The sequence below is a fragment of the Spinacia oleracea genome, chromosome 4, assembly GCF_020520425.1.
Source record: "Spinacia oleracea cultivar Varoflay chromosome 4, BTI_SOV_V1, whole genome shotgun sequence".
Lineage (NCBI taxonomy): Eukaryota > Viridiplantae > Streptophyta > Magnoliopsida > Caryophyllales > Amaranthaceae > Spinacia > Spinacia oleracea.
Genome location: NC_079490.1, coordinates 94,004,572 through 94,076,660, shown reverse-complemented (window position 1 = coordinate 94,076,660; position 72,089 = coordinate 94,004,572). Strand labels below are relative to the sequence as shown.

The window sequence follows — 72,089 nt, the reverse complement described above, 5'->3', positions numbered from 1 at the left end:
TGAAGTAGTTTCAGCCGGTTTTAACAATATGTACAATCTTGTTTGAACGTCTCGTCCATGCAATGATGGTGGTGAAGTTAGTGGTGCTTCCATGGATGATGATGCAGTCTCTGTTTCATGTACTAGTTTTATTTCCTGTTTTCTGCACCCCTGTTTTAATTATCTAGAGGCAGCCAAGTTGAGCTATATATTTTGCCTCTATATTTTGTGCTTTTTGTTGTTTTTATGTTACCCTAATAATATATAATTTTGTTTGTGTTTTATCTCTTAATTTGCAATCTGTTGAATATATATGATGTACTTGTTTTTTTTCTCTTAAATGTTTGATAAGGGTCCTAACTTCTACACCTATTTGGTAATTTCACTCAGCTACTAGACTATTATACTTCATCTTATATGGTCGGTAATGTCCATAAATATATTTGGTAATGGCCTATTGAACTACCATACTGGTTTTTTTAATCATCATTGTGCGTTGGTAGTGGCCACAAATATTCATAGACAGTACTATAATCAGGGTTTGTCACTCAAGTTTGGTAATTGCCACGTCCGGAAATTAATTCTAAATTCAACTACTGCTCATCGTCTTCTTCCTTCAAACCCAAAACGCAATTTTCAGCATCTTTTTCCTCGGACCCCCAATAGCTTACATGCACCCCAACTGTCAATGTGTAACTTTGAATTCAACCAAACAACATTACAAAGTACACTGTCAACAAAATTTCTAGATCTAAAACATAAATTTGCAACACTGATCTGAAAAATTGAGAAACCATTTTTTTTTAACAATTCTTAACCAAACTTCGACAATTATTTTTCCTTATCATCAAATTAATCTGCGTTCGGAAGCGTTGCAGCTCTCATTGACAACCAATTCCATTCAAATTTTTTTCCTGGAGTATGCACTAGAGGAAAAAAGCTCAAGTGCGGGCTCATTTTAAGGGGTTAAATGCGGGCTTTTACATGTGCAACACATGGCGTGCCCGCACTTGATGTTTCTCAAGTGCTGCCAAAATATTGGCAGCACTTGATGTTTCAAGTGCTGCCAATTTGGAAAATGAGCCCGCACTTGACAAACTTGGTGCTGCCAATTTTGAAAATGAGCCCGCACTTGACATACTTGGTGCTGCCAAATTTGAAAATGACCCCCACTTTAAATAGAAATTGGCAGCAAAAGCATAAAAATGAGCCGCACTTGATATGTAAATGAGCCGCACTTGGCCTATAAATGAGCAGCACTTGGCCTATAAATGAGCCGCACTTGATCTAGATTTGTTATATAACCGATTTCCCTGCTACATAGTCCAATTGGACCACGCCATTGGTTAACCTCCATACATCACATAAAAAATATCCAATTATATAGATATTAAATTAAATAGTATATAATTGTAAATATAAAAGTCGATTACATTACAATCATATGAAAAACCAGCATCCATAATATAAGATTCAGTACAAGAAAATATCAAAGACAATCACTGGTAATGAAGTTTGCCAACTTTTCCCGAACTTCATTTATCTCCTCAATGGTGAATGGCGGCTCCCTCGGATTATTGAATACCTTAAAAAGATCGACCAACAAAATATATATATATATATACTTTAGTTATATTATAAATACTGAATCGTACAATAAATTAAGACTTAATTTCTTAATAACAATGAAATAATTAACCGTATAATAATAAAAATGGTTTATTTCGGTTCCCACTTTCACCTAATGAACCAAAATGAATACTTTAAACCATTTACATGTTTAATACACTTAGCAATATTTTTTTAAGACTCGTTATCACTCATTTTGGTTAACTTATGCACATTTAAGGTTCATTTGATCATTAATGTCACATTTTCACTAAAATGGCTTATTTCGATAGCAACTTTGAACTAATGAACCAAAATGAGTATTTTAAACCCTTTACATGTTTAATACACTTATTTTAATGTTTCATGGACTCATTCTCACCTACTTTGGTCAAGTTATGTACATATAAGACTCGTTTGATCATTATTAGTCACATTTTCACTAAAATGGCTTATTTCGGTCCCAACTTTCAACTAATGAACTTAAATAAGTAATTTAAAGCTTTTGCGTACGTGCTTAATATACATATTTTAATGTTTCAAAGACTCGTTATCACCCATTTTGGTCAATTTATGCACATTTAAGGCTCGTTAGTTCATTATAGTTCATATTTTGACTAAAATGGCTTATTTCACTCCTAACTCTAACTAATGAACTGAATTAAACATTTTAAACCATTTACATGTTTAATATACTTAGAAATATGTTTCAAAAATTCATTATCACCCATTTTGGTCAACTTATGCACATTTAAGGCTCGTTAGTTCATTATAGTTCATATTTTGACTAAATTGGATTATTTAGCTCCTAACTCTCCACTAATGAACTTAAATAAATATTTTAATCCATTTACATGTTTAATACACTGTAGCAATATGTTTTTAAGACTCGTTATCACTCACCTTGGTCAACTTATGCACATTTAAGGTTCGTTTGATCATTATAGGTCACATTTTCACTAAAATGACTTATTGCGATCCCAACTTTCAACTAATGAACCTAAATGAGTATTTTAAACCCTTTACACGTTTAATAAACTTATTTTAATGTTTCACGGACTCATTCTCACCTACTTTGGTCAAGTTATGTACATATAAGACTCGTTTGATCATTATCAGTAACATTTTGACTAAAATGGCTTATTTCGGTCCCAACATTCAACTAATGAATTTAAATAAGTATTTTAAAGATTTTTCATGTTTAATACACTTAGTTTTATGTTTCAATAACTCATTATCATCCATTTTTGTCAAGTTATGCACATATAAGGCTTATTTCGGTTCCAACTTTCAACAAATGAACCTAAATGAGTGTTTTAAACCCTTTACATGTTTAATATACATATTTTAATGTTTCAGACTCATTATCACCTACTTTGGTCCATTTATGTACATTTATTGCTCGCTTGATCATTATAGGTCACATTTTGACTAAAATGGCTAATTTCGTTCCTAACTTTCAACTAATGAACTTAAATAAGTATTTTAAAGTTTTTCCATGTTTAATAGACTTAGTTTTATGTTTCAAAGACTCGTTATCATCTACTTTGGTCAAGTTTTGTGCATTTAATGCTCGTTTGATCAGTATATGTCATATTTTGACTAAAATGGCTTATTTCGATGCTAGCTTTCAGCTAATAAACCTAAATAAGTGTTTTAAACTCTTACATGTTTATAATAAAATAAATTTAACCCCGTAAACCAAATCAAATCAAGCAAAATTAACAGCAAAAATAAGAAATTGGCAGAATAGAGAAACTAGAGTTTTGAATCATTGATACGAATGATACCCAACCTGCATACTCATGGCTTTTTTACATGCATCTAATTGGGTAAGAGTAGTTAGCAAAAAAAATTCCTAATGTTATTCTAATGCCTACATTTGATTTTACCCAGAACAACTACGAAAACATCTGCAAAGTTGCTGCAACCAATTTTCCGAGAGATTAGAATAAGAGATAGATAATTCCAATCTCAGGTCAAAGAAAAGAAAATGTATACCTTTGAGTCTTGCCAAAATAACCTCTTGTCAAGTTCAGGGATCACAAGAGTCGCATTAATGATTCGGGCCACAGTTACAATATCACATATCTGCATTCCAAATAGAAAGTAGTGGATTTCAATCATTCATTTTGCCAACCCAAAAAGTAAAAATGGCATACTTACCTATCCTCATTATTAGTGACAATAAGGTGTAACATTCCACAGAAGAAATAGTAAAATCTTAGAGCAAAGATGTTTACCAAAACGAATCCCAATGAATAAGCAATATTACAAACATAACATCTTGAAGGTCCCCATTGTGATGGTGTGAAAGATATAATAAATGTTCTATGGAGTGTAGTATAATATGGTAATTGTTAGCAAGACGACTACATGTTCAGATTTATTTGCAAAAAACCATCATAAGTGGATACATAACTTGATATATTGTGAGACATAGTTCCAATAGGATCATAGAGTATCCTGAATAAAATATACTTCAGATTGTAGGATTTGTTCCACCATTGTTATAATAAAAGTGACGACTGACGACTAAGTGTTAAGAAAAATAGTTGGTCAACAGAAGAAAACATATAGCAGATGAACTTTGAATTTCAAGACTAAACATATGCTAGTTAATCAAATTGTCCATCAACACAGAACATCTGAAGAATTAAATAATATATGAATAAGCTATTGAAATTGGATGGTACCTGACTGTACCTAGTAAACCTTAAATTTTGCCTATAAACTATTCTACTAGATGCTAAAAACTGTTATAACTTGTTTGTTATAGACCCAGTCAAAATAAATTATATGATTAGAACTATTCCGGGGGAGGGAGAGAGTGAAGAGAGAGAGAGAACAAACCCCAACCCGCATTTGATTAAGACCGCCATTAGTATGGACAAGCAGGTAACGATTTGACTCTGAAGGAGCTGAAAAGTGTGAAACACAATAGCATATGAGTGTTCAAGCATTCCATGTTACAGTAATTATTACTAAAAATCAAGGAAACCCAACAAAAAACAGTTTTTCTTACGTGTATACAACTTTGTAGGCTCGACACAGGGCAAAAAAAATCGCGATTAGGAGGCTTCTTCCATAACTTGTCGTAGTCCAATAACCCACTGCACCAATCAACTGCCAATTATAAATGAGTGAAAAAATGAAAATTCAACCAAGAATTCTTTGCATTAAAACGGATGTTTAAGAACTTTCAGCTCTCAACATTAAGCCAAACACTGATTGCAGTCATGTCATTACAATTATAAAATTCAAGCCAAACCATATGCAATCCAATCATTCAGTTGTCACATTACCAGGAATGGTAAAGAGTTCTATAATCTACAACTAATAAATGTAGAATATTGACAATCGTCATTTAGGGACTATCAATAAGACAATAACAAAACATTTTTTCAATAAACTAACTACAAAATATGAAGCTACTTTTACCATCCTGAACTTGGCAAACCAAGACTTGCAAGGTTCTAGTGAGTTGATCGCACAAGGCTTTCTTCAAAGATAACTTCGATTCGAGACCTTGCTAGAGATTTTCATTTACTTTCTGTTTCACTTTCAGCTACGAATGCCCATTGTATCTTCCTTTCCAGCGCATGAATATGCCCCAGATGTTTTTTTCATCTTCGAATTCTACCGAAATTTTCAAAACACGAGGTTGAAGTAAATACTTCAGCAAATTTCTAATCGCTACTTCAGTGTGTTTGAACTAATCATAAAATTGAGGGAGAAATTGTACATTGCTGAATGGTCCAGTTGTAAATAACTACCAAGTTGAACGCTAAATGCATATGAATTACATCTAACACATAATATATGCCTGGTATCCTTTCAAGGATATTTTTAAAACGACCCGTGGGGGAGGGGGTCTTTATGACCGACATATAGAATTCGCACAACACAAAAAGCAGACAGAAAAATAAGTCTACATCAACAATTAACATGTTTACTGTAAGTGTTTAACCAAGAAAACAGAGGACTAGTGTAATACCTCGTATTTTTTATAATATTTATAAATATATTTTATTATATTTATAAAGCATTTTACGATTTATTATCATTTAAATAATATTTAAATGCATTTTATTTAATGTATTTTAATTTAATTAGAATATTTATTATTTTAATTAATTACCAAACGAATTTAATTCTTGAGTCGGGAAATTAAATGAGTTGCAAATGATTTTTAAAGCTTCGGGTTTTAAATAAAAAGTCCAGTTCGTTTTATTAATCAAGCCCAATCCAAACAGTTTAATTTAAATCCTAAGCTAGCCCAATTCATTTAATTCCTAAGCCCAACTCAAATATCCTAAGCCTGGCCCATCAAGGGATTAGGGAGCCTATAAATAGACTCCCCCATCATTAAATGAACCCCTAAAATTTCATAAAGCCCCTTTTTGATTTCTTGCACCCCACTCCTCTCCTCTCTTTGCTCGACACACCGCACGCCCTCACAGCAGTGCTCGTGCCCTCGCGTGCTCGGCCTCACGCCCGCGCGCTGCCCTGTGCCTTCGAGTGTGTCGCGCCCCGCGCTGCACTCCCTCTCGCCCTCGCTCGCTCCCTCTTCGCGCGCGCCCAGCGCCCACACCCCCTTCCTCTCCTTGCTGCGTTGTTGTTGTTGTTGTTGTTGTGGTGTTGTGTGGCTGTCGCTGTTGCCCTTACTCGCCCAGCCTCACACCCACACTTCCTCACTCTCTTCGTCCGCGCGCCTAGCGCCCTGCTGCCTTGTCCCGCGCGCACCTAGCGTGCCCTGCTGCCTTGTCCCGCGCGCCAGCCTTGCTCGTCGCCCCTCTCTCCCGCGCGCGCACACACGGACGTGTGTGTGTTTTTGTGTGTTGTTCATTCGTTGTTCAATTCTTTTCGCCCAATCACATTATATTCGTGGTTGTTCCGTGCTATAGGCCGGATTGGTATAATTCTCTTCTTCCTTACCTATTCTATTTAAATTCCGTATTTTAAATTATTATATTAATATTGTTTTGAGTAATTAAAATGCTGGGAACCGGTTATGAATACCGTGGTTTGAGGATTTGTGTGTTGTGATTCATTAGGGTTGTTTTAATTATTAAAGGATGAATTTTCAGATTTGTTTATTTAATAAAGCATTGATTTTTATGATATTAAACTAGTGTTATTAGGATTTTCAAGTTGACCTAATGAGTCAATTGATTAGCATAATTAGGTGATGATTTTAATTATGATGATCAATTATATTTTCAGATTTGAATAAAGGTTTAAAGTGTGGATTTTTATTGATTTTAAAGGCGGAAAAAGTATGTTTTCGTACTAGGGATTGATTTTGCAAATTGAGACGACTTTATTATTGAAAAACGATTGAATTCTAAAGTCTAAAGGAGGTTTTAAATTTTATAAAGTTGCTGGAAATTTAATGAACATGGAAATAATTTAAGTTTCATTATTTTGGTGATAGGAGGTGATTTCTAGTTGAGTGTTCGTTATTGCAAAGTGGCCCCTACGCTTAGGGATTCAAGGTACGTACAAGTCTAGGGCGACCACACCTTTTTGTCAATGACATTACATGATTGTTGATGATGTGAATTACATTATGTGGAATCATGTTTATTTTGGTGAACGAGCATGTGATTTGTGATGTTGGATTTATTGAATTAATTGTTGAACAAGCATGTTGAAATTATTATGAGTATGGATTTCATTGTCAATCATGTTGTTCAATATTTATGCATGTATGGTTCAATTCACATGCAAGGGATGGATTAATTATTTGTATGCTATTGTACGGGATGTCTAGCATACTTTGAGCCATTTATTTGTACCTCGTCGTACTATTTATTTTACCACATGTGAAGGGTTAGCTCACGTAAGCCACCGCACATGTAGGGTTCAGTTGGGAATATTTATGTATGAAATGAATTAGGATTTGTCGTGCAAGGGCACAACCCTCATGTTAATATGCATGATGTGGAGTCTCACTTTGGTGAGGAGGAACATGGTAGTAATATCACAAGTGTCTTGTTTGGTTGATCACAAGTCTTAAAGCATTAAAATAAGATTGTTTTGGTTGTCGTTTATTAATTGTATGTGTGTACATTGTCGAGTCTTGAGTTCGCCTTGAATAAAATATTAATAAACGTAAAGTGCAACCCGAACAAGCTTCAAAACTCTTGGAACGTATATACCTTGAGTATGAACAATGGGGGGAGTCTTGCCGGAAAGCCCGTACTCCTACTAATGATACAAGACGTTGTTTCATTTATATTATGCGCAGGAATTCCGTCGGTATGGCCCGACACTCGGTATGGCCCGATTTTATTATTATTATATTTGGTGTATGGTTGGCTCCCATCACCTTTTCCCTTGTGGATTATTCTTTTGGCCCGTTCGAAGCTTATTCTAATTAAATTGTGAGTCAAGAGTCGAGTCAAGTGTCGAGTCTTGTATTCATGATTGGTTGTAATTATTATATGGCTTTTGCATGTTGATTAGTACTTAGTGAGTGATGCATGTTTTAGTTTCATTTACTCTATGCTTGTAAGTACTCAGCTTTTGTTGACTACGTGCTTTGTGTGTTTCTGGTCATGGCCTTTGCCTTAATGACCCTATGATGATCCATCATTTGCACTTGCATTGTTGGGGAGTAGATTAATATAGCAGGTTGGTAGATCAAGTACGATCAAAATCATGTGGCTTGGGATGATTGAGAGAGTTGCATGCTTTCGTTCTTTGAAACTATTTTATTTCATATTTTAATTATGTTTGAAACGTTTGAATTATTTATACTTTGGGTTTTGGGCCATTATGGTTCCAAATTGTAGGAGGCCTCAATGTTTCATTAATTATGGTTTTTAAAAGTTAGTTGACATTTAATTCCGCTGCGTAATTCTGGTAATAGCCTTAACCGTTATCACGGTGGCGGTAATACTTTAGTAATTCCTTTATTTTAAGTTGGAAAATGGTTTTATAAAAGCAAGGAATTATTAGGGTGTTACAAAGTGGTATTTGCAGAGCTCTAGTTTGAGAGCTGCTTTGCATTAATTAATAGTGCAAGGTGGTAAATCCTTAAACTACGATTGCGGAACTTTAGGAATTTCGAAAATTATTTTCCTAAAGTCAAAACGTATTATTTTGAGTACTCAATATTTTAAAGGTCAAATACCAATTATTTTGGGTCGTTTGAAATTAGTGGAAAAGTCGGATTACTATTTAATATTAATTAAAATTTTTGATTTTTTTTTTTTCTATTTTTCCGATTTTTTTTCGAACTTTTTCGAATTAATTTCAAATTAATTTTATTAATTTTGGAAATTATTTTATTTAATTATCCGAATTATTTTAATTATTTATTTATTTATTTATTTTATTCGAATATTATTTCGAATTTATGTTTAAAATTTTCGGATTTCTTTTTCTTTTTATTTATCCGAAATTTATTTATTTATTTATTTAAGTAATCAATAATTCTTATTAATTTTCGATTTTAATTTAAATAATTTCAACAAAGTTAGGAGTTATTTCTTAATTAATTTCGAAAATTAATATTATTTTCAAGTGAGAAGTGGGTAGACTAAGAAGGGCATATTAGTCTAAGAATGCATATTATGTGACAATGTGATTTATTAAGTGCCATGAATATGTTCTAATCATGCTTTATCTTGCTTTATGTGATTAATTGCATCATATTTCATGTTGAGCATATATTTGTGCATTGAAATTGTATGGCTCCACGAACTATTTATTGTATCCTTTTGGGGTTGGAATTTCTATGGAAACGCGTTAGTAAGACTTTTGAGTTGTGAATTTTCAGGAATTAAGGATGCTACCTTCTAAGTTCACCAGTCTAGGATACTTAGAGAAGATGGATAATGTGACTCCTCGCACGTATGTTCAGAAGATCGTGTTTGCTTGTGACTATTTGGCTTCGACCAAGAATATGCCCCACCTTAGGCACAAAGATATGATGGCTAGTATGATTATACATTGTTTACCCCATAAGAACCCTTACATAGACCTCAAGAATAGGTTCAGTGACGTGCATTATGGTGATGGTACCCCTAATTGGTACAAGTATGGGACTAGTGATGGTAGGTGGAAGTATGATTCTGAGGTTCTTGCTACTATCCTAGAGGCTGCGGAAATTAGCTATGAGGATGGAAAGTATTCTGCGGGTCTAGGTATGGGCTATGGAGGAATAGAAAGTGACGGTGAGGATGGCATGATCCATGATGAGCAAGCTAGTGATGTTGAGGAGGATAGTGATGATGATGTGGTAGAGATTGAGAATCCTAACCCTATAGTTCCTGAACCAACCATTGAGATATCCAGTGGATCTGAAGATGAGCTTGAAGAGAATAATGTGGTTGATAGTGAGCCACAGCAAAATGATGAGGCTATGGATGAAGACTCGGATCCGGAAGAAGACTTGGATGATCCTAATGATCAAGACTTTACTCCAGAGCAATACAAGGAAAGAAATGATCGTCGTGATGACGTTAGTCTCTAGAGAAATGTAATCCTTAGTTTTATCTTTCGTTGATTAATAAAGTGGCAAAGCTACTATTATGGTTTTAGTTCATTATAGTTGGAGAATAAATGTTATGGCATTAGTGGATGTAAGACTTATTCATTGGAGTTTTAATAAAAGAATAGAATTTCCTTTTTCGTTATCCTTTAAGTTTAATTCTCAATTCTAAGTCTTGTGGGTATCGCAAAGGGATTATTTGTTATTTCTTCAACGAAATTTTATGTGCAAGGTGGTTTAGTAGCAACCATCTAAATTTACTTGCATCGAATAGTGGGGTGAGAAGGCCCGAAAGTGGCGCCAACTCTTCCCCCTAGGTGGCGCTTAAGTGTGTTCTCGTTGTGAGTAGGTTCGTTGTAGAACCAGTACCTTAGTGATGTCATGTCCAACCAATATTAAAGTTAGCCTTTTTATTTATTCAGGAGAAGGGATACGGCTAGCCAAGAGATTTCTAAAGTGGTTAGACAACTAGCTGAGGTAGTTCGTGACCTAGCTCAAACCAGAGCAAACCCAATGCATGACCCGGCTGGGGAAATGTTTAAGAAAATAGCTCAAAGCAAGCCTCCACTCTATAGCGGAGAGATTGAACCAAGTGTGTTGGAGAACTGGTTGAGAGAGTTTGATAAACTCATTGTAGCTGTGAATTGCCCCGAAAACCTTAGGGTGAATAATGCTGTGTACTACCTGAGAGGTGAAGCTGGTTTGTGGTGGCAACGATGTGAAAATACCCTTAGAGCCACACCTAACTTTAGATGGGAAGCATTCAAAACTGCACTAAGGAACAAGTTTTACCCACCCTACCTGAAGAAGAAAAAGGCGCAGGAGTTCATTGAACTCAAAATGGGAGGTCTGTATGTGACGGAATACTATTCTAAGTTTATAGAGCTGTCTAGGTTTGCACCTGAAGTGGTGGCAACGGAAGAGCTCAGGGCTCAAAGATTCGAGAATGGTTTGACCATGGACTTACAGCTGTTGTTGTCTGGAGAGACCTTTACCTCATTAGACACCCTGTACGGAAAAGCTGCTCACCTGTATGGGTTACAGCAAAGGAAGAATGGTAGTGCTGAAAAGAGAAAGGATGGTGGAAGCTCGAATCAAGGAAATAACCATCAGAATCAGGGGAATTTTAAGAAGCACAAAGGAAACGGGAATTTCCAGTTTAGGGCTAACAATGGTGGTAATCGCAACAACCAAGGTGGTGGAAATCAGTCTGGAAGGAATGGAGTACGGACCTACGAATGTAGGCGCTGTGACATGAATCACCCTGGAAAAGATTGTGATGGGAATTTGGTGACTTGTAGATTCTGTCAGAAGTTAGGCCATAGGGAGTATGAATGCTATTCTAAGAATGGAAAGCCTAACCAAGGTAACCACCAAGGCAATAACCGGAATAATCAGAACCGGAATGGGGGAAATGGAGGTGGAAATCAAAGGAACTACCAAAGTGGTAACAATGGCAATAGCAATGGCAATCACCAGAACCATGGAAAGCCTGGAGGAAACCAACAGCAGAATGGGAATCGAAACAACAATGGGAACACCAATGGAGGTGGCTATAACAAAGGAGTTGCCCAAGAAAAGTTGAATGTGATATCTAGGCAAGAAGCGGAGACTTCCTCTGACGTCATAGCAGGTACTTTTTCTATTAATTCCGTTTCAGTTAAAGTTCTATTTGATTCTGGTGCGACTTATTCTTTTATATCAGTAGATGCTTTGGGGAAATTAGGGTTGAAAGAGCCTGAATCGATTGAAGTACCTATAGTCATACCTACTGGTAGTATAGTGAAGTGTACCAAAATCCATAGAGATGTGCCTATGACCATAGCCAAGACCGTATTCTTATCTAACCTAATCGAATTCGAGTTAGGAGAGCTAGATGTAATTCTAGGGATGGATTGGTTGGCCAAGTTCAAAGCCAAAATAGATTGTGAGAAGCAGAAGGTTCACTTGAGGTCTAGCCTAGGCAAAGTAGTGTCATATCGTCGTTTTGGTAAACCTAAGAACATAGGAATCATCACGGCAATGGAACTCGTGAAGCTAGTCAGTAAAGGGAACCCAGCCTTCTTATGTAATGTAAGGAACTTAGAGCATGTAATCAAGGATCAGCCTGAGGATATTGCGGTAGTCAATGAATTCCTTGATGTATTTCCAGAAGAGATCCCGGGGATGCCTCCCAATCGACCTATTGACTTTACCATAGATTTAGTGCCTGGAACCGCCCCTATTTCAAAAGCACCTTATCGAATGGCTCCAGCAGAAATGAATGAATTAAAAAGCCAACTAGAGGATCTATTGGAGAAAGGTTATATTAGGCCAAGTGCATCGCCTTGGGGAGCACCAGTGTTGTTTGTGAAGAAAAAAGATGGAAGTATGAGGCTCTGTATAGACTATAGGGAGCTCAATAAGGTCACAATCAAGAACAAATATCCATTACCTAGGATAGAAGACCTATTTGACCAACTAAAAGGAGCAGGAATCTTTTCAAAGATCGATTTGCGTTCGGGTTATCATCAATTGAGAATCGCTGACCATGACATACCAAAGACTGCATTCAGAACTAGATACGGACATTATGAGTTCACTGTTATGCCTTTTGGGTTAACCAATTCCCCTGCAATACTTATGGACTTAATGAACCGTGTATTCCATGCCTATTTGGACAAGTTTGTAGTGGTTTTCATAGATGACATCCTAGTGTATTCAAAGAGTGAAGAAGATCACGCGGAACACTTGAGATCGGTGTTGAGTACCTTGAGAGATAACCAGTTGTATGCCAAGTTCTCAAAGTGTGAGTTTTGGTTGGAAAGAGTTGCATTTTTGGGTCATTTTGTGTCAAAAGAAGGAGTGGCAGTTGACCCTGCTAAGATCAAAGCTGTTAGTGAATGGCCTACACCCAAGAGTGTGACTGACATTCGTAGTTTTCTGGGATTGGCTGGCTACTATAGACGATTTGTTCAAGACTTCTCTAGGATAGCCAAGCCCATGACTACCTTGATGAAGAAGGAAACCAAGTTTGAATGGAGTGACTAGTGTGAGGAAGCATTCCAAGCCTTAAAGACGCGATTGACAACCGCGCCAGTGTTAACCTTACCAGATGAGAGTGGTGCATACGATGTGTATAGTGATGCCTCTAAGAATGGTTTGGGGTGTGTATTGATGCAAAACGGGAAAGTTATTGCGTATGCGTGAAGGCAATTGAAGCCATATGAATCCAATTACCCTACCCATGATTTAGAGCTAGCGGCTATAGTATTTGCATTGAAGATATGGAGACACTATCTGTATGGTGTGAAGTGTAGGATATTTACGGACCACAAGAGTTTGAAGTACATCTTCACACAGAAGGATTTGAATATGCGCCAACGAAGGTGGTTGGAGTTAATTAAGGACTATGATTTGGATATCCAGTACCACGAGGGAAAAGCCAATGTAGTTGCGGATGCCTTGAGTAGGAAATCAAGTCACAGTGTTAATGCGTTAGTAGTTGCTAACGAGCTGTGTAAGGACATGAAGCGTCTGAACCTTGAAATAGTAAGTGGTGAAAGCCTTGTGGGAATGATGAATGCCTTAACCATCCAACCGTCAATATTTGATGAGATTAGAGAGAATCAAGCTGGTGATGTGAAGTTGGAGCGAATCAAGGAAAAGATTTCGCAAGGTAAGGAGATAGATTTCCGAATCCATGATGATGGAAGTTTGAGGTACAAAGGCAGGTGGTGCGTGCCTCAAAAGTGTGGAGAACTGAAAGAGAGGTTGATGAAAGAAGGGTATAATACGCCATATTCTGTGCACCCAGGGGGTGACAAGTTGTATAAGGACTTGAAAAAGGTCTATTGGTGGCCAAGGATGAAGATCAAAGTGGCTGAATTTGTGGCTAGACGTTTGACTTGTCAGAAGGTTAAAATTGAGCATAGGAGACCTCAAGGGAAGGTCCAACCTTTAGAGATTCCAAGCTGGAAATGGGACTGTATTTCTATGGACTTTGTCACTTGTTTACCTAAGTCAAAGACTGGGAATGATACAATTTGGGTTGTAGTAGATAGGTTGACCAAGTCAGCAGTGTTTATACCAATGAAGGAAACCTGGAAAATGGAACAACTTGCTAAAGCCTACATTAAGAATGTTGTGAGGTTACATGGAGTTCCTAAGGATATTGTATCAGATAGGGATTCAAGGTTTCTTTCGAATTTCTGGAAAAGTGTGCAAAAGAGTTTTGGTACAACATTGAAAATAAGTACAGCCTTCCACCCAGCCACGGATGGACAAACTGAAAGGACTATCCAAACCCTGGAGGACATGCTTCGGGCATGCGTTATTGATTTCCAAGGAAGTTGGGAAGATAGCCTAGATCTGATTGAGTTTTCCTATAACAATAGCTATCATGCTAGCATTGGAATGGCACCATTTGAAGATTTGTATGGACGAAAGTGTAGAAGTCCACTTTGTTGGAACGATATTAGTGAAACCGTAGTGTTGGGACCTCAAATGATAGAGGACACCATGAACCAAATAAGAACCATCCAATCAAAGATTCAAGCGGCGCAGGATCGCCAAAAGAGCTATGCAGAGTTGAAACGTAGGGATGAAGAGTTCAACATAGGTGATAAAGTGTTGCTCAAAGTGTCACCAATGAAAGGTGTCATGAGATTTGGGAAGAAAGGGAAGTTAAGCCCTAAGTACATAGGCCCATATGAGATCTTAGAAAGAATCGGAAAGGTAGCTTATAGACTAGCCTTGCCTGTGGACTTGCATAGAGTGCATAATGTGTTCCACATATCTCAGTTAAGGAAATATGTCCCGGATAAATCGCATGTGTTGCAACCGGAGACCATAGAATTAGACCAAAGTCTAACCTTTGAGGAAAGACCTGTCAAAATCCTTGATAGCAAAGTGCGTAGTACGCGTACTAAAGATGTGAAAATTGTCAAAGTGTTGTGGTCTAATCAAGAATCTGAGGAAGCCACTTGGGAAGCGGAGGACGAAATGAGAAAGAAATATCCCGAGCTTTTTCCCGAGGTTAGTTGAGTTACGGGGTCGTAACTCGTGTCTTTTAAGGGGGGGTAGAGTGCGGTAGAATTTCGCGCTTTTTACCTTGTTTTCCCCTATTTTATGCTTAATTTAGTGCTTTCTATTGAATTTGCACTTATTATTGTCCTGTTTAATCATGTAAAGAGTACATCAACTTAAAACTTTTGTAAATGAACGTATTGAAAGTCTCAGAAAGTCTCAAGTTTTGAGTTGAATTTTGATTTCCGAACCCAAGTTTCGGGACGAAACTTCTTTTAAGGAGGGTAGACTGTAATACCTCGTATTTTTTATAATATTTATAAATATATTTTATTATATTTATAAAGTATTTTACGATTTATTATCATTTAAATAATATTTAAATGCATTTTATTTAACGTATTTTAATTTAATTAGAATATTTATTATTTTAATTAATTACGAAACGAATTTAATTCTTGAATCGGGAAATTAAATGAGTTGCAAATGATTTTTAAAGCTTCGGGTTTTAAATAAAAAGTCCAGTTCGTTTTATTAATCAAGCCCAATCCAAACAGTTTAGTTTAAATCCTAAGCTAGCCCAATTCATTTAATTCCTAAGCCCAACTCAAATATCCTAAGCCTAGCCCATCAAGGGATTATGGAGCCTATAAATATACTCCCCCATCATTAAATGAACCCCTAAAATTTCATAAAGCCCCTTTTTGATTTCATGCACCCCACTCCTCTCCTCTCTTTGCTCGGCACACCGCACGCCCTCACAGCAGTGCTCGTGCCCTCGCGTGCTCGGCCTCACGCCCGCGCGCTGCCCTGTTCCTTCGAGTGTGTCGCGCCCCGCGCTGCACTCCCTCTCGCCCTCGCTCGCTCCCTCTTCGCGCGCGCCCAGCGCCCACACCCCCTTCCTCTCCTTGCTGCGTTGTTGTTGTTGTTGTTGTTGTGGTGTTGTGTGGCTGTCGCTGTTGCCCTTACTCGCCCAGCCTCACACCCACACTTCCTCACTCTCTTCGTCCGCGCGCCTAGCGCCCTGCTGCCTTGTCCCGCGCGCACCTAGCGTGCCCTGCTGCCTTGTCCCGCGCGCCAGCCTTGCTCGTCGCCCCTCTCTCCCGCGCGCGCACACACGGACGTGTGTGTGTGTGTGTGTTGTTCGTTCGTTGTTCAATTCTTTTCGCCCAATCACATTATATTCGTGGTTGTTCCGTGCTATAGGCCGGATTGGTATAATTCTCTTCTTCCTTACCTATTCTATTTAAATTCCGTATTTTAAATTATTATATTAATATTGTTTTGAGTAATTAAAATGCTGGGAACCGGTTATGAATACCGTGGTTTGAGGATTTGTGTGTTGTGATTCATTAGGGTTGTTTTAATTATTAAAGGATGAATTTTCAGATTTGTTTATTTAATAAAGCATTGATTTTTATGATATTAAACTAGTGTTATTAGGATTTTCAAGTTGACCTAATGAGTCAATTGATTAGCATAATTAGGTGATGATTTTAATTATGATGATCAATTATATTTTCAGATTTGAATAAAGGTTTAAAGTGTGGATTTTTATTGATTTTAAAGGCGGAAAAAGTATGTTTTCGTACTAGGGATTGATTTTGCAAATTGAGACGACTTTATTATTGAAAAACGATTGAATTCTAAAGTCTAAAGGAGGTTTTAAATTTTATAAAGTTGCTGGAAATTTAATGAACATGGAAATAATTTAAGTTTCATTATTTTGGTGATAGGAGGTGATTTCTAGTTGAGTGTTCGTTATTGCAAAGTGGCCCCTACGCTTAGGGATTCAAGGTACGTACAAGTCTAGGGCGACCACACCTTTTTGTCAATGACATTACATGATTGTTGATGATGTGAATTACATTATGTGGAATCATGTTTATTTTGGTGAACGAGCATGTGATTTGTGATGTTGGATTTATTGAATTAATTGTTGAACAAGCATGTTGAAATTATTATGAGTATGGATTTCATTGTCAATCATGTTGTTCAATATTTATGCATGTATGGTTCAATTCACATGCAAGGGATGGATTAATTATTTGTATGCTATTGTACGGGATGTCTAGCATACTTTGAGCCATTTATTTGTACCTCGTCGTACTATTTATTTTACCACATGTGAAGGGTTAGCTCACGTAAGCCACCGCACATGTAGGGTTCAGTTGGGAATATTTATGTATGAAATGAATTAGGATTTGTCGTGCAAGGGCACAACCCTCATGTTAATATGCATGATGTGGAGTCTCACTTTGGTGAGGAGGAACATGGTAGTAATATCACAAGTGTCTTGTTTGGTTGATCACAAGTCTTAAAGCATTAAAATAAGATTGTTTTGGTTGTCGTTTATTAATTGTATGTGTGTACATTGTCGAGTCTTGAGTTCGCCTTGAATAAAATATTAATAAACGTAAAGTGCAACCCGAACAAGCTTCAAAACTCTTGGAACGTATATACCTTGAGTATGAACAATGGGGGGAGTCTTGCCGGAAAGCCCGTACTCCTACTAATGATACAAGACGTTGTTTCATTTATATTATGCGCAGGAATTCCGTCGGTATGGCCCGACACTCGGTATGGCCCGATTTTATTATTATTATATTTGGTGTATGGTTGGCTCCCATCACCTTTTCCCTTGTGGATTATTCTTTTGGCCCGTTCGAAGCTTATTCTAATTAAATTGTGAGTCAAGAGTCGAGTCAAGTGTCGAGTCTTGTATTCATGATTGGTTGTAATTATTATATGGCTTTTGCATGTTGATTAGTACTTAGTGAGTGATGCATGTTTTAGTTTCATTTACTCTATGCTTGTAAGTACTCAGCTTTTGTTGACTACGTGCTTTGTGTGTTTCTGGTCATGGCCTTTGCCTTAATGACCCTATGATGATCCATCATTTGCACTTGCATTGTTGGGGAGTAGATTAATATAGCAGGTTGGTAGATCAAGTACGATCAAAATCATGTGGCTTGGGATGATTGAGAGAGTTGCATGCTTTCGTTCTTTGAAACTATTTTATTTCATATTTTAATTATGTTTGAAACGTTTGAATTATTTATACTTTGGGTTTTGGGCCATTATGGTTCCAAATTGTAGGAGGCCTCAATGTTTCATTAATTATGGTTTTTAAAAGTTAGTTGACATTTAATTCCGCTGCGTAATTCTGGTAATAGCCTTAACCGTTATCACGGTGGCGGTAATACTTTAGTAATTCCTTTATTTTAAGTTGGAAAATGGTTTTATAAAAGCAAGGAATTGCCCAAATAAATCGAACAAAAACAATCAAGCATTGAACCACTTTTTTGGATAATTTCAAAGTGGTAGCAACTTTTCAGGCACGTTCTACGGGATAAAATGAACCCAGCCCCAGACTGCGCTTCCAAGAAACATCAGAAATATTCACATACAAGATATAAGCAGAAGAAACAAATGAAGCGGAAACCCCAAGAAAAAAAAGGCAGCTACTCACCAAGACACTGCCTTTATCATCATCTGAATCACCAGAGTGCCTGCATCTTACATTCTAGGTTGATTAGTAACAGGTGAACCCTAAAATTACAAGCAAAAAAAAATGTAGAATGTAAATCTAGCGGCCATTGAATAAGTCACTTGACCAAGAAACATAGTACCCGTTTAGCACTATTGAAGGAGAAATTACAGTTTTAGGTCAGTTTTTACATACGCTTGTTCATTACAATTTTTTCTGAAAATTCTCACCATCAGAACGAATTTAGCATTGAACAGAACAGTGAATTTATGAAATTAAGATTGAAAATTAGATGATAACCTGCAGCGAGCTTCAAGCTCACAAAACTTCCTTATGTGGTTAAATCAGAAGATGAGCGCGGAGAAACTGATAAGTTTTTTCGTAGTTCTTGTTCCTGAATAAGAAAAAAATGCCAATTGAAAACCCTAACTTTCGATATCTGAAATAACGCAAACTCAAATTTTGGATAATTATCAATGCAATTGAAAACATTACCTTCGATTGGGAAGATTCATCGATAATGGTTTTCTGGTGAGTGAGGTGAAATTCAGAGCGGTTTTTAGGGAGAAGCAATAACCAGAGAAGAGAAGAGGAAGGAGGAGAAGCGGGAAATGATATGTTTTTGGGAAATATTTTGTGTTGCTCTTCTGTAAAATGAGCCCGCACTTGAGTTTAAAGCCCGCACTTAAACTCAGGTGCTACCAATTTTCTAAAATGAGCCCACACTTGTGAAAATGTATTTTTGATGCTCTCAAGTGCTGCCAATTTACTAAATGAGCCGCACTTAGAGGGAAGCACATGGCGATTTTTCTACTAGTGATGAGAAGAGGTTGAAGATGATGGAAATCATGGAATGGTGTACTGAAAGAGTTGAGAAAGGGAGTGGATGTAGGGGGCATGAGATGGTGACAACACGCTTCGATATGGTTTCGCCGGTGATTTTCCGGCACTGGCGTATGAGAGGGAGAGGAGAGAGAATTGAACGTAACCTATAAATTAACATAACTCAAAAGTTAAATTATTTTCCTAATTATTTTTGGAAATTATTTATTGATTTTCACAAAAATAAATATATTGATTTTTCATATTTCCCAAACATCAATTAAATGATTTTTGGATAAAAAAAATAAAGATAAAAGAAAATAAAAAAAGATAAAAGAAAATCAATTTATGTGGTCCATATTAATTCCACTATCATGATCATTTTATGATGACTATCTTAGAATTTTCATTCTACAAAGTTACTTCTAGGAAACAAAAATGATTTTCTAGGAATTTGGCCAAACAGATACTTAGTAATTGACGAAACGTTTGGTTGAGTATTGCCAACGACTCAATGAGTCACATGTCTATCGCCCAGTGGCTCATCAAATAAACGTTTGGTTGAGTATTGCCAGTGCGTCACATGTCATTGTCTATCGGCCAGTGCCTTATCGAACTTAATCTCAACTTTCCTCATGATTTTCTCCGCCTCGATTCGAACCTCTGACCTCAACTTCAGACAGAAGAAGAGCAAAATCTCCTGAGTTCCACCACCGCAACGTGGCAGCGCTTGAACTCCACGCACCGCCAAATTCAGCAAACCCTAAAACCCTCAAGAAACCACAACAATGGAGGTCGAAATCATCCACCAACAATTAACAGATAACGACGAGAATAAGAAGAAGAAAAAGAAGAGAGGAGAGCGAAAAACAAGGAAAGCTGAAACAGCAGTAGCAGCAGCAGCAACAGCTGTACCACCTTTGATTGAGGGTACACCTGCTACTACCAGTACGAGCGACGATAATGCTGGTGTTAAAGTGTCGATGTTTGATTATAGTGTTGAGAATCATTTTAGGGCAATTGATATGATCTACAAGCTTTGTGGTGAAGGGGGAAATGGTTTTGTTGATGCTGAGATTGAACGCCTAGCTTCTACGATAACTTTCCTGAGGTAATTGCTTCATTTTTTTTTTTTTTGTAATTTTGATACATGTGTATAATTGGTTAAGAATTTCCAGGAAAATAGTAGTATTATATACGAATTTGCCAATTTGGTGGATGTTGACTGTTGAGACTTTAAGAGATTGGGGACTTGTAAGTGCTTGATGATGTAATGAGAATTTAGCGAGTTCGACGAAGCTGTGGATTATAGAGCATGTGAGAATTGAAACAGTTGGAATTTGATTGATTTTGCACTAGAAAATCAAAGACATGTTTTTATACAAGAAAAATTGCCCATGCGAAGGGGAAAGTTAGGGTAGGTTATTGTTTTGGGAGGGAGCAAAAGTGGGATAGACCTTCTCTATTTTTTTCCCTGTTGCTGATTTTCTCTAGTTCTATATTATGTTTCCATATTAAGGATGATGGTATCTTTTAAATGTGGTAATGTGGTAGTATACGCATTAAGTAACCTGGGGTACCAATGAGGCCTCAACTTAGTGGAGGGTCTATGAATAGGTCTGTGTACAATAGATCTCAGGTTCGAATCTCTTCGCCCTAATTTGTAATTTTTATTGCCTTTATGGCACATTTGCCGCAAAAAATAAAATAAAATAAAGTTGCCTGTGGTGGCTGTATTTATGATTGATATAAGTGGCTCTTGGCGGGGGGTTTGGGCGGGTGTAATGGTTTGGGATGGTTCATGAACCAAGATGTGATTGTTAGGTACATTTCTTTTATATTCGAGTTATAGAAATGAGGAACATCATGTTCATATGCATCCCTGTAGTCATGAAAATAGTTGATGGACATTGTGGTTCTGTGGCCTGATTTTGTATATATGGTGATTGTAATGGTATAGGGCATACCCAATGTTACCAAGTACTCGCTCCGTCCCTAAAAGATTATCCCTTTGCAATATTTTGGGTCAAACTTTGAAAACTTTGACCATGAATTCTCATTAGCCTATAAGAAAATCATATAGTCATGTGAGGTCTTGTTAGATTCGTTTTAATATATATTTTCGGAATACACCCTTTATAATTTTTATGCATGTAGATTAGAGTTACTTACGCAGTCGTGTTTTGGAGACCGTGAAAAGTCAAATGGAGCAATCTTATAGGGACGGAGGGAGTATGTAGTACGCTTCAGTACGCGGTACGCATACGAGTACGCAATTCGCTACCTAACTATGTTAAACTAGTCCAATGTGTTCGGTGTTCCACAATACTAATATGGAAAACGTAATACTGGTGTACTCAGTACGTAGTAAGCGGGGTAAATGACCGTATTAGGTAACACTGGGTATACCCAAGTTGCAAGTGGTATACTGGCATGTATGGTTGGTGGTTAAGTGGATTCCAGATTGACGGCGACGGTGTTGTAGTAGTTTATACTGTAGTGTGGGAGTTTCTTTGCATTTCCTTAAGAGGTATATCAGTATATCAATACCGTTACCTTGGGTGATTGCTTCAATTTTTCCTTAAGTTGGAAAGTTCTGAATTGATTGCTATGTATTTCTTAGAATTCAAGTTTTTATTTCACTTGGCTGAAGCCGATTCCATCTAGAAAAGGTCTTCTTCCGCTAAGGATTTCCTCGTGTTCGTTGTGTCATTCTAATGATAAAAAAGACTAAATATCATGTTCATTGTGTTTATTGTACATTGGAATGAAATCTGCTTTAGTATCTAACCACTGATTATTTTATTTGGTCTTTCGGGCTTTAGTTGGATTGTATCCATCTGCAAATCCACAAAGTGCTCTGATCATGGTGTAAAAAGTTGCCCGAGTTAACCCTTATCGCCCGAGTTAACTAGGTTTGGAGGCTGGCGATACGATATATCCCGGTTTGTAAAGGTGTTTTTAAAAAAGGTGAGATCTCGTCGGTTCAACCGATCCAAACCAATTTGTCCACATTAAACGTTATTAGCCTCACATCTACTCAGTTTTTAGCCGAATTTCCCATATTTTCGACAAAAAGAAAGGGAAAAAAGGATCACTGAATTAGAGTAGAGAGCTCCATTTTCAGATTTGAAACAAGAGAGAAGAGAGAAGGTGGACAAAGGAATTCATTTAATTATGTCACGTGTAAGTTTAAGGGAGGGGACTAGGGTAGGTGGTGAGTGGGCTGACATGGGACTTTTCTTTCAAATTTCAAATTCCTACTGCGATAACCACGACATAGTCCGTGACTATCGCATCATATCCGGAGACACCGCGACCGATCCCGTGACTGCGACCAATACCGATACCGCATTTTCGATTGTGATGGACGATTTCTTGTCCCCTTTGCTGTATAATTTTATGTATCTATAAATAACTTCTTTTTCGTAGAGAAATTGGAATTGAAAGATACTAGTTATTGGCTTTTTTGGTTGAAAGCAGGTAAACTGGTAAATTCTATGAGGTGATTTATTTTTGACATCACCTTGATAATCTTGTGTAACCAGGGTTCAATGTCTTGGTACTGTATAATAAATCACCGATCAAGAATTTAAGGAGAAAGCGAATTCTAAACCGTGCACATTTGAATAGAGCTGAAATTATATTTTCCCTTATCATCATTTGATTTTTTCTCGATCCTATTCACTGTCTCTTCCACCCCATTTCCAACTTTGTCTCTATAGAGAACTCATTTTTGTTGTCTGTTATCATAATTAATTCACAAAAGAAAAACAACTGTGCATTGAAGCACTAAATAAGCTATTGACTGGACTCTTGAGGACAAAGCTATCCTGTTTATTGTAAATAGGAAGTCCAAAAAGCAGAAAAGATATATATTTCTTTGTTTCGTCCATCCTTTCTTCATCACATCTAGCAAATTACATTTTTCTTAGGCTAACCACCACCTCTCTTCCTTCCTGAACATGATGCAAGTTGTTTGGTAGTAAATATTATATACTTATTCAAGGTTATCCTTTCTCAACCTCTTCCTAGTTCTTGTTCTTTTGAAATTTATCTACAAATCCTTAGTAATTCCAAGTTGGGAAATCAATGAGTTGTGCCTTTTACTACTCCATATAATATTTATGCTTCAAGTTGGATACCGGGATATGGAATCGGAGTCATGCCCTGAGAACACATTTTCTACTTCTTTCCTCCTCTTTACTGTGTTTTTGTTTCATGAACATTATATGTGTGCATGCAGTGAGTGGCGATATTTCAATTACAATCCGAGAACTATTCGCTTTGTGTCTGAAACAGGACGGCCCCATGGGATTGAAGCTCATAATGAGATAACTTTATCTCAATTTTCAGCTGCTATGGTGCCAAAGTGTGATATGGAGGTAATCGTTACTCACAGAATTCTTTGTACTCACTAGTCACTACATTGTTAATCTAGTATAGGTATATTTACAAATATTTGACTTTGTGTACTTGGCACTGACTGGTGCTTATTCTATCTTTTGCGTTTCAGGCAGAACAAGTTCCCAATGCTGTGTTGTCTACCGATTCCAGGTATTTTAAATTTAATAGTCTTTGTACCTTGGTAATCTGCCTGTCCCTAAATAAAATTTCCCCATTGACGCCAAATGAAAGAGTTTGGCCCATGGTGTAAAAACTTGACCGAGTTTACCTGTATCGCCTGAGTTAAGTTAACTAGGATCTGAAGGCTGGCGATACGATATATCCCGGTTTGTAAAGGTGTTTTTGAAAAAGGCGAGACCTCGTCGGTTCAACCGATCAGAACCAATTTGTCCACATTAAACGTTATTAGCCTCACATGATCACATCTACTCAGTTTTCAGCCGAATTTCCCATATTTTCGACAAAAAGAAAGGGAAAAGGAAAGAAATCAAGAAACTCCACTGAAATAGAGTAGAGAACTCAATTTTCACATCTGAAACAAGAGAGGAGAGAGAAGGTGGACAAAGGAATTCATTTAATTATGCCAAGTGTAAGTTTTAGGGGAGGGGACTAGGGTAGGTGGTGAGTGGGGCTGACATGGGGCTCCTCTTTCAAATTTCAAATTCCTACCACGATAACCGAGACGCAGCCCGCGACTAACGCATTATTTCCGTTATCGAGATACAGCGTACGATCCCGCGACCGCGACCGGTACCGCATTTTCGATCTATGGTCTGGCCACATTCTTCTGGACCTATGTGGACCCACTGAAGGCAATCTCCTTATTGGTTGTTATTAAACCTTAGAGCGTGAAAGAATATTGCTTTAGCATCTTAGAAAATAACGATTTTTTTTGTATAACAAAATTGTTGAGTATGTCAATCTAGCACATGTTTAGGAATAAAATTTTTATTATACACAAACTTTTATATAGGAAATACATGAAGTCTTGTAGACACACAAAGAGATTTGAAATATTACTGCTCTTTATTTGACTATAAATTGAATTTCTGATAATTCAAGATATCTCAAATCTATAACATATTTCTGTTACATAAAGTTACACATTGCTAGTTTTATAAGGCATGAATTATTTTTTGGTAAGAAAAGGCATGAATTTCTCTAAGGTGATAGGGGTCCTGCTGTCCTCGAGCGTAAACATGGTGTGGGTCCTTACTACCCTTCCTCTAGCTTTCTTAATATGTCCATAATCTCTCTGTTTTGGTTACTAATCTATGCTAATTCATAGCATTACAACTATCGATTCTGTTTCCATAGCATTTATACTATTTTAGTATTAAAGATTTGGAAATTTTAATACTTTTTTCAATAGAAGACTTGAATCTATCACAGTTCACTTAGTCATACTCCCCCTCAGTAAAATTGCTAGCCTAGATCTATAACAGCAATCCCGCTGTATGCATAGCGCCTTAGGCATGCCTTTTCATGCCACAGTTCCTGCATATATGCAATAGTGCTTGGTAAATATGCTAGAGTTGTCCCTAAATTTTATCTTGTTGCAGGAAAGATTTTGTATTATATGTTGGTGGGCTAGTTTGGTCACTGGATTGGTGTCCCAGGACAGATCAAGGAATAGACTCTGGTACAAAAATTGAGGTAATAGCATTTAGTCTCCAGTTTACGATTTCATTTCTTGCAAATTTGCCTTTGTAAAGTTTCCCTTCTCATGTTAGTTTATACTGATGTAGGAAGCAAACAAGTTAGGTGTCAGTTCTATTTCTTGTAAGATTTTACTGGTTTCGGTGCCGGTTCGCAGATTTTTGACAGGGAACCCGGTCCTGCTCACCCCTAGTTTGTACTAACCCCGTTTCACAATAGAGTGTAAATGTACTGGTTTGAGTCTTTTGACTTTCACACTTATCAACATCCATCTTTTACCAATGTTTTTTTAATTATCTATTAGTAAAAATATATATAAACTATATATTTTGAAACTATACATTAAAAGCTATTCTAACTTTTTACATGTTAATATTTATTTTTAATATACTAGCATAAAAAAGAAGTCCAGGTTAATAAGTGATTGTGCAAAAAGTCAAAACAATGCATCTGCTGTGAAACGGAGGAAGTAGATGTGTAGATATTTGTTTGATTGTTTGATGGCTGGTATTGCTTCAAATTTTTATGCTCGAGGTTTTGCCAAACAATCATACGCATCCGAATTTGTTTGTTGGAAGATCTTCACTCAGGCATCATAAGCTAATTAACTTGAATGATGCTGGCTTCATGAGCTGTCGCTGTGTATTTCTTTACTCTCTTTGTTACAACAACAACAACAACAACAACAACAAAGCCTTAGTCTCAAAATGATTTGGGGTCGGCTAACTCTCTTTGTTACTGTTTTTCTTAATTTAGTAAGGTCCTTTTTGCTTCAATGTTTTAAAATTTAATATAAACTACTGATTTGCTGGCATGTTTTCTTCCAATGAAATTCAAAAGGAGGTTGGTGCACTGGAGCCAAAACATTGAAGATTTTTTTTTATTTACCATGGCATGCTTGTTTTGAAGACATAAGTCCTACCAGTAGCACCGGTTAAAATAATAAGTTGTGTTTACAATGTAATTCTCAGACTCTGGCTCATTTTCTTTTATGTTATCTCATCTCTCAGTTTATTGCTGTTGCTGCCCATCCTCCTGATTCAACGTACCACAAGCTAGGAGATCCACATAATGGCAGAGGGATGATTCAGATTTGGTGTCTATTAAACTCTACAGAAAAGGAAGTTATACAAGCTCCTTTAGGAAGCATAAAAAAGAAATATCAAAAGAATAAGGTTGCAAACATGGGAGAGAGTAAAGTCAGTAAACCTGTGAGGCCTAGAGGAAGACCTAGAAAGTATCCAATAGAGAAAACTCCTGCAAAAGATCCTGAAGGTCCAATCAGTCAAGCTCTTGTCATTCAGCTTCCAGAAAATACATCAGAGGTGCCTGCTGCTGATGAAACAATGCTGAGCACTCATGCCTCCCAGGACATATTAACTCCCATCAGTAAAACAAAAGAAAAATGTCTTATTGTGGTTTCAAAGGAGGAAACTAAACAAAAGAAACCCAGAGGAAAAACCAGAAAAAGTGCAATAAAGAATTCTTTGATTGAGACTGAAAGCCAGTTTATTCCGGCTCTTGGTGTTCAGCTTCCAGAACATTCATTTAATGTGCCTCTTGCGAATGAAAATATCATGAATGACCCTTCTCCAAAAAAGGGAAAGCAAAGGAAAAGGAAAGCTGTCTGTAATGAAAAGAGTACAATGGATGAATTTTCTGTAATTCCCAATTCCGAAGGGCCATCTTTTCAAGCTCTTGCTATTGAGTATCCAGAAAGTACGGATAACATTTCCCAAACTGAAGATAACTTATCGAATGCTTCAGTGGTTCTGGAAGAAGCTGGTGAAAGGCGTACCAATAAAAGAGTGCAAGCAACTGACATGAATTGCACTCTTGCAGTGTATAAGAGAAGGTCGAAAAACAAGTCCAAAGTAGGTAATTACTTAGACCATGACAACAGTGGTTTACCAACTCAAAACGTGGGTGAGGGACCTTCTCTCGCAAGTATAGAAGAATATTACTTTCAAGAAGATAATATGGTGTCAAAAGTAGATGCTGTTGGTGAGAATCTCTCAGATCTGGGTTCTGTTGGTGGTCATATCCTAAAGGATGTTGTTCTCCCTAGAGTTGTCTTGTGCCTGGGTCATGATGGAAAGGTTGCTTGGGATGTGAAATGGCGGCCTCCTAATGCTGATGAGTCTGTTAACAAGCATAGAATGGGCTATCTTGCTGTTGTTCTTGGGAATGGATCTGTGGAAGTGTAAGATCCCTCTGTCTCCTCCTCCTCTGCCTTTACAATTAAGTGATGTCTTTGGGATTCATCAATTTCTTATGAGCTTTTTTAAAAAGGCTTAATTTCTCATTTCTTCATTGTTATTATCTCCCCTGCCCTTTCTCCTGCTGTTTTGGTAAGCCCAAATGTTAGTCCAACTTTTTGGTGGCCGTAATTTTCATTGCGCTCTTGCCTATTGGTGACAAGGGTTCAAGACATGCAAGATTTACAACCGAGCGTGGCTAGTGCACACAAGCAAAAGAAAAAGTAGTTACATGTTGGGAATTTTACATGAGCATCAATTTCGAATACATCAAATCAACGGTTAAAAAGAGTTGTGGAACACTAAAGCCCAATAAAAAGTTTGAGTCTCACCGACTTGACTCCGAACCTAAACTGAATCTGGCATTCTGGCTATAATTCTTTTGATTAGTCAATAGCACTATAAAGAGGCTTATAATTGCTGTGGCACACACTTCTTCAACAAACTAGAAAGCTTCATTTAACTATGCCGAAGAGGTAATGCAAAGAAAATGCCTGACATGCATGGTGGTTACAAAACTTTGCCACATAAGTAAAATTGTACTTATTATGGTGTACACAACTTTTGACTGAAAAAATATTACTCAGCTAGATGATAGTTTCCTCTACTAGAAATTTAATTTTTCTCAAGTGGATTTTACTGATTAATGAGGTCAAACGACTCAAACCACTGCATGTCATAGACTTTTTTTTGGTTTTTTTGAAGTGCATGTCATATTCTCTTGTTGTGAAATGCATTCTATAATCCTTGTCTTAGGTGTCTTGCCGACCTAACCCAGAATAAAGCCTTCTGTGTTGCTGTTTGTTACAGTGCCACATTACTGAATAACTATGGCGATCTCAGCTCCTGTAAATTTTGTTTTAAGTTACGTCTCTTACATTAATTGCAGGTGGGATATTCCTTCTCCTCAAGTAATTAATCGTATTTATGCATCTCGACATCCAAAGAGTGCAGTGCCTCGAGATCCTCGCTTTGCAAAACTTAAGCCAGTATTTCGATGTTCCGTAATACAGTATGGTGATAGACAGAGGTGAGCCACATCTGAAGTTTCAATACACGTAAATATATTGACTTAAGACGCTTTTTATATGACTGAGAATTTTGTATGTTTGAGTTCTAAATGTTTTAGCCTTCGAGGGTCCTCAAATCGAAAAACATCTAATGTCTTTTGAGATCCATGTTTCAAGCCTTTTGCATGTAAATGTTATGGTCACACCATACTTAATTGAAAGAATTAATTTCATTGTCCAGTGTTTGTTTTGCTACATTGCTGTGGCATTAGATAATCTCTACTTTTGTTGTTACATACTCCCTCCGTCCCGGAATACTCGCACCGTTTTGACTTTTTGCACTATTTCACATAATTCACTTTGACCCTATTGTATTTCTAGTATATGAAAACAAATGTTAGTATATAATATATTGTTGGCTTCATCTTAATATATATTTTTCAAAATATTAATATTTTATAAATTTTATAACAAGTAAATAAAGATATTGGTGGTCAAAGTTGTGCATTGGTAAGCGTGTCTAGTCAAAGCGGTGCGAGTATTCCGGGACATAGGGAGTATGATCTTAGACGTCCTTAGGAGTAATAGGAAACTAAGCATCAGATGTTCATCTTATTTGTAGAACCGCGTGTCTTTTAACTGAACCTCCATTTCCCAAAATTTTCCCAATAAAAGAAACTATTTGACATGTTCTGATGTTGTAATATAATTTATCAATCATCTTTTGTGGGGTAGGGGGTGAAGGAGTTTATGACATAATCCATTAGTCCGGCAAAGAGAATTGCGTCATGTCTGTATTCTATCTAACTTGCTATTTTCTCTAAATTAGATCACCCGACACAAGCTTCCAAGCTGGCTAGTTGTTGTTGTAGATAGATGGTGTTCCTGCTATTCGTATTGCTGAATATTTAATCGTCTTCTTTATTTTAAAAATAAAACTTAGAACTGTTATAAGTAACTTTTTTCTCATGTACATGGCTTTTTTGGCCCGACTTGTAGCTAACCTCTGTCGACTTTGCAGTATGCCTTTGACTGTGGAATGGTCAGCTTCCCCTCCACACGATTTGATATTGGCTGGATGCCATGATGGAGTGGTAGGAATTCAGTCAATTCTGCGTTACATGTCAGTTGTCAGGCATATTCACCTTATCATTAAACGTTTATTTTTCTTTCCCATGTGACGTCACCTTAGTGGCTTCGTTTGTTTAATGGATGGTGCCCGATTGGCTGTTTATGATTTTTGGCTATCCCAGTTGTCTGTGAGTCAGACTTAAGGGATAGAAGACTACTTCTACAAGTTTTTGTATGTTCTTTAGTTCTTATTATTTTTCCGTCTAATCAGTGGCGACACCGGTCTGGGTTCAGTGGGTTCAACTGAACCCATACTGGAAAAAACAAGAAGAATAAAAAAAAGCATTCATCAGTTTCTGGTCTCTGAAAGAAAACAGTTATGTACAATTTAGCGTTCAAATTAGACAAAAAAAGAATGCTTGGAAGAGTGGTTGTAATAGTCCAACCTACATCAATCATTTTGTGTAGATGGTTGCGGTTTCGAATCCCAGCGAAAGAAATTCATCATCATTATCATTACCCCATTGCCTCAAAGAGGCTCCTGCAAGAAGTGGGGTAAGGGGGGGTCGGGTATACGCAACCTTACCCCTGCAATTGCAGAGAGGTTGTTTCCAAAGCGAAAGAAATTGTTCTATTTAATTTTTCTTTCTTGTTTTGGTTGGAGTAATGTTTTGTTATTTCCATCTTTTCCAAACTTTGTTGTTCTCACACCTTTCCCTTTTATTTCACAATTTAAATGAAAAAATCAAAGTAGAATAATTTTAAACTTTTAAATAAATAATATTAGTACATACTAAATTAATTTCAAATTTTGAAAATTGTCTAATGCTCTAGATGATGATAAAAAAAAGTTCCCTTTTAATGTAATTTCATCCTAGATTTTTGTGTTTAGATTGGATAGTCTGCTAATGTACGTGTTGCGCAAAAAATATGGCAAATATTTGAAATTTTCGAACCCTTAACACATATTTCCTGGTGCCGCCACTGCGTCTAATTTTAAATGTGTATGCAGGTTGCTTTGTGGAAGTTTTCTGTAGATGTTCCGTCTGAAGGTACATACTATCAGTGATTGACTCAGGCTCTTGTCATCACCCACCCCTCCCTCTTTTTTTCAAATAAAGAAAAAGCAGCAATTTTCTTGTGATTTGCAATCTAAGTTTCTTGCAGTAGGCTAAGTTAGCTGGGGGATTGAGCTAACCAGTTTCCCCTTACTGTTTGCATATGTTGCTTTTGTCTACAGATGCCAGACCTCTGCTGTGCTTTAGTGCAGAGACAGGTCCTATTAGAGCCCTTACTTGGGCCCCATATGAAGGGTAGGTTAATTTGATTGATATTTCAGCGTATTTTTCTTGTCCAAGTTGGAGCAGGATAAAATCATTGTAGAGTAGTAGTAGCCTAGTAGGCTGTTGCAATTGCATATCTTGTTAGGATGGTATTCTGTGACTTCAATCATTGATGTCTTACTGGTTAGTTTGCTCAGGTTTAACCTCTGCGAACTCTATGGTATATGTTTTGCACAATGTGGTTTCTTTTAAGATAATTTTATGTTGAAAATTTATTATTATTACGAAGTAGTATTAACTTTTGTTATTCCCTCCGTCCTTGATTATTGCAGCACTTGTATAAGAGGCATGGACCCTCAATTCAATTATTATTTCTCTCACTTCTCTTGGAACCACGTTACTTACTACTTCCTAAAGACACTAAGAGCAAGTTTGGCATAGATTTTTTAAGTGATGGAAATGGAATCATTTATCTATTTCCATTACCTAATGTTTGGTATGAGAGGAGTGGTAACACAATCCATTTCCTAAAGGCAACCATTACCACCATTTGTTACCTCTCCCAACCCAATGGTAACAACATTGTTACCCTCCTCAATCCCCAATTTGTTACAAGTGATTCCTTTCCTAAGGTATACCATTCATCATTATTATCTTTATCATTACCCCATTGCCTCAAAGAGGCTCCCACGAGAAGCGGGGTAGGGGGGGGGGGGGTTGGACGTCTACAACCTTACCCATGCAATTGCACACAACTAATATTGGTAATAGCTAACACTATCCTTTCCCCTTCTTATTTCTTTCCTATGTTTATACCAAACATGCCCTAAAAAAGAAACCCCCCATTTCCGCCCATCAAAAAGCAAGTGACCCACTATCACTTACTGCAATACTCCTTAAGAATAAAAAAACCCACTATAATCATATACCTAAAATCATGTGCTGGGCAACCGTTGCGAGTAATATGGGACGGCGAGAGTGTACAATAATTGTTGCTGGCTAGAGAAAATAAAAAATCTGAATTCTAAATCATTTATGTTGCTGAATCTAGGTATTAATTAAGTATACATCATTGGGTATCAAGGATTTACACATATTTCCATCAATGTCTGATAATGTCCATTAATGATGAGTTCATATTAATCTTTTAGACCCAAAACTGTACTTCTATTTTTGCACCCTCTCAATCTATCTCGCTGTCTCTCTGAAAACGTTTACGAAATCTCAAATCTTGCCTAGACTCCCATTTGCGTCGGACATTGTAGTGATGGTAGTGACTACTTTGGTTGAACCAAAAGGAAGACTTAGGTTTATGAGGTTTCTTTCTAATTTGTTTGGAGACGTAACTGAACGGGAATTTTTTTTCTGAAATAGACAAAACTAAACTGCTTTTGTTGTTTTTGATGAGCAATAACAGAGACTGTATATCACTATATCCGCATCAACCTCGATCAGAAGCTATGTTACTCGGACTCGGGTACCCATGTGGGACATGGGTACGTGTCCAAGTGTCCGACTCGGCAATTTTGTGAAAAAAATTCATGACTTTGGTCCAAAATGAAGGGTCCAGTGTCCATACCCATGTCCGAGTGTCGAGGATCTGACACGGGTACTTGAGAAAAAATGAAGAGTCCAATTAACATAGATCAGAAGAATATAACATACAACTTCTACTCCGCCATACATTAGATGCATAATGGTTTAATGAACGATTTGTTTCTTGTTTTTATGCTTTTCTTTCTGTTAGAGTGTGCAGTAAATTTTTTGTTTATTGCTTTTCATGCTAGTTTACACTCCTTAACTTAACACTCTCTTTATCGAGAGTTTTGGTTCCTTTTTAGTTTAAATGTGTCATTCTTAAAGATCCCTAATACTTCCTCCTTTCCTTTTCAGTGACCGGGAGAGCACAAATATAATTGTCACTGCTGGGCATGGAGGACTGAAGTTCTGGGACCTGCGGTAATGTAGATGCTAAAGTATTTTATCCTTCTTTTTGCAATAATGGTGCCATTCTAAGAAAAAATCTTGAAGGATGATTGGAAAAAAATCCTGCAAAGAATGATGTCATGTAATCATCGAAGTATCAATTAGGAAACCACTTGTGAGTAATAGCCTGAATGAGAGATTCTGAACAGAGAGCTTTTGTGATAGGTTTATGTTTCACCTTTGTTGTTATGGTTCTAAACTGCACCTTCCCAGAGTTCCCACCCTCCACACTCCTAACAGTGAAAAAAAGGAGATATTGTGTCTATTTTTCCTTAGGGATCACTGTATAAATCTGGGCTTTGTCCTATTATGCATACTGCATTAAACTGACTAGTGAGTATTTCTTCTGATTTCCTGCAGTGACCCGTTCCGGCCTTTGTGGGATGCAAATCCTTCACAGCGTTTCATATATGGTCTTGACTGGGTGCCAGATCCAAGGTATGATATGATACTTTCTTCGAAACACATTCTACTAATTGTATTGCTAAAAGTTTTCTATTTATACAAATCCCACTTCTGTGTCTCTGTTATTATTGTACTTATTTATAAGAAAATTTTCTACTACTTTGTTGCATTGAAGTTATCTGTTATTGGTTTAGACGTGCAAAGGATAAGACATAAAACTGAGTAAATCTGGGCTCCCAAACCCTTCTTTTGGCAGGATCCGCCTTTGATTATTGATATGTTGTTTTTAGTACTTCCTTACCATCGAAAGGGGTCTTACGGAATTGGATATACTTTTTAAAGGTTAGTAACGTGCCTAATTTCTTGAAATGTTGGAAAGTGGCGAACTACCACCCAACATTTCTCCACACTAGCGGTCCTAGGCTGGGGTTGGCATATTTATTGATTGCTAGGCATCCACCTAAGCCTCCTATTGTGCTCACTTATTCTAAAAGGATTTATGGGGATAATACGGGAAACGCTCAATGAGTTAGTTATTCTCAGAATGAGGAGGTTATTCTAGTGGAATACAAAGAAGGTAGGTTAGGGGGTGTAGTGAGCTAAAAGCAAGTGTAGCTGATGTAATATGCAGAGAGGAAAAGCTGTAATGGAGGTTATGCAGAAAATATGGATGTTGTTTTAATGGGAGAAAATCCTTCTCTCAAAGTGTGGTTAGCTTGTAATTTTTTTTGACGAGACTGATCAATCAATTACAAGTTCTTTGTGAACTTTCCTCTAAATTCTTCTTCACTTGATTTTCTTCTTCAATTCCTCTTCATCTAGTTGAACTTGCTGATCATAATTTTAGTGGAGAATGCTCACTTTACTTGATTTTCACTTATCTGAACTTATTGGTACTTAATTTTCCCGAAATCTAATAGGAACACCACATTTACTCCCACCATATGCACTTTGAACAATAGATAAACCAACCACAACTTATCTCCTTAAACTTTGTGAAATGTTAAGTGTTTAAACTAATGTGGGACGGAAGGAATACTTGTTTTCATTAAAAATGGTAAAGGGGTTCTTCCTTACATATGATATTTAGCATAAACATTGTTGAAAGAATGCTACTCCATCTGCTTTTATTTTTTATTTTTTATGTTCCTAGTTTCCTTTGTAGGATGTTTCAATATAGTGTTCTCACTAACAATCTTTTCCTTTAAGGTCTATACTCCCTCCGTCCCTTAATACTCGCCCCGGTTTGATCGAGACAGAGTTTTAGGCAATTTAATTGACTTATTAATTTATTAGGTGGTAGTTGATTGTGGGGTATTTTTTTTAATATGGTTAGTGAGAAATGTTTCAAATAAAGGGGTTGGGTGAGGTGAGTTGAATTTTTTAATGTTTTTTTAGGAAGTAGGAATACATGTGGGTCCATGTTAAGTGAGAGAAATGATATAATATTAGTAAAATTATGCCGTTTATAGAGACGTGACGAGTATTAAGGGACGACTTTATGAGGAAAGCGGGGCGAATTTTAAGGGACGAAGGGAGTATTATTTTTAACGAAATGTCGCGAGGTTTCGCGTAATGCAAGAAATACCCACCATGTTTCCAAATTACATAAACTAACCCTTTTTTTTTCCCAGAAATTCACCATTTAACGGAAGTCTATCGTCGTTAGTTTTAATGATAACTAGCCCTTAATTAACCTCATTGACCCTAATTAAACCTACACCCACATATCCTCACACCCCCACCTAACCACCCACTACGCGGCGTCTCTGCGGCGTCGTTGCCTGAGATTGCGGCCATGGATTAAAAACTCGGCCGAGTTAACTCGTACCGGCCGAGTTGTACCGGATTTGGAGGCTGCCGATACGAGATTTGCCGATTTGTCACGGCGTTTTACAAAAAACGGTATTGACCGTTCCGGTCAAAAATCGCCCGAGATATACCAATACTCGCCCGAGTTATACCGATACGACTGAAATTGGCTGATTAAAAAGAGGAGAAATAGAAACTTCATAGTAGAGAAGAAGTAGAAGAGTGAAGCTTACCGCCATGGATGTTTGAGGAAGGAATAGAAAGAGTTGGGGTCTTGGATTTTTATGAAGGTTCGGGATCTGGTTTTCGCCATTTTTGGAATGAAGAAGGAGAAAATCACAAGGGGAATATCAGAAGGGGAGACGGAGGAGGTGGCTTGCAGTTGGGCAGCGGGGCGGCGGTTGGCTTAGGCTTTAGGGCTTTTTGGATTCTTTGCTTAGTGGGGGTAGGTGGGGACTGGATCAGGTGGCTTCTGGCTGTTAAGTAAAAATAAATAAAACAGGTGGGTGGGGTGAGGATTAAGGTACGTGGTAACTGGTAAGTGGGGAATTGGAATTGGCTTTTTACTTTATTAAATATATAATAATAATACCAAGTGGCCAAATCTACTCTTTTATTTTTTATTTTTTTAAAGGAACTCTTTTATTAAATAGAATAATAATAACACCCTATCAAGGCTTTTTTTCACTTTTATCTACGTGATTTCCTTATTGATCTACTCTTTTTTTAAAAGTTACTTTTAATTATTTTTTCTTTTTAATACCTCACTTATCTACTCTTATTTTTTAATTAATTTTATTTTCCTCGCAATTTATCACGTGCGACCACCGCGACCCGATCCACGACCACCGAGACCATTCCGTTACCGCATCATTGAAACAAAAACGCGACCGCGACCGATACGGTGATACCGCATTTTTAAACCATGATCGCCGCTGCGATTAAGCTCAAAATGATGAGTTCTCTTCTTTATCCTCTCCTTTCTCGCTACTAATACTGATACTGATGTTGCAATTGTTATCTTGTTGCTCATCGTTGTTGCTGCAATTGCCATTGTTGTTGTTACTTTCTTTTTTTCTCCTCCTCTATACCACTACTATCGACAACTTGTACAACCAGGCGAGGGTTACAAGGGGTTCCAGCCTTCATTCCCCATTTTTCCAGCACATCTTTCATCATATTAACCGTTTCTATCCACCAAAATCAAAATGAAATCAAATTGGGGTGGAAAAGAAAACCCTCTTCTCTGTGTCTTGCTAAGCTTGCCAATTTCTAATTGGCCTAAATTCCGACGCACAACCCGAATATCAACAAGCGAATCGCAAATTCCTTGTTCGCCCCAAGTATTCTTGACATGCAAGTTGGTACGCGCGCAAAGCTCCACTTTTTCGGCGCAAATCTTGAGGGAACTCAAGCAAAGGAGGAGATTATTAATGATGTTGCGAGTTTCGATGAAATTATCAAGAAAAGTTGATTGGAGGTGCGCGCTTAAGAGTGAGCGCGACGATGTCAGGTCGTCAACATCGGAGAGGAGTGAATGAAGGTCGTCAACGGTGGGGATGAAGTCTTGAAAGTGAGCTTTACAGACGGCCTCGATCTCAGATTCCTTGGAGCACGTGAAGGCCTTGAGATTCCGGACGAGGATGATGGACCCACAATTTTGAATAATTGACTAGAATGGAATTCCGATGGCTCGAAAAAGAAGGGACGGTGGGCTGGGGCATAGGGAGTAGCAGAGGTTGTAGGCATTAGCTCCGCCGGGGTCGCAGGCATGGGCGACATCGGCGCTAGCGGGCATGTGCTACATGGGTGCGGCAATGGTGTTTGTTGTTTGTGTGGGCGGTGGTGGAGTGGTGGTTATGTTGTGGGGGGGGGTAATTTGGGTTAAGTATGAATTAACTTTAAATTAGGTCAATTAAGGTTAATTAAGAATTATTAGGATTAATTAGGGTTTATTGACTACACTTCGTTAGTCATTGGTGAGTTTCTATAAAAATAGGGGTAGTATATGTCCTTCCTCCGTTTCTTGTTAGTTGCAACGCTTTAATTTTCACCCTTGCCAATGTATAACTTGAACAATTAATATATTTAATTATGATAAGTAAAAATTATAAAAAAATTAATATTCGTAAAATATATATTGAGACGAATGTAACAAGATCCCACATGAATATGATTTCCTTATGTAGAGATCATCAAACAAACCAAGTAGAGTATGTGAATAGTGCAAAAACAAAACTTTTGCAACTATAAATAAATGAAGGAACTGTTTTGGAAACTTAGTGGGTATTTGGTTCATTATATATCCCCACATGCCCCACCTAATGGCACTTACCCAATAATCCTATCTACCCATTGTTTTATTTATTGTATTATGTATTTAACCTACTTTTCCCTGGTCCCTCTTTATGTTACAAATGGGAACATCAAAATAAAACGGTGAGAGTATTATTGAATGTTATACAATGCAATTATATGTTTACAACAAACGGAAAGAGTATTACGAATGTTTTATCTTCTGAAGATATTTGTTCGACTTCTGTTCCAAATACTGTCTACTTCCTCTCTTTCTTGATTCCATAGCGTATTGGTGGTGGCTAGAAAATGTGTTTCTTTATTTGTAAGTAGGGATCTCACAATTTGATAAGGAGTATATTAGAAGATCCACAATATTCAAAGTTTGTTCGAATTTTTATGACCATCTGCTTCCTCTAGTCCTTATTTCATAAGATATGGAAAATGGCTAGAAAATATGCTGCTTTAATTGCAATCAGGACCTTGAAATCCAAAATATGAACAGATCCACGTAAAGATGTTCATTTGATGCTTTGGGCTAGAGGTGATCACTGCTGGCCTGGCCCAGGCTGAAACTCCCAGTTTTGGAATTTTACGTGCTTTTTTAGCCTTATACAGTTATACACGAAGCCAAGCCCGCCCGGCCCAGACCATGATCTGCTATTCAGTGTTATTTTAGGGATTTAGTTTTAAATGTTATCAATTAGTAAATGTAGTGGGTCTCTCAGATTATTAAGTATATGTAGTAGTGGGTTTAGTAGTGGATAAGATAATGGGATCCTGTTACTAATTCTTAGCTTTTCTTGTTTCGTTTTTTTTGCTATTTATACGTTTCTGTCTGTATTGGATTCATTATGAGAGTATTGGCATAGTCTGAAAGTGTTCCTTTTTGTTTTCTCTCATCTTACGTTTATATTTCAACATGATGGTATCTAGAGCTTCAGGTTAGATCGTCTTCTTAACGACCACAAAAAAAAAGAGGGTGAGAGAATGAAATGCAACTTTCTGTTGTGAACAATATTTCAAGTGAAATTTTGTGTTTGTTATTAAATTGTTTGATGTCCATGGCAAATAATGGTGTTAATGGGTCATCTCAACCCTTAATCCTTGTATTTAAGAGGGAAAACTATCACCTATGGACTCTCTGTAATGGACTAAACAGTAGAAGGACATAATGCAATACCCCAATACCACCCACAACTGCTGCAAACATATACAGGGAAGAAAAGGATGTCACCACTACAGGACAAAAGGGATGTAGAGGCAGCCACCAACCCAAGGGCAGTAACCACTCCACAGAGTGGCAGCCTGCAGCTGCTATTTTGTTTAGACTACTTTTATTAATTGTTTTTGTCCTATTACTAGCAGTTGGTAATTAAAAGGAGAAGGGAAGGGGAACCAGAATCATGTGGAGAAATTAGTAAAGCTTAGGCTTTGGAGAGTGGTGACCTCAAGTCACTAACCCTTGGAGATTGGTGGCCTCAAGTCACTACTTTTATCCCTTTTTGTGTTCTTCATCAATCAAGCTAGTTAATATAATTTCTGCCTTTACTTTTATGCTCAAATTTATCAGTTCATCACACTTGGTATCAGAGCGGTACAATTCTGGGAGGGATCTGATTTTCCAAGTTTCCAAAAAAAAAAAAAAAAATGGATGTTAACAGTTCTGATCAGAAATCACAGGAGAAGTGGGATGAGATTCTCAAAAAATGTAAGGAAGATTTCGTGAAAAATACTATGGAAGGTCTTTCTCCGATCTTTTCTTCGTTACGGCAAGAATTGAAGGAAATCAAAGAGAAGTTTACTGAAATTAGAGAAGAGATACTCAAAGAGGAAGAGAAAAAGGCAGTGGCGAATTCGGAGGTGGTTGAAGCGGAAGTGGTGGAGCATGCAAATCTGCAGAGAAGTGGATCTAGAGAAAATCTACCCTTTGTCGCCGGCGGAAATGCAAAGGCACCAGATGCTGGAAAAGTAGCCTCATGTTGCAGTTTCGTTGTCAAGGATTTTGGTGGTAGGATGAGCGGAGGTCAAGGATTAGGAGGCTATGCTGGTGGCGTGTCTGATGTTCTCATAAGGAAGCGAAAGAAGAGGACATTTGAGAGGGGAGGTGCTGGAGGCAGCGGCTCCGGCGGAGGACCAGGCCTTGCTAGACAAGGTAGAGTGAGTGGTGATGTTGGTGTTTTGTTAGGTAGACAACCTGTAGAAGTATTTGAACGTGGTGGTCCTGGTTTCTTTAACGGAAGGTGTAATTTGGGTGGTGGAACCACCACTTGCGGTGGCCTGAACATGGAAAGAGGGGAATTTGTGAAGGGCGGGTCTGGTGGGGGTCCAGGTGGCTGTCTCGGAGCTGGTGACCGCCGGAAATATGTCTGGTGGTGTAGGGTGGAGCTTAAAGTGGTTATTGTTGCAGTTGCAAAGCTTTCTAGGTATGGAGTGTGGCTTCAGAGAATATTCTTTTGGCTTGAGGAAGAAGACAGAATTAAAATATGCTGTTGAGGGTAATTATGTACTTGTTCAAATTGTTGAGGTTATGCTGCTTGAGTCACATGTTCTAAGCCAGGTCATTGCAATTATAAGAGGAGGAATGCAGACGAGCCCAAAGTGTGGGAAGTTGACTCAAGAAATGGGGCCTGCTCACTTTGAGCCCAACTTGACAAGAAATGATGACAAGCTTTTTGCTGGGCATCTTGGGGTTACTTTCCTTAAATCCATTTCCACATCCAATCCCCACACAACTTCTTTCAACCTGTACACTCATTCCCTCAGTTCAAACAACATCCATTCTCCCCAATACTTCATAAACGTTTATGATCAGTTACAAGACTTCATTCTCGTGTCCACGTTAATGACATTCTTACTGACATTTACCAATATGCTCGAATGCCACTGGCAGCACAATTGCGGGGATGACAAGTTGTGGTATTCAATGATAAAGTACCAAGAGTATATACCAACTCTCACAAATGGGAAGCCGCAACGCATCAGCAACTTATTCTCAGTTTAGGCCGCAAGAAGGTGGACATGGATCATTGTTGCCGAGGCCGAGAATCGAGTGCCGATTACTACCCACCTTGAGGACAAGGTGGAAGTTTAGGGGATCGGTATTGTAATGGACTAAACAGTAGAAGGACATAATGCAATACCCCAATACCACCCACAACTGCTGCAAACATATACAAGGAAGAAAAGGATGTCACCACTACAGGACAAAAGGGATGTAGAGGCAGCCACCAACCCAAGGGCAGTAACCACTCCACAGAGTGGCAGCCTGCAGCTGCTATTTTGTTTAGACTACTTTTATTAATTGTTTTTGTCCTATTACTAGCAGTTGGTAATTAAAAGGAGAAGGGAAGGGGAACCAGAATCATGTGGAGAAATTAGTAAAGCTTAGGCTTTGGAGAGTGGTGACCTCAAGTCACTAACCCTTGGAGATTGGTGGCCTCAAGTCACTACTTTTATCCCTTTTTGTGTTCTTCATCCATCAAGCTAGTTAATATAATTTCTGCCTTTACTTTTATGCTCAAATTTATCAGTTCATCACACTTTTTTTTTTTGGAAACTTGGAAAATCAGATCCCTCCCAGAATTGTACCGCTCTGATACCAAGTGTGATGAAATGATAAATTTGAGCATAAAAGTAAAGGCAGAAATTATATTAACTAGCTTGATGGATGAAGAACACAAAAAGGGATAAAAGTAGTGACTTGAGGCCACCAATCTCCAAGGGATAGTGACTTGAGGTCACCACACTCCAAAGCCTAAGCTTTACTAATTTCTCCACATGATTCTGGTTCCCCTTCCCTTCTTCTTTTAATTACCAACTGCTAGTAATAGGACAAAAACAATTAATAAAAGTAGTCTAAACAAAATAGCAGCTGCAGGCTGCCACTCTGTGGAGTGGTTACTGCCCTTGGGTTGGTGGCTGCCTCTACATCCCTTTTGTCCTGTAGTGGTGACATCCTTTTCTTCCCTGTATATGTTTGCAGCAGTTGTGGGTGGTATTGGTGTATTGCATTATGTCCTTCTACTGTTTAGTCCATTACACTCTCCAAGATGAAGACCATGTACAAGTCTGAAGACCTTTGGGATGTGGTGGAACAAGGGTATACGGAGCCGGCACAGGCTGAGCTGAATCTGCCAAGGTTCCGGGAAAATAAAAAGAGATGTGAAGGCCCTATTTTTCATCCAATATGCATTCTTTCCGTTGCATCGTCCTCAAAGCAAGTGTGGGATATTATTAAACATTAGTCTTTGGCAACATAAAGGTAATTGCCGTCAAATACAAACTCTCCGTAGTAGTTTTATACTATGGCTATGCAAGATAAAGAATCAATAAAAAGATTTTCATCTAAAGTATCTGGTATTGTGAGTCAAATGAGGATTTATGGTGAAACAATCACCAATTAGACTATTGTTGGAAAGGTGTTGAGGAGTCTACACAAAGACTATAAACATGTTGTTACGGCAATCTTGGAGTCTAAGGACCTATCAACTTACACTTTTGATGGGTTGATGAGTTCCTTGATGGCTCATGATAAAAGGTTTGGAAAGACTGAAAAAAATAATAGAAGAGAGGGCATTTAAATGGAGGGGCAATCGTCTGGCAGTCAAATGAATGACATTATGTAGGAAAGTCGTGGTCATGGTATAGGCAATTCCTAGATTGATGTTGATTTATACCTTGACCACCACGTCTTCTTGCACTTTCATAACCACGACTTCGACCACAAAAATCGCCTCTAACATGACCACGACTTGCTTCATTGTGCCATTTATTTGAATGCCATTCACTAGATGATAACCCGTCCACTTTAAATGCCTTCTCTTCTGTTTTTCAGGTTTCTCAAGCTTTCCTGCCTGAGCCATCAAGGAACTCATCAAAAGTACAAGTTGATAGGTCCTTAGACTCCAAGATTGCCATAACAACATATCTTAGTCTTTGTGTAGACTCAGCACCTTGCCAACACTAGTCTAATTGGTGATTGTTCACCATAAATCCTCATTTTACTCACAATACCACACTTTATAACTTTGTATTAATTTTTTATCTTGCATAGCCATATTATCAAAAGAGAGTTCGTAGTTTGACGACAATTACCTTTTTGTCACCAAAGTACTCTTGTTTGATAATATGCCACGCTTGCTTGAGGACTACGCAGCGGAAATTCGCGGGAAATTTTCATCATTCAGTGTCGATTGGATGAAAAACAGGGCCTTTGCATCTCTTTTTCGATTTTCTCGCAGCCTTTGGTCAAGTTCAGCCTTTGCTGGTTCCCTATATACCCTTGCTCCACCACATCCCAAAGCTCTTGATAGTGGAGACTTGAACATGGTCTTCATCTCGGGACTCCATAGATGATTGTTTTCCCTCTTAAACACAGGGATTAAGGGTTGAGATTACCCACTAACATCATTGTATGCCATGGACACCAAACAATTAACGGAAACCACAAAAATTTCACTCGTTATTGTTCACTACAGAAAGCTGCGTTTCTTTCTCTCACTCTTTTTCTTTTGTGGTTGTTAATAAGAGGTTCTAACCCGAAGCTCCAGATACCATGTTGAAATGTAAACGAAAGATGTGGGAAGCAAAAAAGAACAACTTCCTGACTATTTCAATACTCACATAATGAATCCAATACAAACAAAAACATATAAATAGCAAAACAACGAAACAAGAAAAGCTAAGAATTAGGAACATGATCTCAGCAACTACTTTTTCCACTACTAGATAAACTAACTAAGAGTCCCACTACGTTTTACTAACTCATAACGTTGGAAAAACTAACTCCCTAAAATGACGTAACTTAATTTGAATCATTCCAACATCACAATGAGATGCTTGAAGGTATAATTTTTAGGCTTTCTCCTCCTGGAACCATAATCAAGTCCTGATTGTTGTCGCTTTAATGGAATGAAATAGTGATGCCAAAATTATCCAGATACTTATTCGTTCATGGAGCCACGCTACGGCTCAAATGAACTTTGGAGATATTTCAGAACTCTGTTATTATTGTTATATTTTAAATAATCTTGGTGATCTATTGAGCGTTGGTCAATGTTACCTTTGTCTCCTGCTCTCCTTACATGATTGTTTTGTATATCTAGATGTCTCCTTGTATCATATGATGATGGAACATTACGGATGCTTAGTTTATCTAGAGCTGCATATGATGTTCCCGTTACTGGACAGCCTTTTACTGGAACTCAGCAACAAGGATTGCACAGTTATCATTGCTCATCATTTGCCGTATGGAACATTCATGTGTCCCGATTAACAGGTGTGTCTGTTATATGTTATGACATGTTTTTCATTTTATCATGACTCTTATGTACTCATCTTGTGCACCTTCAGTGCTCTCTATTTTTTAGCTTGAAGTTGATGGATTCATGCCTAGCTTTAGCTTAAAGTTTTCTTATGCTCCTAACTTTCTGGTCGATAGATCTCTTAATGTCTGCTTATTATATTGGTATAAATATTTCCTAGTGTGCGCTATAGTTCTCAAACTGGTATAAAAAATCTTCTGACCACTTTAAGGTGAAATCAACGTGGAACAGTTAGCACTTATCCTATATTTTCGTTAGACTTTGGTACATGCAGCGCTTATTTTGTACTTCCCTTGTTTTTTTCCCTTAATTTAATGTTTCCCTTTATTTGAGCTTGTTTGTTTCTCTCCTTCTGTTGTGAGACCCAAGAAGAGAGAGGAGGTAAAGGGACATAGCTTGTTAAGGCTTGGCTAGGGAACTTGTGATAGGCCAAGTCTAGCTGGGTAATTTATTTCTCCTGCTCTTTTGTGCCGCTTTACAATTTGTATTTATTATGTGGTGTTTCAATCAATAAGTGATTTGGTGCAAATATTGCGAGTGTTGTACTGGTTTCATAAGAGAACCTTTAAAGGATCTAATATAGTTCAGTGCCGTACAAGGAACTGATCTATGGTTCAGTTGTTGTGGCTTCAATGATCACGTAAAATTGAAATGGCCTTAAAAGCTTATCTATTGTAGCTGTTTAAGCATTGGAGGTTAGTAGGATTGAGGGAGATGAATTGTTTTTGCAACCAAATCTGGGTAAAATGGAACACAAGGGTGGGATGTTAAAGAAAAACTTGAATAGAAATTAAGTGAAATTTGAAAACTTTAAGAAAACTGATTAGCTAGAAATAAGCAAACGGGACATTATCCCAACTCCAACAAACTTTCAGGCCCATTTGGCGCCTATTATTTTTTGTTTTACCTTGATGTGACCGAAACTTCTTGTATAATAATCTGGGAATTCAGTCCCTGTATATTTTGAGATAATAGATTTCATTCACTAAATTCACTTCTTCTCAATGTAGCCATCCTTATCCAATCTTTGATTGACATTATTTTCTTATGTAGGGATGGTTGCATATTGCTGTGCAGATGGAACTGTTCTCTATTTTCAGGTTTGATGCGCCTCAATTCCCATTAACTCATTTTTCTGCCGTCTGCTCTCCTAAAGTCTACTTAGATTATTTTGTGTTGTTCCTAGAATGGAATACACGTTTTGATTTTCCGACTTTCCTTCACTTAGCTGACCCAAATTTTCTGTTCAACATTACTGGTCCAACAGTTTCTTCTCGTGTAGTCCTTGTTGTTGTCTTTAGTCTTCACTGCTAGTTGTTGTGAGTATTTTCCTTTCTACTAGTTTTGTCTTGACTGTTCAACTGTTGTTCTGCAATATTGTGTACATCTTGACCTCACTAGACCCCTCTTCATATGTTATTATTCAAGGGATATACGGATACCTGTAGTCCTCGGTGAAGGGTAGTTTTGCATCAATTTCAGAAGATATTGTCAGTCTTCCTTTAGTCCCAAATTCAGTTAAAAGCATTGCTTAGGCTTTGGCTTAGAAAATTATAGTGTTCAATTAATTTTTTCTTTATGCTCTTACTTCTCATCATACACGATGATTCAATGAATAGTATCTAGCCCTCTTGATCCTTTGACTAATGTTCAAGTCATGTTGAAAAGTCTCTCTTGTAAATAATAGAATACATAATTGCCTGAAGGGTGTGTCCTCGTTGGAGTTAAATCTGCATCTTTGATGTTGGGATCTACATTAACAAATTATTTACGCATCAGACTTTACGCCAAATCACATTGAGTTTAAGCTAGTCTAAGCTTTATTAAATTTTTCTGTAACCAGTGGCAAGACGTAGTGCTATCCTATCTTGTAATTGTAACTGGAAGACATAAGGGTCTGACTGGAGGTTTATGTCGCTATTAGGTGGTTTTAGTGATGACAAGAAAAACTGGTCTGCTAAATTATTTTTAAGATGATTCATGGATATGGTGGACATACCTACTGAAAGTTTCTTTGAGAACAAGAGAAGAAATCCAATTGCGTTAGGGTGAATGTTGGAACTTAGTATGAATTATAAAATGAAACCAAGTTTATGTAGGAACTACAATATGGTTCGTTATATCTGCATAGGAACTAAAATATAGTTTCTCTATGTTGTTTAGAGTACACAAGAGACCTTTGTGAGAAAGATAATAGCTTTGTTTAGAGTCCTCCTATGATTAGCGACTTTAGTACTTATCGTGTCTAGCAATTTCCTTAGTCTAAACCAGTGTTAAGAAAAAGCGTGCCTAGGAGCTGAGGCGCAAGGCGATATGGGTCATGCGCTTTTTTGGTCAAGGCAATGCAATTTTGACGAAGTGCACCAAGGCGCTCTAAAGCGTAGTGCACTTGGGAGGGTAGCCCCGTTAATATTCAAGATTAAAGAGCGAAGTATATCGGGTGACATTTTCATAAATAAATTGTCAAAATATACTGTCTGAATATTAAATGTGCAGTCTGAGTATTAAATGTACAATGTGTTTTATAATAAAATTTACGGATTTTTTTATCAATACCTCTGGGGTTTAACTTAATTCACCATATACCCCCTGTGTTTTCAATAATTCATCATATACCCCCGAGGTTTCCATTTTTTTGACAACGTGACCCTGCCGTTAAATCGCCGTTAAATCGCCGTTAGAATTAGGGTTGATATTGTCATAAAAAAAGTAAACCTAAGTGGTATATGATGAATTATTGAAAACACGAGGGTATATGGTGAATTAAGTTAAACCTTGGGGTATTTGGTGAAAAAACCGTTTTTTTCTTTTACTGTAATATGACCATTATTGTACTTCATTTAATTGATATCATCTTTCTTCAACCCCTGGATGTCGCCATCATATATTCATGTTCCTCCCTTTCTCCATATCTTTATTTCCTCTCTTCTCCTTAAAAACCACAATATTCCCGGCTTCCTCACATGATCCTCCATCACCATATCTACCAAACTCGAGAACATCCGTAAACTTACCCAGAAATTTTTACAGTTCTACTGTAGCTAAAATTATCTTAAAAAGGGTATAGGAAAAATGAAACTAAATTAAATAAATAAGCAATTCAATTGAAAACTCAACAAATTTGTAGATACACGAAATTAATTGAGCCAATTTTAATTTGACTACGTCGCCACCAATTTTTCACTTTTCCAATTTTTCTGAGACAAAATATATCCTCAATTCTTAGAATTTCCATCAATTTGCATCCAACTATTTTATCCAAAGATTACATTACTGGTTTACACATCACTCCATTGCTTAGTTGTAACCCAATCAATAATCAGATTTAACATTGAATTAAAATCCCTCGCTTGCTACTTGGCAGAGGTGGTCGCTTTTTCGGCAAATAATATTGAATTATATTACCAAAGTAAAGGTTACACCAAGGCAACAAGCACCAACACACAGTTCCCAACATCCTGGGAACACTACAACAAAACCAAACAGCCCTACAGGCACACACTAGTTCCTACAAGCAACACAAAACAAGATTCTGTTTACAACTGTTTCTACAGAATCATAATGACTACTAAACAAACTTGAGTTTCTTTGAATCCACACATCATAAATGGTTTCAATGAAAGCAATACTACACAGCCTCTGCTTTGTTCTGGTACTTCTACTTTGGACAGCTGCCAGCTAACTTCTGCATCCCAATCCTGCACAGTTCTCTGAATGCCAAAATGAGAGAGCACTCTACTCCAAACCTCCTTTGAGTACTGACACTAAAAAAACAGATGAGTCATCCCAATCCTGCACAGTTCTCTGAATGCCAAAATGAGCGAGCACTCTACTCCAAACCTCCTTTGAGTACTGACACTAAAAAAACAGATGAGTCAACCTTTCCTCATGTACTTGACAAAATTCACAGTCTCCATTGATGTTTATGTCCCAACTGATCAGTCTATTTTTAATAGGAAGTCTGTTTTGTAAGGCTAACCAAGTGATGAAGGTCCCTTTAGGACTAGCCTTACTGTTACAAATAATTCTCTTGGGGTCACCCCCAGTATGTAGATGCTTATACATTTTGCTAATTTTAAACTTTCCAGCACTGACAAACTGATTCACTCCACATGCTTGCATCAAAACATCTCTATATTGCCAAATCTTCTTCAAAGACCAAGTTAACCCAGGGGGAATGGGCATGGTCCAAAAGTCTGTCTTGCTTCATAGAAAGGGCCCAACAATGTTTCAACACAGCAGCCTTGTTCCAAACTGTCATATCCTTTAGATTCCAACCATCACAACTCTTGGGGAGACACATATGTTCCCAAGCAACTGGAGCCTTTTTTGATCCCAAATCTGAACCTGTCCACAGAAAGCACCTACATATTCTTTGAATCTCCTTCATGACCTTGGGCATTACAAAAATCTGACACCAGTATAGTTGTATACCAAACAACACTGACTTGACTAATTGCAGCCTTCCTGCATAGGACAAGAACCTTGAAGACCAACTCTTAATCCTAGCAATTGTTCTCTCAATAAGGGGCTTGCAATCAGTAAAGCTCAATTTCCTAGTTGTCAAAGGTACCCCTAAATACCTAATGGGGAATTCACCTTTCTGGATACCAATACCTAATGGCGGAGGTGGTCGTTGCGTGCTTCTGGTGGTGGTCGTGATTAATTAGAGGAGGAGGAGCTTCGACGACTCGGCGTGGATGGAAGTGGAGGAGATGGTAATTGTTGTGACATTCCATGGCTGCCATAAATTAGAATGGGACAGAAATAAGAGCAGTATCGGGTGGTCTGGCAAGGGAGACACTAGTAGAGGAGAAGTAGGGGACTAAGCTTGCAGAGGAGAAGCGGAGAAGCAGAGACAGACTCAGGTGATGTCAGAGGTGATAGGGAATAGAATGAAAATAAGAAAAAAGAGAAAGGAGTTCGGGTTGTGGTTGGTGGTTAATGGAGGATGGAGGGGGTGGTTGGGTGTTGTGGAGAGAGTTGATGGTAGAGGCACTGAGGCGGTGGTGATGTCTGGGAGGTAGAGAAAGGCGAGAAAGAATGGAAGGAGAAAGAGTAAACTAACGGCAACTTGACGGCGTTAGACATTAAGGACAAGTTATAAAAAAAATGTAAACCTCAGGGGTATATGATGAATTAGTGAAAACACGAGGGTATATGGTGAATTAAGTTAAACCTCAAGGGTATTTGGTGAAAAAATTCGTAAAATTTATCTTGTTTTAATTTTTATTTATTTTAAAATAGGAATTTTATATTTTAGATTGTATTTATTTTCAACATATTTACAAAAATGCCACCCAATATGTATTTCAACATATTTACAAAAATTCCACCCGATATGCATATTTCCTTTATCTTGAAGATTATTTAGGAATTACTTGTGCACTAAGGCTCATACTTGTATATTACGTACACCTTACTCCATGAGGCTTGCGGGAAATCCCAATCCTTTTAAGTTTTTTTTATACATTGGCCTAAGCTTACCTATTTATAGGTTTGTTTTCATTTATCTATCGTCTAGTGTAGGATATATTATCTCACAGTTCTGTTCATTTTACCTTCCATCCCAAATTGCCCAGATGTCCCAAATTACGTGCTCCATTTCCTTTATAGTAAACTTTTCTATAAAGTTGGGTCGCACACTCCCTTTATTCTCTGAACTTATTCTCCTTATTATGAAACGTATCTATAGCCAATTGGGCAAGTAATCAGGGCAAAGGGTCGTCTTTCCATGCATTATAGTAATATGGCATATTATAGATGGGGAATCCAATATTATAAGAAAAGGTATTTGACAGTTTGACTTAGTGGAGTTCCAATATTAAAAGAAAACTATGTATTCCACAATGTTGATTTAGTTCTCGTTCCATTCTTTCCTTCACTTGCCTAGTTTGTGTTATTTTAGAGAAAGGCTTTGAGTAAAGTTCTTGTGTTAGACTGAACTACTGAAGACTAAGGGTTAGTGAGAAGCAACATGTAATTAGGGACTTGAATTTTGAGTAGAAGTCAAGTGGTGGATCAAAGACTTGTACTTTTTCTAATATCACGGCACTGGAAAAGATGGGACGCAAGAGGGCAGTGGGCCCCGATGGTATACATATCGAAGTTTGGAGATGCTTGGGAGAGAGAGGGGTTGTATGGTTAACAACTCTTTTCAACAAGATTTGGGAAGTAATAGGATGCCATTAGAGTGGAGGAAAAGTACTATCATCCTCTTGTACAAGAAAAAGGGTGATGTCCAGGATTGTGCCAACTATCAAGGAATCAAACTAATGAGTCATACTATGAAACTTTGGGAGCGGGATTATTGAGCAAAGATTGAGGAGAACTATGAAAATTTCGGAGAACCAGTTTGGATTTATGCCTAGGAGATCGACTATGAATGCCATTCATGTTATAAGGAAACTAATGGAGAATTATCGGGATAGGAAGAAGAATTTACATATGGTTTTCATTGATTTGGAGAAGGCGTATGATAAAGTACTAATGGGAATTCTTTGGTGGGCATTAAGTAGGAAAGGAATTATGAGGAATTATATTGATATCATCAAGGACATGTATGAGGGAGTTAGCACGAGTGTGAGAACTAGTGTCGGTAAGGCCGAAGAATTCCCCATTACGATTGGAGTGCATCAAGGTTCCGCACTTAGCCCGTTTCTTTTTGCTATAGTCATGGACGAATTGCCGAGGTCAATTCAAGATGGTATACCCTGGTGCATGATGTTTGCTGATGATATTGTGTTGATTGATGAAACAAAAGACGGAGTGGAAAGTAAGTTGGAGTTATGGAGACAAACTTTGGAGTCTCGGGGTTTTAGGTTGAGTAGAAACAAGACGGAATATATGGAGTGTAAGTTTAGTGGAGTCCAAGACAGAGAGACAGGGGCGATTACCTTAGATGGAAAAATTGTCCAAGGCTCTGAAATGTTCCGTTATTTAGGATATATTATCCAAAAGGATGGAGAATTGGATGGCGATGTGGCTCATAGAATCAAAGCAGGTTGGTTGAAGTGGAAATGTGCCATGGGGTTCCTATGTGATCCAGGCATGCCGCAAAGATTGACGGGAAAATTTTACCGCACGACAATTCGACCGGCTTTGTTATACGACACTTAATATTGGGCAGTGAAACATTGTCACGTGCATAAGATGAATGTGGCGGAGATGCGCATGTTACATTGGATGTGTGGGCATACAAGAAAGGATCGTTTGAGAAATGAGATTATTAGGAAGAAAGTAGGGGTTGCACCGATTGAGTTTAAGATGATGGAAAATTGTTTAAGATGGTTTGGACATGTAAGCAGAAGATCAAGTGATGCCCCGGTTAGGAGGATGCCCAGGTTAGGAGGATAGAAGGGTGGCAAAGTAATAGAATTGTAAAGGTAGGGGAAGACCTAAGAAAACTTGGAGGAAGTTGATTGAGCACGATATGAGCTTTCTTGGGATTGAAGAAAATATGGCATTGGATAGGACAGAGTGGAGGGATAAAATATACATTGATTACTTCATTTGACTTATACATCTTCCATTTTTCTGTTTCTTTAATTTTAATTTTAATTTAAGTTTTAAATTTTTTAAATTCTTTTAAATTTTTTAATATTACATGCTATATTGAAATGTACTTATTTTACTTATTCATTTATTTTAAACTTTGCTTATTCTTATTATATATATATATATATATATATATATATATATATATATATATATATATATATATATATACATTTTCCTCTTATTTTAATTTAGTTAATTCCACTTTCTCTTCCTTGTTTTTATTTTTTAACTTCATGCTCTTTTCTGGTTTGATCGGTGACTATGACGATATCCTACGACGATTCATGTTAGCCGACCCCAAAACATTTTGGGACTAAGGCTTTGTTGTTGTTGTATAGTGAGAATATTGAGTTCTAAATTCTACATGGTCGAGAATTTTGCTTGTATTCCGTCAAAAAGTAGATCCAAGTCATCCAATGTCTAATATAATAAGTCACCCCTTGTATTTCATATACAATGGCAAATGGTGCTAGTACTGCTAGATGTTGACAATTGATTCTAGTGAGCTATGAACTGGAAGGATGAGTACTCTCTACCCAGGGGCATTGTTGTCCTAAATAGGAAGGTTCTATTTCTACTAGAAGAAAATAATGGAGATTTTTTTTTTAAGGCTGAGAATTGTCAGGAAAGGTGGGTGATTTCGCAGCTACCAAACCAATCTTACCAATAAAAAGAACCGACTTGGTGTCAACGGCTTTGTGCTGTGACAAAATTTTAAAACCCATATTTGAATATGTTCAAGCTTATTATGTGTAGCTGACGTTTCTAACCAAAGATTATACAGCTGATATTCAATGCAAATTTGTCATAGTCAATGATACCAAATTCATTCCGTTTGAAAAAGTTTGTTTTGTTGTAACAAGATAACTAAGCTTAATTTTGTTGGTGTTACCAGCTAACACATAAAGCAGTGGATAAAGATCCGTTGAGAAATCGGGCCCCACATTTTCTGTGTGGGTCATTGACAAGTGAAGAATCAGCAGTCGCAATGAACACTCAACTATCAAGTTTTCCACAGCGAATGAAGAAGTCAGCAACTGAATGGTCAAATACACCTAGACCTGCACGAACCGTTGCATCTGGTTTAAATCAGGCAAAAAGGAATAGAAAAGGGACTGAAAAGTTCCAAAAAGTAGATGATCCGGTTCTTGGTAAGCTGTTATGGTATCTTTTCGGCCCCCTACGTGTTTTGGATTAATCTGCATCTGTAGTAATGAAACTCATCACAATATTGCAGCATTGTGTTATGGTGATGATACTGGAAAAGAAGACACAAATGAGGCTGAAACGAGTACGAGCGTGCAAGAAGGTAGCAAAGGAAAAACGGGGAATTCAAGGAAAGGCAATGATGATCAGGTATTGATATGCCCTGTTGGAAATGGGGAGAATATGAATGGGAAAGCTGAGGTTAAACAGGAAGTAGCTGCTGAAATGGAAGTTCTTCCTCCAAAGGTTGTCTCTATGTATAAAGTTAGATGGAATATGAATAAGGGAAGTCAAAGATGGTTGTGCTATGGAGGAGCAGCCGGAATAGTGCGGTGTCAAGAGATTGTTGCTCCTGAGTTTGATAAGAAACTTTTAAGGAGGTAAACTCCATGGTATAATTCTGGTGTAGTCTTACAGAGTTGTAATTTTGTACATAATATAAGAACTAGTCTATGCTGATTTAGGATCTCGGGTCTCCTCTTTCATAATATAACGATAAATGATATTCCTCCGCGTGCTCAAGCCTCAAGGTGTCTGGTCCCCCTTGTGTTGATAGCACCCTGGTACTCTGGTGGGCTTATCTCTAAAAGATCTCATAGAATTAGAGAACTGATAGCTACGTATCTGAATTTCAGATTGGACTTGATCCACCTTGAGAATAACGTATCAAATAAAACGTCAAGGATTTTTCAGGTAGTTTACTCCTTTTGTGCGTTACTGCCATGATCTATTGGGGATCATGTCTTGATACAATCATACGACAGCTGTCACAGTTGTGCTTTGGTGAAAGTTGACACTTGACATATGTTAGGTTAAGGTTGGTGAGATTTCCCGTTCTCGTATTAACTGGCTTAAATGAACCGGCAATTACATAATAGTTGTTAAACGGTATTTAAAGTGCTATTTTGTTAAGGGGGGCGAAATTTGAAAGTTGAAAAAATAACATTCCTCCGATTTTTAATACTCGCAACGTTTGTGATTTCTACACTATTCACATATTATACTTTGACTATTGTTGGTGATTTATACGTAAGTTAAAACATAGTCATGTGGGATCTTGTTAGATTCGTCTTAATATGTATTTTCAAAATATTAACTTTTTATAATTTTTTCTTAAAGAGAATTAAAGATATTAATGATCAAAGTTGTGCATTGACATGCGTGAAAGAGATAAACGTTGCGAGTAAAAATAAACGGAGGAAGTACTCCGTATTAAACTAAATGATGGATTAATATATATTGCCAAAGAGGGAGATGGGGGTGGAAAATGTTATATGGTTAAATGGTGGTTTGATGTTGAATGAGGAAAATAAAGTGGAAGAGGTGTCAGATTGAAATTGTAAAATATTCCGTATAACAAACAACAAAAGAACAAATTAATTGGTGAAAGATAAGGATGTCACATGTCATCTAATAATCTATGATCTTTATTTTTAAAAATTAGGCATGAATATGGTTGTAGGAATTGTTGGAAGTTCTTGTTAGTAATTTTCAAAATAAAAGAGGGAAAATGAATAGGGAGGAAAGTCTCACATGCAAAGAAGACCAAGAGTTGTTCCTATAACAAGTTAGCAAACTTTTACAAATTTATTTATGGGTGGGCCATCTTTTCCAAAAAAAAAAAAAAAAATTGGGTGGGTATGGATGATAAAACCACTGGTGACCAGCAATGTAGTCAACCTCCATTCCAAGTGATGACCCTTAACTCAAATGTTATCACTCGGGGGCTCGTGGGACCCTCGCACCTGAATCAGTTTCCCAAAATTTGATTCGCTAGACGCACTCCGTCTACAAATACTTCGATCTTCGTCTTAATCAGACTCAATCAAAGTGGGGGCTAACTGTAGAAGCCTATATTTGACCCCAAGCTAGAAGCAATAAGTTCAATGAAAAAACAAAACATCCATTGGTCAAAATTTCCTAATCCACCAACGAACATTCTAAGACTGACCAGCTTATTCCTCCAAAACCTATATTTCTATTTATAGTAATTGTTATTTATAGCAGCTTCCATTTTAAGTATCTCCAAAAAAATAGTAAAACCGTCAAAGATAAATTTACGGGCAGAGTTGCACTCTAACTCAACCCCAAGAAGTGATTGAAAAAGGAAAATTTTAGTTGTATTTTTATTAAACTCCTAAAAGAGATAGAAAAGAAATAAACAGAGTATAAGTTGCATTCAACCTAAAAAAGATTGAAGAATAGAGTTTTAGTTGGGAATAAATCGAAATAAGGATGAAAAACGTAAAAAAAAGTTTTAATCCCGAAATAAAACAGGATTAAGCTGGATAAAACACGTGAAAATAAAAGTGCGAAAGAATTTCCTTGCGCACAGGGCCCAGCGCGACAAATTACTCGAGCCAACTTCCACGAGCAAGATTTATCTCACGCCACTATTTCAGAACTCAAATACAAATTCTAAAGTAAATCTGGCGCTTACACTCGTGCGCGAGAAAATTATCACACCCAGGTGTTGTGCTCGAGAATTTTCTTTCGCATTAAAGCTTTTTAGCAGTTCTCAAACTGCGAACATATCTCTATCTTTAACGACACTCTTTTCCTATAAATAGGACCTTCGACCAGCCGAGTAAAGGGCACAAAATCATAATCTCATACTATACACAAGTTAAGCCTAAGTCTAAGCCTTTTGTACGTTCCGAATATCCGTAGTTCCGCCGTATTAACTCTTGTTAAGCGGAACTCTGCCGTATAAGCACTTAAACTAAGCCTGGATCCTGCCCAAGAGTCTAGTCAAGTTAAGGAAAGTATGTTGCGCAAAAGGAAAACGAGTAAAGACGAGTGGTTAGGTTTCTGAGAACCGCAATATGGCCAAAACTTTATTGTAACGTGCCATAATCTATTTATTGATTTTATCACCATTTTAAATCTGTCAACATTAATCTGATTATTTGTAGCGCCTAAAAATATATGCTTTTGACAATCCACATTATTGTTAGGTACCTTAAGTCAATCTAAATAATATTTTGACATTGTTTTGTTAATTATTTGTGCATTAAAAGCAATCTGGATTAGTAATGTAGTATAACGCATGTCCCATCCTTGTTACATTGAACTAGTAAGGACCGATTCAAGGGCTAATACTGGGAACTCCCCGTATTAATAAATGTCCCCTGAACCCTCAATCTCTACTCCGCTGGATGTATGTTGAGCGATCTCCACACCAGGGAACACAAGGGAACCTACGGTTGTTTTTGCTCAAATATGTGAGAATGAGTTTCGACTCTACTTTTGTTACACAATCACCGGGTTTTGACAGTTTTCCTCATTTTCATTGAAAACTGAATGGCGACTCCAAAGACTAGTAAAAGAGGCTAACGCCCAAAATTGGTCCCACACAACCGTGAGGGAAGAGAACAAAAGAGGCCCTAAACCCGTCTTTTTCCGACCCCCTCACATGTGGCCCATTGCCCAGCGCCTATGTGTTGTGCGTGTGTGGGCTTGTGTGCAAGCTGGCCGGTCACTAGGCCTTGTGCCTTTGGCCGGTTGGTGATATAACCTAAGGGTAATTTTATTAATCCTAACTTTTGCGTTTTCCACAAGAATTATCATCAAACCCTAGAGACACATAGAACCCTAATCCTCTGTGTGCCTCCAAGTTGATATTTCCCAAAAAAGCCAAACACCCTTGTTGAAGATCTAAGTTATCAGAATCAAGGTGGATCTGAACGTGTTGGTGGACTATTGTAGAGGAACTACAAGTGGATTTCTCGTCCGTGTTTGTAAGGCTAGTGGGAGTACACGCATCTAACTTATGTATTCGTTTAATCTTTACTTTTGCATGGAATCTGGATCTGGGATGTTTTCCCCATTTTGTTAATTAGACTAGAATTAAATCCCAACATGACGAGGATGGCGTAAAATTTAAACTCGAACCCCATCTGTGTGGTCAATCTCTCTCTTGGATTAGCGGGACATCCATACTCCGTGTGTCGCTTTAGCTTGGCCTGAACATAGGGCGAGAGGAGCTCTCCGTAGAAAACAAGAAAATAAAGGCAATAGGGTAGGAATATCTCTAAATGCAACTATATGCAACTAACTACGCTAATATGTACACAAAAGAGATCTTGATTGGCTCATAAAGATGTGCTAATAACAAGCACCTCATATTGTACCACCGAGCGTGCCAAAATTTGTAAACATAAATTTCTAGTCCAAATAAATAATATAGAAATTAATGTAACAAAGTAAAAAAAAAATCTGATATTTGAATATTTAGGCACAATCTCTGTATTTGATAGTTTATAAGAAATAAACTAAGTCCTTGGATTTTGTTTCGCAGCAGACTTGTGACATATGTATGACACTAGTATTTGAGTGTAGGGTGATTATTGTCTAGTGACATTAACCTAAGTTTGAATATAGGATGGTGTTTATCGACGTCAACCTGAATTTGGAGGTTTTGTTTGAGTGTACTAGAACGAGAGCTATAAAGCTTAAATATCTTTCTAATACATTTGCATGTGTCAAAGCAGTCGGCATGAATTTGATGTGCTTGTTGACTACTTTTCAGATAGAATTCCAAGATAATTGTATGAGATCCGAAAAATAATCAATCTCTTATCCTCGCTATTGTAGTAGAACAATAGTATTTATAGGAGATGGAGACTCCTAATGAATTAAAAATTGATACCGCAAGTGCATTGTGAATGTTGTTAGCAGATAATTAGCAAATACGGGTCGATCCCACTGGGAGACCACTTCTATTAGTTTTTTCCCAATTATTATAAACTTTTTCAATAAACGAATTTCGATTTTGAATGTTAACTAATAAAAATAAAACAATAATATAAACTTAGAATTAACCAATGAATTAAAAGTCTAGGGCGTATAGTCGGTCCACCATGCTTATACAAATCCAAGAACACAACTCAAACTGAAAATAAATAAACTAGGCTGAGTAATTAAAGTACATGTTAATTCTACGATCGAGTCTTAAGACTTCCAATCCAATATATGTAGTAAGGTCTCTAACATAATCATAATTTCCAAATGTATCAAGCCTCTAAGAACACGATCTTTCGATTCTAATTCCTATTACCTAGATAATCAATCCACGATATTGGCTAATTACATGAATCAACAATTAAACACAAATCAATTGGAATTACTCAAGCATAATCTATAAATTAAAACACTTTAATGCATGACAATCATGGTATAAACATGGCTTCCCTTACTTATCCCAAGAAAACGACTACTCGCTCATAATTACATTAACAAGCATGAAAGAAATAATAAATATGAATTTCATAATCAAAGGACGAACTAACCTAAGGAACGAAAATAATAACAATGAATTAAAGCAACAAAAATTATAAAAGTACCTCTAGACGGATGAATGGAAGAAAGAAAAACTATGGTTCAACAATGCAAGAGAGAATAAACTAAGCGTAAAAAAGAATTCTAGGAAATGAAAGCATGAGGGTGAAATAATTTTATGTGTAGTATTTATACCTCTCCTTAATTCTAAAGTAAATAAAATAAAGTAAATAGATAAAATAGAATAATAAATCCCAAGACTGAATCCTATTGGCTAAGAAGTGATGACAAAACACGAAGAGGATGACTACCAAGAAAACCCGAACATCACATAATATATACTCAGCTTCACATGCGTAGGCAACAGGCAGACGCACTTGTTAGGCGGCGAATCCCGTAGGTGTGGGTTGGGACACGGAACTACACTCGCCATATCACTAGTAGAAAAATCGACATGTGCTTCCCTTCAAGTGCGGGTTATTTAGTAAATTGGCAGCACTTGAGATCACTAAAAAAAAAGAAAAAAATACATTATCACAAGTGCGGGTCATTATAGAAAATTGGCAGCACTTGAGTTTAAGTGCGGGCTTTGAAACTCAAGTGCGGGATCATTTCACAAGTGCCGCACAAAAGTTTCTAAAATTACAATTGCAAAAAAAAAAGACAATTCTAAAATTAAAGAAGCCTCATATTTCTATCCCTGATTCTTCTCCCTCTTCACCTTCGTTTTCTCGTCGTCGTCGCTTCCTCACTGCCAAACCTCTTCGTCGCTGCGTAGTTGTTCATGGATGTTGTAGGGTTGATTGTTGCAGTAGCTCCACCCTCCATCTCTCTTGTCTCTGCGCTCTCCCTCGTCTCCAGTCTGTACCGCCGCCGCCAACGGTGGTCCTGAATCCAATATCAACTAGGCAGAGATGAAGAATGAACCAGAATCTTCGAGTCGCCCTAATTTGAAGAAATCGTTCAACTATCCTGCTGAATTCAAGTTGCCCATGTAATTCCTCTTTCCCTCTTTGTGATTTAATCTACGTTTTAGTTTCAATTCATCTGTAGAATTCAATTCCAATTCATCTATAGATTTCCCAGTTATCAATTCACCAATTTCTGCTTAATTATTCAATAAATTATCAAACGAATTTCTATTGTGCTAAAGAACTAATTCAGTCCCAAATATAAAGAATTGGGTTTTTGTTTTTTAACTTTCTTATAATTATTTGTGCAGAATTATGTTGAGTGTCAATTTGATTATCTTTTCTTTCTTGAATATTAGCTGATGACTTCACATTAAATTATGCATTATTCTTTTTGGAGTAGCAATTAAAATGCTCGTTGAACTTAATTGACAGTGTAATACTCCTAGCAGGCTTCCCTAATTGAATTGGTTCATTCTTAGGAAGCAAAAAGTTCATTTGTTAAGAACAACAAGTTAATTGTGATTGTTAAGGGACACGAATCAAAATCAGTTTGGAATTTCAACTTCCCAGCTGAACTTGTCCATTTTTTCTGGTGTCATATTATGCTTTTCAGTTGTCATGATTTGATACTTAAGAATATTTCAATTCAAAACCCATATGTGTCTTCAAATTGTATTTTTGGGACGCTTCTGACTGTTTTAGGCTAGTTTATGTCTGGACTGCTGCTATTGTTTACTGCTCTAGTTACTAATGTTGTTGTTTACTGCTGCTGCATACTGTCTGCATCTATTCTGAACAGCTGCTGCTGCTCTTGTGCATCATTTTATGCGTCACCAATATTGGTGCTTCTTTCTTTAATGATGCACGTCTCATATCAGCAAGTTCTTTTTAGGTCAACTAGTTCCATGGTACTTAGTCTCGTGGTAGTCTACAGAGCCATGCAGTGTTGCAGCAGCTGGTGTGGGTGTTTAGGGGCGAATTGTGCTTTGTTCTGGTCAGCAGTAGAAGGATGTTGGGTGTTGGTTATAGCTGGTTGCTTAAACTCAATTGCAAGTTTGCAATGCTACCAGAAAAAGGGTCTTTAAAGTTAGATGTCGCAAACGCGTAGCTGCTGATTGTTGAGGTTTGGTAAGAGTTGACCTTGGTTGACTTTTTCTAATATGTTGTTTTGTCTGTTGTGTCTGATCTGCACTGTTGTGTTATACATATCTGCTTTTCTAGTATTGTTCTACTTCTAGGGTTTCTGTTTCTACCCTTTAAAATCCTTGCAATCTTATATGCTGCAGTGCCGATTCAAACGCAGATTGTTGCAAACTCTGTTGTCCAAATGATTATTGCGCTGGCATTCATAAAGATTAGCTTGCTTTACGTGGAGCTTAAGAAGATTCACGAGGTTAGTTATTTGTGCATTTGTTTCTTGTCATTTTTTATCCATGATTTCAGTCACTTGTTCTCTTTCTTATAGTTTAAGATTGTTCCATTAGTTGACATTTACTTTTAAAAACCCATGTTGGGAAAACTTTGAGCTTCTTGGTTTAAAAGTTGGTCTTTATTTCTTAGAGTATCCTATTAGATGGATGGAGCTTTGTAACTTTTCAAGTTTTTTTCCCCGTAACTACAATGTTTGGTAGCTAGTACAAAAAAGCTCAGTTCACAATTGTTGTTCTGATCTAGTGAACTGAGTTTGTGAAATGAAAGATCAGATCCGAAGCATCAGATCAGAAGCATGCTTGTGAACTGATCTGCTTTGGATCGGATCTTTCAGTTCACAAACTCTGTTGCTGCTTCTGATCCGTTCTTCATTTCTGTTGCGAGAAGATCAGAACACTCACAAATGATATGCTGCTTCTTGTGTTGAACTATAGACTATTACATACTGAGCATTTCTTGTACTGATCTGCTGTACTGATCAGTTCACCAGATCAGAACAGCAGTTGTGAACTGATCTGCTGTGAACTGATGCTACAGATTTGTTGTGAACTGATTCTGGGATGGTGAACGAAAGTCGTAGCATTCATTGTCACTTATTGAGGTTGGATGCCTAATCTCTGTCTTTTTGTAATGACTGGATTTCATGGTAATATTGTTGTCTTTTTGTGACATGATGCATTAAGTTTTTATTATTCACTTTTTGAACCATTTGACAAACAGGTCAGATCTCTTTTCGGAGTCTCAGAGGATTCAATAAACAATCCAAACCCGAACCCGGGGTATTCCAGATGCTCGCACATATCTTTTGGCTTTGAAGGAGATACGACTCAAGTATGTGTACAATACTAAATGTTTTCCTTGCTGTTGTAGTATCTCCCTACCCGTACACATTTTACATGAGCTATTGGATATATATTTATATATATATAAATTTCAATTAGCCATTAATCTTATCTAGTTCAGCTATGCTAAAATCTATCTGCATTTTTCTGTTTAGGGTAACAAGCTGGTTGACATTTTTCTGTTTAGGGTAACAAGCTGGTTGACATGGTTTATATTTCTTTTGTGCGAAAGCGTTATCCATCTTACACAATCTGCAATCTCGACAAGGCGATCATCCACTAGTGGATGATCGCCTTGTCGAGATTGCTGTATCAACAAATCAAGAACTTCGTTTTCTTTCTATGCAAGGTAGATGTTTCCAACCAGTTATCATATTTCGTAAAGCGCAAAGCATGCATGTTCAATAAATTGAAAAAGTTCCAACTTGACACTTTTGTTTTTTTTAATGTACTTTGCTTTTGGTTGGAAACATCTTACTCTTTTTTCTCACGGGTTCTATAGGTGTTTGCATGACATCTTCGCTATTTGGTAAATATGAAGATGGGGACATCGTGAATAAGTTACAAGAGATGTATGAGGTATATGGAATTTATCTATATCTATTTAGGTAAAAGGTTTAGAATATCTATTTAGATTCATTCGTTAAGAGTTAAGAGCGAAAACGACAATTTTAGTCAAAATAATGACATATAACAATCAAACGACCCTTAAATGTGCATAACTTGACCAAATTAGGTAATAATGAGAATTATAAACACAAACCTAAGTATATTAAACATGTAAAAGGTTTAGAATATCTAGCAAAAACGACAATTTTAGTCAAAATATGACATATAACGATTAAACGACCCTTACATGTGTATAACTTGACCAAACTAAGTAAGAATGAGACTTAGAAACATAAAACCAAGTATGTTAAACATTTATATGGTTTCAAATACCTTTTTAGGTTAATTAGTTAAGAGTTAGGAAAGAAAACGACAATTTTAGTCAAAATATGACATATAACGATCAAACGACCCTTAAATGTGCATAACTTGACCACACTAGGTAAGAGTTAGACTTAGAAACTTAAAACCATATATGTTAAACATTTATATGGTTTGGAATACCTTTTTAGGTTCATTTGTTAAGAGTTAGGAGCGAAAACGACAATTCAAAATATGACATATAACGATCAAACGACCCTTAAATGTGCATAACTTGACCAAAATAGGTAAGAATGGGACTTATAAACATAAAAACAAGTATGTTAAACATGTATATGGTTTCAAATACTTTTTTAGGTTCATTAGTTAAGAGTTAGGAGCGAAAACGACAATTTTAGTCAAAATATGACATATAAGGATCAAACGACCCTTAAATGTGCATTACTTGACCAAAATAGGTAAGAATCAGACTTATAAACATAAAACCAAGTATGTTAAACATGTATATGGTTTCAAATACCTTTTTAGATTCATTAGTTAAGAGTTAGGAGCGAAAACTACAATTTTAGTCAAAATATGACATATAACAATCAAACGACCCTTAAATGTGCATAACATGACCAAAATAGGTAAGAATCAAACTTAGAAACATAAAACCAAGTATGTTAAACATGTATATGGTTTCAAATACTTTTTTAGGTCCATTAGTTAAGAGTTAGGAGCGAAAACGACAATTTTAGTCAAAATATGACATATAAGGATCAAACGACCCTTAAATGTGCATTACTTGACCAAAATAGGTAAGAATCAGACTTAGAAACATAAAACCAAGTATGTTAAACATGTATATGGTTTCAAATACCTTTTTAGATTTGTTAGTTAAGAGTTAGGAGCGAAAACTACAATTTTAGTCAAAATATGACATATAACAATCAAACGACCCTTAAATGTGGATAACTTGACCAAAATAGGTATGAATGAGACTTAGAAACATAAAAAAAGTATTTTAAACATGTATATGGTTTCAAATACCTTTTTAGGTCCATTAGTTAAGAATTAGGAGCGAAAACGACAATTTTAGTCAAAATATGACATATAAGGATCAAACGACCCTTAAATGTGCATTACTTGACCAAAATAGGTAAGAATGAGACTTAGAAACATAAACCAATCATGTTAAACATGTATATGGTTTAAAATACCTTTTTAGGTCCATTAGTTAAGAATTAGGAGCGAAAACGACAATTTTAGTCAAAATATGACATATAAGGATCAAAAGACCCTTAAATGTGCATAACTTGACCAAAATAGGTAAGAATGAGACTTAGAAACATAAAAACAAGTATGTTAACCATGTATATGGATTCAAATACCTTTTTAGGTTCATTAGTTAAGAGTTAGGAGCGAAAACGACAATTTTAGTCAAAATATGAAATATAACGATCAAACGACCCTTAAATATGCATTACTTGACCAAACTAGGTAAGAATGAGACTTAGAAACATAAAACCAAGTATGTTAAACAATTATATGGTTTGGAATACCTTTTAGGTTCATTAGTTAAAAGTTAGGAGCAAAAACGACAATGTTAGTAAAATTATTACATATAACGATCAAACGACCCTTAATTGTGCATAACTTGACCAAATTAGGTAATAATGAGACTTATAAACATAAAAACAATATGTTAAACATGTAAAAGGTTTAGAATATCTATATAGGTTCATTAGTTAAGAGTTTGGATCGAAAACGACAATTTTATTCTTTATTTCATTGGTATGAGCAAATTAAGTCTTACTTTATTTTACGATACAATATTTATAATATAACTAACTAAAGTATACATATATTTTTTTTATTGTCGATCTTCGTAAGGTACTCAAAAATTCGAGGGAGGAGCCTTTCACGATTGAAGAGATAAATGAAGTTCGAGAAAAGTTGGCAAACTTCATTTCTAGTGGAAATAATGCCCTTGGTCCAAGTATGCATTCAGTGCTAAGTCTAATAAATGCAGTTCAGTATTAATTAATTATGCAAGTTAATAATTCAGTGAGATCAAGTGAACTGTATGCCTAGCTAGAGGCCGCTTCAGTTCTAGTGGAATTAATAATATTAATCCACAACTTACTCTTGACTGAACCCGTAGGGTCACACAAATAGTACGTGAACGGATCAAGTATTTAAGTTAATTAAATACTCCATTTATGGATATTCGGAATCGACAGATCTCGGTTCCAGTGGGAGCTTAAATCGTCAAAAGGAAAATTATGAATACTCCGGAAACGATGATATTGCCAGAAACGGAAATATGGATCGTATCAGAAATATAAATATTATCCAAGTCGTAGATTTTGCCGGAAACGGAAACATGGTACGCATCGGAAAATATTATCGGAAATGGAAATATTGTCGGAATCGGATATATTGCCGGAAACGGAAATATTGCCGGAATCAGAAATATTATCGGAATCGGAAATAAATTCCGGAAACGGAAATATTAAATATTTGTTCGAAACGGATATTAACTCCGGAATCGGAAATATTAAATATTGTTCCAATCGGAAATGAATTCCGGAATCGGAAAACGAATCGGAAGCGCGACGTACGAAATAAACATCGGACGAGCTTGCTAGATGCAAGGGCCCAGCACGAGGCCAGGCCCGCGCCTAGAAAATCCCGCGCAAGGCGAGCAAACAAAGCAGCAGCCCGCCCCACCAAGGCAGGCCCAGCCAAGCGCAAGGCAAGGCCAGGCCCAGCCAAGGCAAGGCAGCAGGCTGGCAGCGCCCTCGCATGGGCCGCGTGCCAGCGCTGCTGGGCCGCGCGCGCACAGCGCCCTTCGTGGGCTGCTTGTGCGTGTGTGTTGTTGTGTTCGTGCAAGCCTATAATCCTTAGTCGCTTAGGATTTGTCCGGTTAGATTGTTTTCCTAAATCCACTAGAGTTAGTCGTTTAATGAAACACTAAAAACAAAGGATTAGTTTAAGTATAATTCCAATTGAATTAGTAAACTGAATCCTAGTGGATTTCTAAGTCCGATAATTCCACCCTATAAATAGGTGATGAATAATCACAATTTATATAACATCATGTTCTCAAGTATTCATATAGTTTTAAGATTAAACTAAGCTTAATAATTTGCCAAATAATTAAGTACGAATAACATTAAAACCTTAGACTATATTCTAGTTAATTGAATCTAAGGCGGATCCGAACGTGCTGTGGACTATCTACGGAGGGACGACACTTGGAGTCCTAAACTTGTTCTTGTTCGGTTCGGGAGCATCTAGGGAAGGCACGCGTCACATGTATGTATCCTAGATTATGCTAATTGACTATGTGGCAATTAATTTGGATTCCTGGCTTTATGGTTTTTCCGCATGAAATATATGTTTTATATTTGTCATAACCTAACAGAAACCTCATGCATAATTGTAATGCTCAAGTCTATAAATCAAGCAATGATTGCATATTGGTACATATGGCAATTGGATGACAAAACATCTCCCTCGATCAAATGTTGGAAGAAACTATGTACATGGCATGTCATAGGATTTGTAGATCCAAATAATGCTAGCTTATAAAATCCGGGTATGGATTTATGCAAGCAATTGGGAATTGGAACTGTATTTTAGTAAAACTAATAAGTATTTTAATTTCATAAAATGTACATGATTCTTATAGATGTATAAGAAGTATAGTGGGAGTACATAAAACTTAATTGGTCCTATGTGTATCACACACATATCTCTCTATTGTGTAACAACATTCAAATGCTAATGACTTAGATTTGAAATTATTCGTCAATGATGGACCAAGGCGAAACTTAGTACATACTGGGTATTAAGATCTATTTACAAAGATCTTATATTATTGTTTTAGATTAAGTACTGGCGTTTACTAAATCAAACATGAAAGACTCCATTGGAGATATTCGACCCATATGAATAAATTTAAGTAATGAATGTTTGAACTATGTATAAGCATTACTAAGTTAAACATCAAAGAGTCTAATGAGATTCTTCATCTATATAATATGTCAAAGAAATTAGTTGGATTTAGTATCTATTGAAATTAAATAGATAAAGTTACATGAATAGAATTCAATTGTGAATAATTATGCAATAGAATTTATCATGTATGATATAATATGAGGATCGCCAAAAATGTATCGTATGGCTTTAGGCATGACGAACATATACCAATCTCTATTGATCTAAGTAAAGATCAACTAGATTGAGATCAAGAAAAATTTATGGTACTTGAAAATGTACATAGGAATAGTTCTTGATTCAAGGAAATAAATATATGCTAAATATTGATGATGCATGCATAAACACTGGCAAAGAATTAAGCAAGATCCTTTTGGAGTTAACCATTGGCAAGGTCGAGCTATAGAGTATCGTGGTTTGAAATGGCAACATGGATTAGAGACCATGAGTTGTTGCGTGAGAAATTAAATATTAATTTCCATGTTCTGAGATACAGATGGAAAGTCTTCCACATATCTGTGAACTTCTTGGATAAGTAAATCCAAACAAAGCATCACTAACAACCTATATAGTTGAAGTAAAAGTAGTTATTGCCTAAGAAGCAATAAAACAGGGTTGTTTATGTTAAAGAGTTCTTCACTGAACTTGGGTAGATCACATGTCTGCTGACTTGATGGTTCTTCATTGCAAAATGCGTAGAACCACTATTGTAGCAAGAAAGATTAGATCACAAAATAAACATACTCAAAAGATCTTATCATCCTATCTCGAAGAACATTCAATGAAAAGGATATTAAGATTGGCAAAGCATGATAACTAAACCTATGCAACAAGTGAGAAACAACACTCACATTATGGCACTGGAAATCAAGCATAGCTTTGAATTCCATTAATTGTTTTGAAGATGGGTTAGAGGCCCATGGTTGTAAAACATTGTGGTTGAACATTTATCATATATGAATTGTATTTTCATAATCCATTTAATCTTGGTTTAGTATTAAATGATGGGTCCTTTCAATTTGCCAATATATTCAAGATAGACTGTCAGGACCAGTCCTGTGACTAAGAAATGTCTATCAAGTGAACTTGACTGTCTAAAGTTGAAAATGGTCCCTGGTCGGAAGTTTTCTATAAAGGTGGACGCATAGAAAACACTAGACGACTAGAATGCAAGATGACTAGTAGTTCTGTTTCTTGAACTATGTGGTCATGGCAATGTCGCAATCATTTGCATAGATACTTACTTTGAGAAGACTAGTATCGGACAGACCTATGAAACTTTACTGTAAGAGATGCAAATCTGTCATAAGTAAATTTCATTAAAAATTATTAGACAATAATCCTCAATACCTGAGTGATTTGAGATTACTTGTTTGAGAACTGGTTACTTTGACGTTGTCAACCGTCGCATCGTAAAAGGAGACTATAACGGCAACGCTCAGGTAATCACCTATCAAACGAAGTCTAACCTCAAAATCACAAGATTGGGATGGTCCTCCCATAAATCGAGATGAGATGCTGAAAGTTGTACAAGCCCACTCGGAGAGCTAGAAACTGAAAAATGCATGGCCGTGCTCAGATGAATCATAGGCTATGATTATCTGTTTATTTGATCAGTTGAACTGTGAAACCGAGAAATACCTCTAGACATAATAAGGATGACTACTCTTACCTTATGTTCATGAGCAAGCATCAAGCGACAAAGGAATTAGGCAATGCACACTTGTCCCTAAGGACAAGTGGGAGACTAAAGGAAATAATGCCCTTGGTCCAAGTATGCATTCAATGCTAAGTCTAATAAATGCGGTTTAATATTAATTAATTATGCAAGTTAATAATTCAGTGAGATCAAGTTAGTTGTATGCCTAGCTAGAGGCCGCTTCAGTTCGAGTGGAGTTAATAATACTAATCCACAGCTTACTCTTGACTGAACCCGTAGGGTCACACAAATAGTACGTGAACGGATCAAGTATTTAAGTGAATTAAATACTCTATTTATGAATATTCGGAAACGATGGATCTCGGTTCCAGTGGGAGCTGAAATCGGCAAAAGGCAAAATATGAATACTCCAGAAAAGATGATATTGCCGGAAACGGAAATATGGATCGTAACGGAAATATAAATATTATCCAAGTTGTAGATGTTACCGGAAACGGAAACATGGTACGTATCGGAAAATATTATCGGAAATAGAAATATTGCCGGAATCGGAAATATTGCCGGAAACGGAAATATTACCGGAATCGGAAATAAATTCTGGAATCGGAAATATTAAATATTGTTCGAATCGGAAATGAATTCCGGAATCGGAAAACGAATCGGAAGCGCGACGTACAAACAATCGAAGGACGAGCTTGCTAGACGCAAGGCCCAGCACGAAGCCAGGCCCAGCGCCCAGCGAAGCCCGCACGCGCAAGCGAGTAGCAAGGCAGGTCCAGCGCAGTGAGCAAGGCAGGCCCAGCAGCAGCGCCCAACATCATGGGCCGCGTGCTGCCAGCGCCCATGCCTTGGGCCGAGCCGAGCACCACCGCCCCTTGTGGGCTGCGTGGCTGCGAGGCTTCGTACGACCAAGTCCTTGGTCATTTAGGATTGCTTGCTTAATATCGTTTTCCTAATTCTACTTGAATTGAATGCTTTTGTTAAATCTGAAACACTTAGGTGTTTGATTAAACATTAAATTCTAATAATTTAATTCAACTAGAATGCTAATGGATTTAATTATTGGAATCCAAGTAGAATTCTAATTCCGTTATTTCCAAGTGGTTCATAATCACATTTTATACAACAACTCAATAAGTATTCATATAGATTAAGTTCAAGTAAGAATTTAATAATTTGCCTAAATTAATAATTAATCTTTTCGAATAAACATAATACCTTAGAGAATATTCTAGTTGGTTGAATCTAATGCGGATCCGAACGTGCTGTAGACTATCTACGGAGGGGCGACCTTTGGAGTCCTAAAACTTGTTCTTGTTCGGTTCCGGAGCAGCTAGGGAAGGCACGCATCACATTGTATGTATCCTAATTATGCTAATTGACTATGTGGCAATTAATTTGGATTCATTGCTTTATGGTTTTTCCGCATGAAATATATTGTTTATATTTGTCATAACCTAACAGATAAAACAACGGAGAACCCGTTTCCTCTCCACCAAGGAAACACACAACTATTTCTTTCTTGAAAGAAGAAAACAACATCATGTACTACTCTTAAATTCCAAGGAGGAAAACGCATACCAATACTTCCTCTCAACCGATGAAACAACCACCATAGCTCCTCTCAACCGAAGAGGCATGCACTTTCTAATCCACAAGGAAGTAAAACCAAGGTCTCGTTTAACCTCGAATCATCAACATCACATAAACCAAGGGTACCTTTGTTATCCGAGCACTCGTACCATGCTCCCACCCACACTTGACACCCTTTGTGATACACCACAAGCCTTTGGCTTTTTCACTTGCCCCCACAATGCTCCCACCCAAACAAGTCACCTCCATCTTTTCTCTCACACAACATCATTGTGTGAATTCTTTTCATCAACATTCACAACTTCCATGCGAGTCTTCTCTTCTTCCACTTGGCTCGTTTTCGCGAATGGGACCTTCTTTGAAGAACCATATCCCTTTCCAACCACCGTACTTGTATTTCCCATGGTGTACAACGTTCCACTCATTGCCCCATGAGCTACAACTCTATCCCCCTTGACAATCTTTCAAGAACCACCATCAAAACCAACCTTCTAGCCCTTCTTGTCAAGTTAAATAAAGGATATCAAGTTCTTTTTCAACTTTGGGATATACTTGACATCTTTCAACTCCATCAAGCTATCATTCATGAGTTTCACATTCACATTATCACTTCCCATGACTTCAACATGTTCACCATTAGCAAGGTAAACATTCCCAAACTTTTCGGAATCAAAACTCCGAAAGAACTCCTTACATGGAGTGGGATGAACCGAAGATCCGAAATCAAGTACCCAAGTCTCCATGGAGATATCCGATCTTACACACAAAGTATCACCAAACTCCTTTGTCGAGTTCACCGAAGACTCTTCATCTTCATCACTCTCTTGAGTCTTGCCTTTCCACTTCTTTTTGTTCTTCGGACAATTCATTCTCACGTGCCCCTACTCACCGCATCCCCAACACAAATGTTAGCACCATTCAATTTTTTCGGCCCTCTACTCTTCGATCTGCTATGATGACTAGCACTCCCACCTTGTTGCCTTCCCCTTCCCCTACTCTCAAACGCGTAGGCTTCACCAAATGATTCCTCATAATCCTTTCTTCAAGTGCTCTCACTCAAGATCAGGTTCCTCACATCATCACTCTTTAACTTCTTCTTCCCCGGATAGTTGCTAATGGCGGCAACCACCGTTTCCCATGACGTAGACAATGAAGACAACAAGATTAATGCACTAACCTCATCATCTAACTTAATATCCACCGAAGAAAATTGACTCAATATCGAATTAAACACAATAAAGTGCTTCGCGACGGAGCAACCATCACCCATTTTCAAATCACACAATCGACGCAGCAAGAAAACTGTTCACCGCCGAATGCTTTTCATACATGATTGATAAAGTTTTAATCAAATACGTTGTTGTTTCCTCATCCTTGACATTGTAGGCAACATTCCTAGACATCGACAATCGCACAACTCCTAGAACTTTCCTATCTAAGATTTTCCGATCTTCCTTCGACATGCTTGTCGATTCCTTCCGAGAGAGGTTGATAAAGATCATTTTGATGCAAATAATCCTCAATTTGCATTTTCCAAAAGCCATAATCTTTTCCATCAAACTTCTCTATTCTTAATCTATCTTCCATTGTTAATTTTCAAACCAAAATTAAAGCCCTTTTAAATTTCTAAACCCAATTGAAACCCTAACAAAAGAACTCACAAATTTAAATTTTCAACACCAAAAATTTGAAACTTCAACACCAAATATTAAAGATTTAGGAATTTCAACCACAAACAATAAGTTTTACCAAACAAATCTAATTCAACTTCTCCCAATGAACAAAACCAAGGTTCTTGATACCAATTGTTGTGAATTAGAAGTGTTCAAACTAATTTATAATAACAACCATTAACGATTATGAAAATCAATTAAGTAAGCAAACCAAGCATGAAATGAAAGACACGGAAATTTACCATGGGAAACCTGAACACCGGAAGAAAAACCCACCAATCCACTAGGAATTATGATATTTACAAAGAGATTATCAAGATAAGCAAGCTTCACCTCACAACTCTCCCTCCCATAAAGCTTGAGTGTATGAGCTTTCAATGAGGGGTTTCTCTCTCTTAAATCAACAACCCTAACTCTTAGACAAGCATACTATGAATATATATAGTTCCAGGGTATACAAGATAACCCAAGGGTTCTAAACAAGTCACATCCCTTGGTCAAAACATAAAGAAAGAAAGATAGGAAGAGCCGGCGCAAAAACCAGCGGGCCCGCTGGCCACCCACATGGTCACGAAATGAAGAAGAAATTCGCTACTGCAATGCACGCTGGAAACCAAGCTGCCCCGCTGGATTTTCCTATGTAACATTCCTACCTTTCTTTTACCTTTCAGGCCTCTTCTTATACCTCCTTAGTTTAATTTATTGCCCGTCAAACCCATCTCCACACTACATAAAACCCCGACAGTATATTTTGTAGCAAAATTGTCATATTATTATACTCATAGATTTACCTCTTATCCTTCCCCAAAAAACCCAAGCTTCTAGAATATTTTATTAGCAATAACACTGAAACCCCAAAATGATACTGCGCAGAAAAAGAATGTGAATGAAACAGACATTCGATCTAACATCTAATTGATGAAAGTACATCCAAATGTAGTACAGCTCTGCCGGTTAAAATTGGCATATAGACGAGGAAATCTATCGAGAATATAACTCAAAACTAAACATTCCAGTGCACTATATGAATTGAAAGAGGAAAAAGGAAGAAAAAGAAAAAACAGAATACAGGCTAGTTAAAACGGAAAAAAG

General features: G+C 37.2%; 2 protein-coding genes and 2 long non-coding RNA genes across 13 annotated transcripts in view; 2 read left to right on the top strand and 2 right to left on the bottom strand.

The window, feature by feature from the left end:
• Positions 1 to 1,344: 1,344 nt before the first annotated feature.
• LOC110798787 (uncharacterized) lies at positions 1,345 to 5,301 on the bottom strand. Of its 2 annotated transcripts, none has more exons than XR_008919519.1 (5): positions 5,029 to 5,301; positions 4,613 to 4,713; positions 4,441 to 4,508; positions 3,589 to 3,678; positions 1,345 to 1,564 (listed from the first exon to the last, which is right to left on the bottom strand). It is a non-coding gene; the product is annotated as an uncharacterized lncRNA (long non-coding RNA). The 2 variants fall into 2 exon arrangements; XR_002536212.2 differs by having other exon boundaries at positions 4,613 to 4,700.
• Positions 5,302 to 19,828: 14,527 nt separating this feature from the next.
• LOC110798793 (uncharacterized) lies at positions 19,829 to 53,202 on the top strand. 3 transcript variants are annotated; one of them, XM_022003984.2, is made up of 15 exons: positions 19,829 to 20,520; positions 23,656 to 23,794; positions 23,926 to 23,966; positions 25,379 to 25,472; positions 26,486 to 27,678; positions 28,623 to 28,763; positions 29,765 to 29,837; positions 30,827 to 30,866; positions 31,055 to 31,127; positions 32,991 to 33,056; positions 33,444 to 33,521; positions 43,703 to 43,875; positions 44,975 to 45,021; positions 52,377 to 52,632; positions 52,719 to 53,202. In XM_022003984.2, exons 1-15 carry the CDS (start codon positions 20,198 to 20,200, stop codon positions 53,069 to 53,071), a joined length of 3,090 nt encoding a protein of 1,029 aa, XP_021859676.1. In that variant the 5' UTR covers positions 19,829 to 20,197; the 3' UTR covers positions 53,072 to 53,202. The 3 variants fall into 3 exon arrangements, with proteins under 3 accessions (XP_021859676.1, XP_056683473.1, XP_021859677.1); XM_056827495.1 differs by having other exon boundaries at positions 20,408 to 20,520; positions 23,712 to 23,794; XM_022003985.2 differs by lacking the exon at positions 19,829 to 20,520 and having other exon boundaries at positions 25,384 to 25,472.
• A 5,072-nt stretch (positions 53,203 to 58,274) lies between these two features.
• LOC130459876 (uncharacterized) lies at positions 58,275 to 64,042 on the top strand. 6 transcript variants are annotated; one of them, XR_008919581.1, is made up of 8 exons: positions 58,275 to 58,961; positions 59,681 to 60,009; positions 60,168 to 60,274; positions 60,795 to 60,913; positions 61,033 to 61,143; positions 61,310 to 61,503; positions 61,657 to 61,733; positions 63,960 to 64,042. It is a non-coding gene; the product is annotated as an uncharacterized lncRNA (long non-coding RNA). The 6 variants fall into 6 exon arrangements; XR_008919584.1 differs by having other exon boundaries at positions 58,278 to 58,961; positions 59,774 to 60,009; positions 61,342 to 61,503; XR_008919583.1 differs by having other exon boundaries at positions 58,280 to 58,961; positions 59,774 to 60,009; positions 60,185 to 60,274.
• Positions 64,043 to 71,880: 7,838 nt separating this feature from the next.
• The window catches only part of LOC110798786 (transmembrane 9 superfamily member 12), a 3,023-nt gene continuing 2,814 nt past the window's right edge, over positions 71,881 to 72,089 (bottom strand). For both annotated transcript variants that reach the window (XM_056842979.1, XM_022003981.2), the window contains exon 2: positions 71,881 to 72,089. This exon is cut by the window's right edge. The gene's annotated coding sequence lies outside the window, so the exon portion shown is untranslated.

Bases quoted from the DNA above. Each gene is read 5' to 3' on its own strand.
- LOC110798793 (XM_022003984.2), top strand. From the start codon at position 20,198: ATGGAGGTCGAAATCATCCACCAACAATTAACAGATAACGACGAGAAT. The intron at 20,521-23,655 runs GTAATTGCTTCA...GTGTGCATGCAG, and splicing joins TCTACGATAACTTTCCTGAG to TGAGTGGCGATATTTCAATT. The intron at 29,838-30,826 runs GTAGGAATTCAG...ATGTGTATGCAG, and splicing joins CTGGATGCCATGATGGAGTG to GTTGCTTTGTGGAAGTTTTC.